The 53,021-nt window shown below is 44.0% G+C and overlaps 1 protein-coding gene and 1 pseudogene across 1 annotated transcript; both read left to right on the forward strand.

The window, feature by feature from the left end:
- Positions 1–8,423: 8,423 nt before the first annotated feature.
- JMJD7 (jumonji domain containing 7) lies at positions 8,424–19,874 on the forward strand. The gene is made up of 8 exons (XM_039534385.1): positions 8,424–8,532; positions 9,834–9,987; positions 10,767–11,020; positions 12,066–12,122; positions 13,202–13,297; positions 14,777–14,853; positions 18,225–18,384; positions 19,662–19,874. Exons 1-8 carry the CDS (start codon positions 8,448–8,450, stop codon positions 19,748–19,750), a joined length of 972 nt encoding a protein of 323 aa, XP_039390319.1. The 5' UTR covers positions 8,424–8,447; the 3' UTR covers positions 19,751–19,874.
- Positions 19,875–22,311: 2,437 nt separating this feature from the next.
- LOC120403379 lies at positions 22,312–31,601 on the forward strand (annotated as a pseudogene).
- The last annotated feature ends 21,420 nt before the right edge of the window (positions 31,602–53,021 follow it).

A 53,021-nucleotide genomic window follows, 5' to 3' on the forward strand; every position in this document is an offset into this window, starting at 1 on the left:
GATCCTCCTCCCACCCTCTGAACCTCTTGGACCCAGCCCAGAGTACCCTCCTACACTCCAAACCCTTCATCCCCAGCCCAGAGCCTGCACCCCCAGCTGGAGCCCTCCTACACTCTGAACCCCTCAGCCCCAGCCTGGAGCCTCCTCCTGCACCCCAAATCCCTCATCCCCAGCCCCATCCCAGAGCCTGCACCCCCAGCCGGAGTCATAGAATCATAGAATTCAAGATCAGAAGGGACCATTATGATCATCTAGTCTGACCTCCTGCAAGATGCAGGCCACATAAGCCGATCCACCCACTCCTTAAGCAAGCGACCCCTGCCCCATGCTTCGGAGGAAGGCGAAAAACCTCCAGGGCCACTGCCAATCTACCCTGGAGGAAAATTCCTTCCCGACCCCAAATATGGCGGTCAGCTGAACCCCGAGCATGCGGGCAAGACTCTCCAGCTATACCCTCTGGAAAAAGGCTAACAATATCCTATCATTGACCCATTGTACTAATTACCAGTGTGGCACTTAATTGACCTAATGACTAAGCCTGTTATCCTATCATACCATCTCCTCCATAAACTTATCCAGCTTAATCTTAAAGTCATGGAGGTCCTTCGCCTGCCACTGCTTCCCTCGGTAGGCTGTTCCAGAATTGCACTCCTCTGATGGTTAGAAACCTTCGTCTAATTTCAAGCCTAAATTTCCTGACTGACAATTTGTATCCGTTTGTCCTCGTGTCCACATTAGCACTGAGCTGAAATAATTCCTCTCCTTCCCTGGTATTTATCCCTCTGATATATTTAAAGAGTGCAATCATATCTCCTCTTATCCTTCTTTTGGTTAAGGAAAACAAACCGAGCTCCTCAAGTCTCCTTTCATACGACAGGCTTTCCATTCCTTGGATCATTCTAGTGGCCCTTCTTTGTACCCGTTCCAGTTTGAATTCATCCTTCTTAAACATGGGAGACCAAAACTGCACACAATACTCCAAATGAGGTCTCACCAACGCCTTGTATAACGGGACTAACACCTCCTTATCTCTACTAGAAATACCTCGCATAATGCATCCCAAGACCGCATTAGCTTTTTTAACGGCCACATCACATTGCCTACTCATAGTCATCTTACGATCAACCAGGACTCCTAGGTCCTCACACCCCAACCCTATGCCCTAGCCCAGAGCCGCCACCACACACCCTGAACCCCGGAACCTGCACCTCTAGCCCAGAGCCCATATTCCCTCCCACACCTAGAGTGACTAGCTAGCAAGTGTGAAAAATCGGGACAGGAGGTGGGGGGTAATAAGCACCTACATAAGAAAAAGCCCCAAATATCAGGACTGTCCCTATAAAAGTGGGACATCTGGTCACCCTACCCGCACCCCTGCCTCAGCCTGGAACCCCCTCCCATACTCTGAACCCCTTGGCTCCACCCCCCAGCCTGGAGCCCGCTCTTGCACCCCAACTCCCTGAGCCAGCCCACTGAAAATGAGTGAGTGAGGTTGCGGAGAGTGAGCAACAGAGGGAGGTGGGATGGAGTGAATGGAGGCAGGGTCTCGGAGGAGGGGTGGGGAAGGACATGGGTGTTCAGTTTTGTGCGAGTAGAAAGTTGGTAACCCTAATCCAGTCCCATACACAAGATGGGAGCAAATGCCTATCTTTCTTGGTGTGTAAACTGCTCTGGGGCTTAGGTGGAAGGTAGGAATCCAGATGCCTATAGTAAGGCAGCTGTGTGCATGCCCAGAGGCAAAATCTTGGGTGCCTACGTAACTTTTACCCTGAAAATGCAGATGCTGAGTAAGTTTAGGTGCCTAAAGGGTTTGGTGGGAGTTTTGGCAATTGCAAAGGAGCCTAAAATTGGGATTTAGACACCTAAACCTTTGTTAATCTAGCCCTAAGTCTCTATAATGTGGCCATAATATGTAGTGTACATGCCTGGTTTCTTCAGATCTTCATAAGAACGTTGGCATCCTCCTTTTTCTCAAACCATTTTGCAGTGTTGTCAGTAAAAACATCCCTCACAGAAAACATGTGCATGTTCTTGCCAACAACCTCTGCATGCAGGGTGGATAAAAATATAAATGATTTTTAAAAAAAAAAAATCAAGAAAATCAGACTTTTTTTTTATTTAAATCGGCTTTTTTTTTTTTTTGGATAAAAAGCTTTTTGAGGAAAAAACCTATCTAAAGATACATTATAGCTCAAAGATATCTCATCATGGAATAGGGATTATAAATTCTATTTCATAGTATGAGACAATATATTCAGGTGATGTTTAAGAAAAGTTTTGTAAATGAGTTCCAATAGTTCATGGATTAGGGACCTAATCTTAAGGGGTTCTACAGGCTTCTGTATAGATTTAGATTAATCTTTCTATTTACCCAATGGGACTCAATGCTCAGTCTAGAAGATACCATCAGAGATGCTTAGTTTTGCAGTTCTCAAACTGTGGATTTGTGTCTCCAGAGAGAACATGCTTGTTAACAGCAAAAATGTTTTTAAATAAATAAATTAATATATAGAGGTGAGAAATAACAGACCTCAAGCCTATTGTCCCTCTGCAAATTTGTGTACACAGAGTCAATCTCTTACCTCTCTCTAAAAGTGCAAAGTTTCCAAAAAAAATAAAAATGCAATGAATAGAAGATTGTTGGGGGCGGAATAGATCTGGACAAGGAGAAGAAGTCTGGAGATAAATGTGAAAGGGAGGGACAGGCAGTAGAAACAAAATTAAAATTGTTTGAGTAGCATATTCCAGAAGTCTTGAGGTCTAAATGTAGCCTTCATTGATTTGAGATCTACCAAACCATTCTCTCACTAGAAGGGAAAACCTAGAATGGCAGCAGGCTGTAAAAGAGACCCAGCTTGGGAATATTTTAATGAAGTTCCTCTACCTGTGGGTAAGATACGTATGCGTGCAAAATGCAAACAGTGCAACAAAGAAATGCAAGGACTGGTTGCCCAAATGAAACATCATCATGAGAAGTGTTCCTTCTCAGGAGGAAGCTGTGCTGAAGAGTATGAAAGGCACATGTCTGAACATGCAGGATCTTCAGGTTGGTAAACTTTGTTATTTCATACTTCTTTCTTAAGGACTGCCTGTCTTCCTTCTGGACTAGTCTTCAATTCTCATGTTTGAGCAAAAAATACAGTTGTTACTCTATAGTACTATCATTTTAGATGCAGTTGTGATAAAAATAAATAGCTGAAATAGGCAGATCTTCCTTTTACAATTTCACCTTTAAAGTAGTACTGAGTGTCAGCGAATGCAATGAGTTATACTAAATGAGCAGTACGGTGGTAATAATTAAATAACTGCATTGACTTATTTTGTTTAGGAGAATCCATCCTCAACATACAGGATTCTGAAGACTATCCACCTTCAAGATCACCACCATTTTCTATAGTTTCAGAATTATCTGCCAATGATAGTGTTTCAGTCACATCATGTATGTCACAAAGCCACAGTAATATCACCTGTAGCAAAAAGGAAAAAAAAAATCATCATCCAGAAACAACCATACATAGTTTGTGATAAGAACCAGCATATTACAAAAAGAGGTAATTGATGAAAAAATTGCCCGGTTTGTTTGGCAACAAACTCTCTTTTCCATATGATTGAGAACCCACACTTCATTAACATGGTTCAGTCATTAAGACCAGGATTCAGTCCACCCAACAGAGCAGATGTTGCAGACAAATTGCCGGATAAAGTGTATGAAATAGAAATTGAGCAGTGTGCAAAAGGTCTAGAGGGTAAAATTGTTAACCTGAGTCTTGATGGGTGGAGCAATATCCACAATGATCCTGTTGTATGTGCTTGTGTGACAGAAGAAGGGAATGTCTTCCTTACAGAAACAACTGATACATCAGGAAATGCCCACACAGCAGAATACGTACAAGAACTAGCAGTAAAAGCTATAACAAACTGTGAAAAAAATGCAAATGTCTAGTACGCAGCTTGGTCACAGACAATGCTGCAGATGTATCCAAGATGAGATTAAATTATTTAGAAGAGAGTCCCAAGCTAATGATATATGGTTGCAGTGCTCATTTGATGCACCTCCTAGCCAAAGACTTCAGTGTTCCAGAAATAAAGGCCAATGTTGTTGAAATTGCAAAATACTTCCGTAACAACCACTTTGCAGCAGCTGCTCTGAAAAAAATGGGAGGAACCAAGCTAACTCTCCCACAAGACGTGCGATGAAACTCAGTAGTGGATTGTTTTGAGCACTATATCAAGAACTGGCCTAATCTGATGACAGTTTGTGAACAAAATTGTGAAAAAATAGATGGCACTGTCACAGCCAAAGTTCTCAACATTGGGCTTAAGAGAAATGTTGAACACATGCTGAGTACCCTGAAGCCTGTTTCTGTAGCCTTGGACAAAATGCAGGGAAATAGCTGTTTTATTGCTGATGCTGTAGAAATTTGGAAGGGACTGAGTGAGATCTTAAAAAGAGAAATATGCAATGATTGAGTTAATTACAAGCATTCACAAAAAGAAAAGGCACAAGTACTATCTCTAGCTCATTTTCTTGCAAATATTCTCAATACTTGGTACCAGAGTCAAACTTTAACTGCTGAAGAAGAGGAGTTGGCTATCATGGACCCAGCAGTCATCCCTCTATAATACCAACTATAATAAACTTCAGAGCTAAGGGTGAACCATTCAAGAAATATATGTTTGCTGATGATGCTTTAAAGAAAGTCACACCAGTGAACTGGTGGAAGTCACTTAAGCACTTGGATTCAGAGACTGTTGAAGTGATAATCTCACTTTTAACAGCAGTAGCTTCTTCTGCTGGTGTAGAAAGAATATTTTCTTTCTTTGGATAAATTCATTCCAAATTGAGAAATCGTTTGGGACCTGAAAAAGCCGGAAAGCTTGTTTTTCTTTTCCAGATTATGAACAAAAAGGAAAATGAAGGTGAAGACGACTGAGTTAGCTGCAGAAGCCAATATTTTAAGTTTCTTACATTGACCTGGATGACATAGTTAATTAATTTTTTTTTCTTAAAAAAAAATTTAATTTAACAATTTTAGTTAAACAATTTTAACAAACAAACCTGATTTTAAAAAACTTTACTTAAACATTCAATTCAAAAATTCATATGCTTGTTTTGTTAAAATATTATGTTTGCTGTTGAAGAAAAAAATCCAGAATACATAACGTTGTTTTAGTTAAATAAAACAATTTAAATGTCTGTGTGGTGATGTTCTCCTCCTAATACAGCATGGCAAGAAAATCCTCCAAATATTAGTGATTAACCTGTTGAACTGGAGATAGTTCACCTCCGAATGACTTCATCAATATCTGCTTCAATTACCTTTGGTAAATGAAATAACCAAACAATCATTCATTTTCTGATATAGCTGTAAACTAATCTGAAAAGTTTTCAAAATAACTCACTTAAAAATGTATAGTGTGTACCTTCTTAAAACGAAACCTACATCTATCTCTGAATTGTGAAGAATATGTATTAAGGTTATAACAACCAACAAGAATGCACTTTTATGTAGAAATCCATGATTAAATTGAGTCTTCCTGATTAGTGATTTAAATCATGAGTTAAATCAATTTGATTTAAATCAAATCCACCCTGACTGCATGCACTTGCAGGATCCTCCATGATACGATCAGGCCTTCATTTTCTTACTCATGAAAGCTGTCCTGACCAGCACAGAGCAGAGAGAAGGAGCAAGATCACATTAAATGTTAACCTTAACTCATGTGTTGAAACTTTGTCAGGCCAAAATTGATACTTGTGAAGTATTGCAAAGGCTTTTCTACACAGGGTATCACTCAGGGAAGTTGAGTGCTCCACTGCTTTGCTCCTTCTCTTTAGACTTAAAACACCAAATGTGGGTAACACCTTGACTCTACAATACTTAAAAAGACAAGTCAAGGCCTCAATGGTTAACAGTGTTTGGGGGAAGGACTCCTGCGCTCTTCTATGGTCACTCTGACTGACATTGCCAAAACAAAGGCAACTTTACTTCTGAATGAGAGTATCCATGTAGGGTATGTCTACACAGCAAAGAAAAACCCCATGGCTGGCCCACACAAGCAGTGTGGGCCGGGCCACTGCTTCCTGCAGCTGTCATTGGCCGGGAATGGCGAACTGCAGCCACTGAGAGCTGTGAGCGGCTGAACCTGTGGACACTCAGGTAAACACAGTGTCCTGTGGCCCGCCAGGGGCTTACCCTGAACAAGCCATGGCCCAAAGTTGAGAACCCCTGATGTAGACAAGCCCTTAATAAGGGAACGGAACAAAAGAAGTTAAGGGGTGGGGGAGCCTCTTAATTCCTTGAGTTTAAAATGTTAACTAGTTTTCCATGACTCCCACGCAAATGGGGGGCGGGAGGGGGAGGAACGAGGCATTCAGCTGCAACTATCATTAATGGTAAAGGTGATGTTAGCCACACAATTAGTATCAGAGTTTTCAAGCTATTAATAATAATAGTTCATTTAACATCTAAGTCAGCATTATAGTCTCTGTCCTCAGTGCTAAGAAAATGTGTTTTTACTGTAGCGTAAATAACATGCATTAGCTATCCCACTGTAAAAACATAGTGGGGACAAGGCACTTTAGTTTAACCAAAAGACAAACTAGATGAGGTCAGCACTATGCCTGCCCCCCCGGCCAATGAATGCAAAGAAGTAATAGGATCATGGTGTGCACTTCACAGGATAGGGAGTTACTTACAGAAATAAGGATTTGAAATAATTTTTTCAATTACAAAGCAAGGAGGGGGAGATTCATATGTTACTGGAAAAGTCCAAAATGGTATTGAATGTTACAGGAATGTACAACCATTTTAGGCATATATGGATTCTTTCGGCAAGGTAAGAGCAAAAGTATGACGTTAGTGTGCCCTAACGGCTCAGAAACAAAAAGGGAAATTTAAAAAAAATAAGTTTATTAATTTAATGACTTTTGGATGCATAACTCATGCTTTTTTAATTCTTCTGGTTCTTAAGCTATTTTGGGGTTGTGCACCTATATTTAATAAAAATTACAATAGAAATTTGCCTCTGAGAAGGATTTCATACAAGATTGCCCCTAGAACCAGATTTTTAAAGGTCTTTAGGTGACTAGCAGGATTTTCAAAAGCATCCAGGTGCTTTCAATTTTTAAAAATCAGGCCTGTAGTAAATATTTAGGAACTACGTTCTACATACAAGTGGTGACATGAAAAAGCACTAGGGTACTTGATAAAGAGGCAAAATAACAATTGACAATGGCAATTCCTATTGGTGGACCAAACGAAACAGAAGATGTTTTGACATCAACCAAGGAAATCAGTCAGCCTTGAGGTCATATGATCCCAAAGAATAAATTTGTGTACAAGAAACCTCCCCCCAAACTTCAGTCTTAGAATTAAAAACTAATATAGCAATATAACCAGGCAGCATTATAGTAGAAACACTATGAGTTGTATTTGCTGAGGCTATTAGCAAGCAACTATTAATATTTTCAATGAGTATTTGATATCAAAAATATGTTAAATAGCACAATGACATCCCTCTTCACAATGTTAACAAAGGTAAATGAAATGCTCAGAGGTGGCAATAAAAACAACATTTGAAAAAGTAAATAAGTGAAACCATAGTCTGCGGTGGATTACAAGGACAATGCTTGCCAACTACAGAACCAGTTTCTCCTCCCTTGGTTTTCACACCTCTACTGCTAGAACAGGGCCTCATCCTCCCTGATTGAACTAACCTCGTTATCTCTAGCTTGCTTCTTGCTTGCATATATATACCTGCCCCTGGAAATTTCCACTACGTGCATCCGAAGAAGTGGGTATTCACCCACGAAAGCTCATGCTGCAAAACATCGGTTAGTCTATAAGGTGCCACAGGATTCTTTGCTGCTTTTGTAAGGACAAGGCCGTTCGGTTCAGGCAAGCAGAACAGTAGCTCAGCTCTGTGAACCCCCCGGGGCTTTATGCGGATATATGAACTGCTAGGGGATTTCGTTTAAATACGAGTACAGCCATGTGTGACAATGATAATGTTTAGGGGTAGGGCCGCTCTCCTTCAGCGGCTCAATCCGAGGCACGAGGCTGCACCGTGCCTGTAACAACACAGCCCTGGGAAACGGGGGCTGAGATGCGCCCTCCTTTTGCAACCAGGACAGAGGGCTCAGCTCAGCTGGGGTAACTTTATCCCCTCTGCCCCCGCCTGGCAGCCCATCCCCAAACCCAGCACCTGCTCCTTGGCCCCGGTCCTTCACCGGCCTCCAGCTGTTTGACCCGCGCGTGCACTCTGTTGAGCCTGCGCAGAGCCTGCCCGCTTAAGCACGTGGAATCCCAAGTAAGGGCAGAGTGAGGGCAGCGGCTTCAGCAGATGTTATTGAGCATGCTCAGTAACCGACGAGTGGCGCGTTGCGTCGAGGTGCGTGACAGCTGACGTCAGTACGGCCGGCTGGGGGCCGCGGCCGCTCGTGGATGGCCGGTGCGGGTGGGGAAGGGGAGGCGCCGGCGCTGCGGGCGGTGCGAAGGTGCCTGGCGGCGTTCCCGGCGGAGGCCCGGGGTGAGCGCGAGCGAGCCGGGCCCTGACCGGCTGCCACCGGCCGGAGGGGGCTGGGAGCTCCCTGTGGCTCGGCCCGGCCCCGCCGTCCCGGGGCTCCTGCAAAGGGGGAGGGGCGTGGCCGTGCCGTGCTTCGCCTCGCGGGGGCTGTGGAGCTCGCGAGGCGGGGGAGCCCAGCGCAGCGTGGGGAGAAGGGGGTTGAGTCCCCGCACTTGGCGCCCGTGGGGTTTGTCTGTCACCCGCCCTTCACCGCAGTGCCCAGTGAAGGCTCTGGAGAAAGCCAGTTAGTGAAAGACTCGGACTTGGTGACCGTTGCGGTCCCTTCTAACCCCCATGGCTCTGTGATTCTGTGACCCCCCCCCCCCCCCCCGACCCGTTAGTGAAGGTGTCAGAGCCAATAATAAACCTCCCCGAGGCCCCTCTGAAGTCTTGCAGCAAGATCAGGGAAGGCCGGACTTTACATTCCTCATGCTACCAAAAGTACAAACTTAGCAGAAAAGGAAATGGGGGGAGGGGGAAACAATTTTGGGGCCTTTGTCGTACATCGTAGGGAAGCAAAGCAGTGCACAAATCCAACTGCTACAAAATCTGTTGCAGGACACTGCTAAAGATCCAATGGCACCATGTGGGGAACTTTGAAAAACATTGTGTTTAGAGCTGGTTCTCCTATGTTCTGCTTTTGGTTTAGTGTAATCTCTAAATTAAAAAACCTAACGATTTGTTTGACAGTAGACCATGTATTATATATTTATTTGTGAAGACAATAATGATATTTAGGCACCCAATTTGGAAAATAGCCTTAAAGGCAGGTCTCTACATTACATTTAGGCACCTAAATGAAAGTTGCCTGATTAGAGGTGCTGAGTGTTTCAGAAGGTGAGGCTATCTCTAGGCATCTTTGTTGTATGAGCCCCACTATTGGTGCTGTTTCCTTCTTTCAGCTTCACATGGTCTTTTGTCTATATGAAGTATTGTCACATGGGAGATGAATCACAGCAACTGATTTGCCACGACTTGTTTCAGCCTGTTGTGTGGCTTTGAGTATGCTGAGTCTGACAGTGAAGGCCACCTCATCAATATGTAGGGTTTTGACACCTGGAGACTACAGGTTCCAGCGTACAGCGTGACCAGTACTAAGCTGGAGCACTGCATGTAGGGATGTGTAGTCTCCATGGTCCTGTCTATACTGGGGAAACTTTCTAACTTGTTTTAAAACTGATTAGAACAGTGTAGAGATGGTTTAAAGTGGCCTGAACTGCTTTCAAGACTTCTGTAAGATTGATTTTTTTTCTTTGTCTGGGCAGAGTTGGGACTGACGGAATCTGTGCCATACCTAGATAGCCTTCTGTCTCCGCTGGAATTTTATCGGGAATGGGTGTGTCCAAACAAGCCATGTATAATTCGGAATGCCTTCGGTCACTGGCCAGCTCTGAAGAAGTGGACATTAACTTATCTCAGGTAGGAATCCACTTTGAAGCTAGGCAGTAGCTCAGCTGAACATTACAAACCATCAGAAGAGAGCTTCTTGTTGTTTATTTTTAAAAATTATTGATAAGACTAGCTTAAATGAACCTGGGATCCTGTGTGAAGACTTCTATTGGGCATTCCAGCTGCAGCGCCCAAAATTCAGAAGTTACTTTCTTCCCCCAACTACTGACCTGTACTTAGTTCCATTAAAGGCTATGGGAGATTTGGTTTTGTGTGCCAGAACTTGTGTGGGAGGAGTGAGAGAGAGAGGGGAAAATAGAGTTTGGAGGCTTGTTAAACAAGAGAGACAAGCAGAGTTCCCCAGTCAGGACTGTAATAGATAGTGATGTCTTGATTCCCTAACAGACTCAGATTTTCACTACAGCAGTCATTCAGCACAAAGCAGTCCATGCTGCATACCTTGTGACTGTGGTGCATGAGCAGAAACATGCTGGCATTTCATTCTATTCTGAGTGGGGTGGTTTTTCTGTGGCTGTAGATTTGACAGCATTGCCTGAACCACCCTAGTGGCATTAGTTATGATTATTTAAAAAAAAAAACCAAAGACCTAAGCACCTCTTCTTTAAAAAAAAAAAAAAAAAAAGACAACTGGGCGTGGACATGAAATAATTCAGTGATTGAAACTTTTATGTCAAAGACAGAGGATTTCTCGGTGCATCCACACAGCAAAATGTTATTTTAAAAAAGCTATCTAAAGTATATGTTTGTAGATTCCTCGATTGGCTCTGAACCTCAGATATATTTTGCAGGAAGGTAGCAGGCTCCAAGATGGTGAGTGTGGCAGTGACGCCAAATGGTTATGCCGATGCTGTTTATCAGGACCGATTTGTCATGCCAGAGGAGCGGCACATGCTTTTCAGCAACTTCCTGGACATTGTGGAGAAGAAAGTGATCTCCCCAAGTGTGTTCTATGTGCAGAAACAGTGTTCAAACCTGACTGAGGAGTTCCCTGAACTTTTAGGTGATGTGGAGCCTGAAGTACCGTGGATGAGTGAGGCACTTGGTAAACACCCCCTGCAATCAGTGAATACTTGTATAGCACTTTAAACTTCTGTGATGCTTATATGCTAAATAGTTTTGTTATATTTCTAATTGGCACAAGTTAGTATGGCTTTGTCAACTCAGGAAGGAGGGGGCTAGTAAAATAGCTTAACCTTGCCCTTTGGATTGGAGGACTCCAAAACAGCTTGCTTGCTTACTGGGTTCATAGAGTGTGAAACTGTGCCATTGTATACATCATTTTCATCCACAAGTGGCAAAAATGTTGGTGGTTTCCTGGGGCCCTGTCTACACTACTACTCATGGTGTTGCTACCACCTGTAGAGCTAAACTGGTAGCAAAAGGGGAATTTTTTTAAAGCCTTTTATAGACAGCACTTTAGAGTGCTGCTTTAATATTACACCTCTACCCTGATATATTGCTGTCCTTGGGAGCCAAAAAATCTTACCGCGTTATAGGTGAAACCGCGTTATATCGAACTTGCTTTGATCCGCCGGAGCACGCAGCCCTCCCCTCCCCCCCCACTTCCCCCCGAGCCCTGCTTTACCGCATTATATCCAAATTCGTGTTATATCAGGTCGCATTATATCAGAGTAGAGGTGTACTTTTCTGCCCCGTGTGCAGTTGAAGGTGCTTTCTTATGGTAGTAAAGAATTATTCATTACAGTTTGACTTTCCTGCCAGAGTATAATTCATTCCTTTTAATGTGGTGTTCCTGATCCCTTTGGGGTTTTGGTACATGAAGTGCTAGTTTGTGATTTGAGCTATGCATTGGGGACCCAGGTCTCCAGAAATTGTGAACTGAAGGTCAAAGCACAGCCTTGGGGATGAATAATGGTCCATCAGTTAGTGTGATGGGTCACTGCGACAGCCTTCAGTCTAGAAGGAGCTCATAATTATTAGCTGTTAGCAATCAAGGCTGACATACTTACTGAGGCGGGTGGAAAATATAAACAAACTGAGTTGGCAGAAAAATCTTCATCTACGGCTCTTTAAACATAACATTCAAATTTTCTGTTGAAAATTACTTCCTCTCCCTCCCCTTGCAGGAAAGAAGCCCGATGCTGTGAATTTCTGGCTTGGCGAGTCTGCTGCTGTGACATCCTGTGCGTAGCATATGATGCTGTCAGGTCTTGTATGTGCCCTCAGCTCAGATTTTGACATACTTGTTTTGAGGGGCAAAGGGGTGAGTCTCTTTGTGGACTCCCTAATGGATAGGTTCTACTTTAACTGACGTCTTCATATGTAATGATCTTTCTTCCTACCCACCTTGTCCCAGCACTTGGCTGCTGTATCTGTATGTGCATCTGGCTTATTGTTTCAGGTGGAATACTGAAGATTTCTGCCCCATAAATCTTGGACCTTGGTTTAAAGTAAAGCAATCAAATTTCAGTCTCGTGCTTCATAGCTCAAGCTAATTGCTATAAGGGTCAGGTAGGATTCTCCCTTCCCTAGTAAAACTTTCGCACAATTAATAACATTAGGGATGTTTTCCTCTTCTTCTGAAGTTTATTAGCAACTTCCATACAGTACATTGAATATTGGACTTGGTAGATCACTGGTCTGAGGTGGTATGGCGTCTCCCGTTTTTCTCAGTTTTTGTCCTAGCCATCTTTTTTCTGTGAGATTTTGAGTTTAGAGCAGAGCAGAAATGGATGGTTTAGTGGGGTAGTCATCACGTTTGAAATACATTTACTCTCTGGAATCAGTTTCAGTTCCTGGATGGTTGACTCAACCCTTTATTCTTCTGAGGTAGATTGAGTACCTTGCAATTTGCTCTGTGTGGGGGTATTTTGGATGAGACTTTAAAAACTGAGGTAATGTCTGCTCTCCTTGGACATTGAAGATCTCAGGACATGTTCGTAAGAGGAGGCACTAGCCAAAATTCCTGCCTCCCCTCAAACTGTTGTTCAGTGTGTTTCTGTGCAGGTTGCTTGCCAGGTTCCACCCCAGAAGTGACTGTTTTTCTGTGGTGCTCTCTGCATGTTGCTGGTGAAGTGATTTGGAATCCGTTTGGATGAAAAGTGCTGCATACTTATGAAATATTATTTCATTATTATTTCTTCCTCCTCTGGCCCAAGAGGAAGAAGCAGCTTACCACTGCCAATAGGAGCTGTCACTTTCATTTTGCTAGTTTGTGATCCAGAGTTTGTGATGTGGTGCTTTTCTTCTTTCTCAATCTTAGTGCATAAAGATCACTACGAGAACTTGTACTGTGTGATTTCTGGCGAGAAACATTTTCTGCTGCATCCACCAAGTGACCGCCCCTTCATCCCCTACGGTACATGCTTGAGAGAGAGAGTTTGTGTGTGTGTGTGCATCTAGATATATAATGTGTGTATAGAGAGAAGTGACTAAAATAATTAAAGGTAGAGACAGGAATAATGTTCTGATATTTTTTTCAGTGTTACATTTTGCAATGTGAATAGAAATATCTACTACTCCACATAGTAAGTATTTGGTAATAATTTTCTATTCCTGGGGCTGGATCCTCTGCTGATATAAATTATTGACTTCAGTGTAGTTGCTCTGATTTATACCAGCTGAGAATCTGGCACCTGGCTCTATGCTCTTAAGTGTGGGACTGGGTGGAATTCCTCCAGCTTCAGAATTATTAAAATATCTCATCTGCAGTGAAGGTTGCAGGATCCTCATGCCCAGTAGTTCTTGATTCCTCCTGCTGATTCTTTCTTTCTGGAAAAAAGCAGGGAAATTAAATACAAATATGTACATCAATGAAATATTAAAGTTACAAATGTAAATGCTGAAATCTAACAAAGAACAAAATAAGGTTCTTATAGTAACATTAGCTTGACCACAATACCCATATCTTTTATTTTCCATTTCTATGTTACTTTTACAAGTGCACATTAATATTAATGTTTGTTAAATGCATACAGAAAATGCTATACAAGATGGGCTATGTGAACCTGTTCACAAGAACCTTATTTTTTTAACTCCCTGACTTTTTGAGCTTTTAGATTTGTAACCCTAATGTAAGACTAAGATCAGTTTGTGTGTGTTGTTTTTATATATTATCATTTTTCTTGTATTGCTCCGGTATTGTTTGAAACTTGCACTTTTATAAAACCGGTGAGCTAAGACTTTGCTGAAGTTTCTTAATCTGTGTTGGAAGGCAGATCATGATATCTAAAGATCAGCAAAAGAACCATTTGAGTGCAGAGTTAGAAAACCACAGGTGCAGAAGCAATGAAAGAAGAGCAGCCCAGGTTTTCTAAAATGGCTGGTAAGCCAAATAAGATAAAATTAGAAGTGAAAGGTTAGCCACCAGTCATTAAGAACTTAAATGAGAGCTCTCTAGGTAGAATGACCAAAGCAGAAAGGATAAAGAACAGAGTGCTGGGTAAGATAGGGGAGAATCTGTGACTTGGAAAAGGGAAATGGGATGGTAATTGGAACAAAGTAGGATCAAGAGTAGGTGGGCGTGTGTGTGTGTTGAGGAAAAGGAAAAAATAATTCATTTGAAGGAAGAGGACAGAGCCCAAGAAAAGGTAGGCATTGGTGAACGTTGTGATGGAGTGCAGAACTGGTATTAGGGAGGACAGAAATTGGAGGACTTGTGGTCACGGAATGAACAAGGGGAAAAAGGAAGCAGAGGAAAGAAAACTAGAAATGGTGAGGATGTGATGGTGTCTTAATATTTGCGTCCATCTGTGAAAGTGTCATGTACTATGTCATTAAGACTCTGTATTTATTAAGATTAATGCCATTTAACCCTTTCTATGCCCTACACTTTCAGAGCTCTACCTACCTGCAACGTATTGCATATCAGAAGATGGTTCGTTTCAGGTTGTGGATGAGAAGGCTGCAGACAAGGTACTTGGATATCTTTGTATTAAAAGAACACCATCAACTTGACTGATTTTTTTTTTAATTGACAAAAGTAGTTTCAGGTATTACACCATACCCTGTGGACCCTTGCAAGTTTGTGGTTGTTATTTATGAGTATGTCCTGTTTCTAAGATGACTCTTTGACGCACACTGGGAACCATTGAAAGGAATAGCCTTTCAAAATAATGTCTTCTGTGTGCTGAACACAAACAGAACCATTAAAAATCTTTTAAATAATACCAGATAAAGGAATTTAGCTCATCAAGGGTGAATTTCTCTGCTGTGCATACCTTGTGTTGGCCCTCTGCAGAGGGCCAAATTTCATCCTAGAAAAATATCTTCTGGTGCCATAAAACATAGTAGTTATCTTTATAAACAAAGCATGTTTTCTTCATAGTAGTAATTGTTATTTGGTCAGAATGATCGAAAGGAGGCACCATACAAATACTAGGAGAAGTATGGCCCAGTGCTTAGGGTGTTAGCCTGGGGTTGGGAGGCTTGGGTCAGTTTCCTGTTCTACCATAGACATTCTGTGTGACCTTGGACAAGTCCCTCAGCCTCTCTGCACCTCAGTTCTTCAGCTGTAAAATGAGGATAGTAATAATACACAGACATGTTGAGGGAAAATGTTAGATTGGGAGGGGTTTAGATATCATGGTAATGCAGGCTAATAAGTACATAAAACTTACAGTTCAGTTTTAGACATGACGAAAAGGAAGATAAGAAAGGATAAAGATTGCAGTTATAAAATTATGCAGTTATTCTAAACGTACAGATTTTTAAGGCCAAAAGGCACTATTGTGATCATGTAGTCTGACCTCCTACACATCATAGGCCACAACTTCACCAACCCCATCCTGTAATAGAACCATAACCTCTGGCTGATTTAGTAAAGTCCTCAAATCATGATTTAAAGACTTCAAATAACAGAATCCACTATTTACTCTAGTTTAAATCACGGGTCACTTGATGATGTCCCATGCTGCAGAGGAAGGTGAAAACTCCCCAAGGTCTTTGCCAATCTGAGCTGGGGGAAAATTCCTTCCCGACCCCAAATATAACAGTCATTTGAACTGAGTATGTCGGCAAGACCCACCAACCAGTCCCCTGGGAAGAATTCTCTGTAGTATCTCAGAGCTCTCCCCATCTAGTGCCCCGTTTCCAGCCATTGGGGATTTTTCCTACTAGTAGTTGCAGATTGCCTACAGTGGCATGTGGCCCATCTCATCATAGCATCATCCCATCCATACATTTATTAAGCTCAGTCTTGAAGCCAGTTAAGTTTTTTTTGTCTCTTACTGTTCCCTTTGTAAGGCTGTTCCAGAACTTCACTCCTCTGATGATTAGAAACCTTCATCTAATTTCAAGCCTAAACTTGTTGATGACCAGTTTATATAATTTTTTCTTGTGTCAACACTGGCACTTAAATACTGGGGAGGCAGAGGAGTTATCCTTGTGATGTAGAGAGCAATCAGTCTCGCCTCCGCCTTTATTTGGATAGGCTAAACAAGCCAAGCTCCTTGAGTCTCTTATCATAAGATAGGCTTTCCATGTCTCTGATCATCCTAGTAGCCCTTCTCTGCACCTGTTTCAGTTTGAAATCATCTTTCCTAAAACATGGGAGACCAAAATCACACACGCAATTCTAGGTGATGTCTCACCAATGCCTTGTATAATAGCAGTAACGCTTCCTGTCTCTGCTGGAAATACCTCACTTGATGCATCCTGGGATTGCATTAGTCTTTTTTCACAATTATATCACACTGGTGGTTCATAATCATCCTGTGATCCACCAATACACCAAGGTCTTTCTCCTCTGTCACTTCCAACTGATACATCCCAAGCTTATAGCAAAAATTTGTGATGATAGGCTCTCAGCACGTGAACTTTCATTTTGCTCTATTAAATTTCATCCCATTTCTATTATTTCCATTTTGAAGGTCCTCCAGATTTTCTCGTATTATATTCTGGTCCTCCTCCATATTGGCTATATCTCCCAACTTTGTGTCATCTGCAAATTTTTTTCACGCACGCACACTTTTTGTGCCAATGTCATTAATAAAAATGTTAAATAAGATTGGTCTGAAAACTGATCCTTGGGGAACTCCACTAGTAATCTCCCTCCAGCTGGACCAGTTCACCTTTCAGTATGGCCCATTGTTGTCTCCTCTTTAACCAATTCGTTATCCACCTTTCAGTTCTCGTATTAATCCCCATGTTCTAATACTTTAACTAATAATTTCCCATGTAGAACTGTATCAAATGCCTTACTGAAATCCACAAAGATTAGATCTGTATTTCCTTTGGCTAGAAAATCAGTTATTTTATCAAAGAAAGAGATCAGGTTGGTCTGGCACGATCTACCTTTTGTAAAACCATGATGTATTTTATCCTAATTACTGTTTACCTCTGTGTCCTTAACTACTATCTTTCAAAATTTGTTCCAAGACCTTGCATTCAACTGAGGTCAAACTAAAAGGCCTGTAGGGGAAAAGACTGATTGGGGAAACTTTCTTAAAAATAAGTGATATATTACCAATTCTCCGGTCATAGGGTACTAGACCCGAGCTTACATATTCATTAAAAATACTTGTCATTGAGCCTGCAATTTCATATGTCAGTTCCTTTAATATTCTTGAATGGAGGTTATCTGAGCCCCCTGATTTAGTCCCATTAAGATGATTGAGTTTAACTTCCACCACAGATGTGGTAATTTCTGCTTCCATATCCTTGTTTCCATTAGCTACCCTGGCACTGCCCCTAAGCTACTCGTTTCCCTTATACAATCTAAGGCACAGTATTCAATTAGGTGTTGGGCCATGCCTAGATTATCTTTAATTTCCACCCCATCCTCAGTGTTTTGTTGTCCCACTTCTTTCCTCGATTTTAACATGTGTATCACTCAAGCAATTGTAGGTTACCCAAGCTCAACTTATCTTCTGCTTTTGTTGGCCTTCATACTTCCTACCAATAAGATAACCATGTCTTACTTCATTCAGCAATCCTTCAAGTATGCTCTTTTCCCCCGTCCATTTTCTATCTCGGGTCCATTCCCTGCCGTGTAACCTCTGTCACAAACAATCAGATCCCTTTTCCTATGCCCAAAACAGTGTCCACAGAGTCTGCAGTTAGTACTTGGTAAATGTAAGGCTCCGTCACAATGTCTTATAGAAAAGTGCATTCTTGTAGTATGGTAAAGTGGATTTTACAGGATTTATAACTGTATATTTTCTGGCACACTGTATTTACAAGCTCAATAAGTGAATGTTTTTGTTTATTAACTCCATTTTCAGGGGGACCCTAAAACTTTAGATATTGTTAAATGCCACATGTACAACATAGTCTTCTCCTTGCAGGTGCCATGGATTCCGCTGGATCCTTTAAATCCAGATCTTGAACAATACCCAGAGTATGCCCAGGCAAGGCCTTTGCGGTGCACAGTGAAAGCTGGTGAGATGTTGTACCTCCCTTCCCTCTGGTTTCATCATGTTCAACAGTCACATGGTTGTATAGCAGGTAAGAAGAGCTGTTAGGGACAAACATATTTTCAGTCCATGATAGAATAGTCCATTTTCTCCATCAAAACATGGTTGGGTACAAGGGCACTTTCACGTAGTCTTTTCTTCTTCACCCCTGGTAGAGTTAGCTATCTTGGCATGTGTTACCTCCTTGCAAAGACTGTTCTGACCATATCTTGTATAGAATTGCTAAAGGATGTAGTGAAATGGGTGAAGAAGGTAGGAAAAATCCACTAGTCTTTGAGCCTGCGGAGAGAGCCATAGTCACCCCTGTAGTACACAGTCACCCCTGTAGTAGTTTGTTTCGTTAGAGAGAGCTAAGCAGGTTATTTGATTGCTGGCTGCAAGTTGGCTGACTCCACACCACAGGCAAAGAAACTGCACAAGGAAGTTTGGTTTTTAAGTGTCTGTTATTATCAGACCAGTAAAAATGAGTCTTTAATGGATAAAAGAAAACCAAACAAATATACAAGTTACTTGTTTTCTCTGCCTTTTGTAACAAAAATCTCCTCCTCTAATCATAAGATTTCTTGTATCTCTCCCTCCCGCTCCCCCTTGGAGAGTCCCAGACTTTCAAACCTTTCTCCCCTTATATGCCTATACCATTATTGTCTATATTGCAGGATGCAAGGAAGGGCTTTACTGTATCTGTTCTCCCATAGTCACAGCAACTCCTTCCATGCAGAGAAAAAATAAGTAACAGATGAGTGTTGAATAACATCAACCTAGTTATGAAAGCAAAGACATAACACTGCTTGCAGATATTGGAGGCATTTATTTTAGTACTTGCCATAGCATGGTAAAAAGACCCGTTAATTTTCATTTTAATTAAGAGGCAAAATTAAAACACTTTCCATATGATGACCAAGGCGGAATGGCAGGTTAATGCACCATCCTTTAAACACTGGAGGGAGAGAGAGGTTCAAATCTAGAGTAGATCATAAATTAAAATGAATTTGTATTCTTGGCCTAGATCACAGTGCACATTTTCTGTTTCTAAATGTTTTGCAAGTCTGCTCAGGAAAGTCCCAGGACTGGCATTTTGGGGGTTAATGTGAGTTAGTTCTGCCAGTGTACCTCAGTTCTATGTAACAAATGCTGACTCACTGCCTGCCTGCATTATGCTTGGCTCTAGTCAGAGCTGGGATTCTTTTAAAGTTCATCCAGTTTTGAGAAATGAGTGCCCGCATTACCTTCTAAAGCAGCATATGAATATGACTATAAGGCATTTCTAACACCAGACTATAACAATTTTCCTATCTCTTGTCTCCTCAGTGAATTATTGGTATGACATGGAATATGACCTGAAGTACAGCTACTATCAACTTCTAGATTCTCTCACAAAAGCTGTGACACTGGTGTAGCTGAGTCTGGGGACTCAGTCATAAACCTTTCTGATGTGACTGAATTATATGCATCTGCCTGGAGTACAAATATGCTTGAGTCAGAAGAACTAAATATTAAATTATCCTCAACAAATGTCTGTCAGAGGATATTTGTCTTGCTTGCCTTTGGAAATGGTATCATGCAGATGTTCAGTGAAATTCCAGGCCAAATGGATATCTTTTTTTGGCTTGACAGGAGAGGACAACATTTTGAAGCCTTCATGCTTAGCCTCAGATGCCTCAAGGAAGGCAGAATTTTAGTGGAGCCACTGCAGGTTTTGGAAACCTCAAATATTTAAACCATGTGTGTTCCTTTCCATTTGCTAGACTCTTTAGAGCAGTGGTTTTCAAACCATGGGTCTCAACCCAGTACTGGGTCACAGAATATAAGGCAGTGGGTCGTGGCGGCTCTGATCAGAACCACTGACCAGGCTGTTAAGTCCCATTGGAGGTGCTGCCCAGTTAAGGCAGGCTAGTCCCTACCTGTTCCGACACCGCGATGTGCCCTGGAAGCAGCCAGCAGCAGGTCCGAGGCTCCTAGGCGGGGGAATGGGGCATGGGACTCCATGTGCTGCCCGAGCACCAGCTCTGCACTCCCATTGGCTGGTAACTGGCCAATGGGAGCTTGGTGGGGGGTGGGGCGGTGCCTACAGGCAAGAGCCGCGCAGAGTCGATTGTGCGTCTCCGCCTAGGAGCCGGACCTGCTGGCCGCTTCCAGGGCACAGCGCAGTCTGCAGTGCCAGGACAGATGGGAAGCCTGTCTCTGCTTCCCAGCTGCACCACTCACTGGGAGTCGCTGAAGGTAAGCCCGTGCCCGAATCCCCAGCCCTGAGCCCCCTCCTGCAGCCCATACCCCTCATGCCTGGCTCCACCCCAGAGCCTTCACCCTCAGCCCAGAGCTCCCTCCCACACCCTGAACCCCTCATCCCCGGCCCTACCCCTCATCCCCCAGCTCCATTGCATTGCGGGCATCAACAATTTTCTTCAACTGGGTTGCCACAAAAAAAGTTTTGAAAACCACTGCTTTAGAGAACATGCAAAGCTGTAGCCCACAGATCTGTTTGATAACTGGCAAAATAATGAGGCAAAGTCAGCTCTGCGGTAACAATCTAATCATCAACCCATGACTCCCATTCCTTATGAGACAACAATACTTTCCGAGTTTTAATTCACTGTGTTCAGTGGCTGTGTGTAATGCTTTGAGAATTCAGAATACAAATTGTGCAATAAAATATCTGTGTTTGTAAGCTTATTTAGGGTACGTCCAGACTACCCGCCGGATCGGTGGGTAGCGATCGATCTATTGGGGATCGATATATATCTGGACACAAATCAGATATTAGGAATGGCAATATACAAAAACCTGTAGGAGAACACTTCAACCTCCCTGGCCACACAATAGCAGATCTTAAGGTGGCCATCCTGCAGCAAAAAAACTTCAGAACTAGACTTCAAAGAGAAACTGCTGAGCTTCAGTTCATCTGCAAATTTGACACCATCAGCTCAGGATTAAACAAAGACTGAATGGCTAGCCAACTACAAAACCAGTTTCTCCTCCCTTGGTTTTCACACCTCTACTGCTAGAACAGGGCCTCATCCTCCCTGATTGAACTAACCTCGTTATCTCTAGCTTGCTTCTTGCTTGCGTATATATAACTGCCCCTGGAAATTTCCACTACTTGCATCCGAAGAAGTGGGTATTCACCCACGAAAGCTCATGCTGCAAAACGTCTGTTAGCCTATAAGGTGCCACAGGATTCTTTGCTGCTGTTGTATACATAGATATCACAATAGGTATGTTCAACAGCATTGTTAATATACAAAATGCCAAATTTTATTTACTACAAATCTTCAAAGGTACATACAAGCATTACTCTATCAGGGCTTAGTGGGAGAAACTTGTATTCGTATATTAGTCAGGAAAATGCATAGAAACTTTAGACTACTGGCTATTGCAAAAAAATCCTTTCCAAAGAAACACATGAATTTTGAGTCTAAACCTATTTTTCAAATCTAGCTCCTGTTCAACAGTTACTGAAAACTAGAGATGTACTCGAGACAGAATTCAGATTCATAATTGGATTTGAATCTGTTTGTCAGGGGTATTCAGGCTTATTTGGATTCAGTGTGCCTTAATAGAGCCCAAGCCATGAATTTCCGAATTAATTCTATGTTCAGATCTAAATTTCCCCAGAGTCTGGAGAGAAGACAGGGTTTGGAACGGTTTTTATAGTTTGGCCCCATATATATGAAACACTGTCAGGTCCCAAGGACTTTTTATTCATTCCAGGACTATTGCAGTTTTATTTTGTGTGTGTAATATCTATCTATATAGCTATAAAATATTAAATCACTAGTCCTGGAATGAATGAATTGGTAGTGTTTCAGTACAGCCTCTTCAAACAAAAACTTCCCCGTTTGGAGTTGTGCTGTCCTTTCCTGATATTTTGAACTACATCTTCCAGAAACCTTTGCAACAGGGCTTCCGAGACTGTAGTTCCTTTTGGACTCTGGCATTGGCAGGGATTGCAAGTCTCAAGAAGAGCCAAAGCTTCTGACAATTCCTGTGTCTCACAGCTAGTATTTTGCATTAAGCTGAATTCCTGCTCCAACACTCATGGTAGTGAGTGTAAAGGTCTTGCCTTCTCCCAAGTGTGTGTGTGTGTGTTGATCCCATTCAGATTACAGTGGAGGGTCTCTCACTGCTGCAGAAGGTCACTCTGAGGGCATCCCTGACTGGTGAGAATGGGGAACTTTTCCAATCCTTTGCCTACTACAGGGCTGAGAGCAATGGAGAACTGGACCTGACGTGCTCCTCAGCCCTGGCTGGCAGCTACTCTGGGGTAGAACCCATGGGACTGCTGTGGTCACTGGAATCTGAGACACCCTTCAAATGGCTGACAAAGAAGAATGTCCTCACCCCTTCTATGTACACGTGGAAGTGTTTGAGGGCCACAATATCACCAGCCAGCTCCTGGGCAAATGCATTAATGAGCAGAAATTTTTGGGAGAGGGGGTGAAAAGGGTTCTGGTCAGAGAAGGTCGGCTCAAGGCAACTCTCTTCCTGCCTCCTGGTGAGTTTTAATTTCCTATTAGTTTTTCAACTGTTTATTAGATAATGTAATGTGCACTATAGTCCTTGGATAGACTTATGGGACCCAGAGCAAGGTTTCAGTTAGCTGGTCACCGGGGCTGCATGTTTCTCCTCTGCCCCCCAAAAAGAAGTGGATCCGGTTTTTGCATGAGGAGCATAAGTGTTTATTGCAGAGGCAGAGCTGGCTGATGCTCGCTGAGGGGAGTGAGAGTAACATGACATGCCAGCTATTTTCTTCTGGGTGCTGCTCTGTTCAGAGCAGAGAGAGCAGATGGAGGCAGGGTTGGGGGTGGAGTGAGGGCTCTGGGGCAGGGACAGTTGTTTTTTAAAGTCCTCCATGCAGTCCTAGCACAATGGGTTCCTGAGTTTTGACAGGGGCTTAGGTGCTATTGTAATACAAATAATAGAATAAGAAAAGATTGTCCTGTGGTGAAGGCATTGGACTGGGACTCAGGTGATGTGCATTCAATTCCAGGCTCTGCCACAGTCTATCCTAGTGACCGTAGGCAAGTCACCTAATCTTCTGTGAATAAATTCTTCCTCTGTAAAATGGGGAATAAAAAGGATAAATTCATCAATGCATGAGACACACATGTATACTGTGGTGATAGGGTGGGCTGACAGAAACAGGTGGGAGAGCCTAACTGACTATGGCTTACCTTCCCTACGGGAATCCTACCTGCCATAAGTGGAAAACCTTTTAACTCATTTGAAATACCTGACTAGGAAAGCTTTTTGAAGAGACAGTCGAAATGTTGAGAGGGAAGTGCAAAGAGAAAGGGGTGGGATAGGGAAGGCAGGAAAAAGGAAGCAAAGTTGTGGTTCCCAAGAAGAGAAGAATTTAGAATCCTGGGAGAACTGGGACTTGAGGGAATGGCTGGAGTCTAGATTTGGCAGAAGTCGAGAGAGGCGTAAGGGAGGTGAAATAGACTTGAAGGAGGCTTGGGGGTGTTTAAGAGCTGCCAGCTGGTTGAAGTTTGAGAGATCAGAATGAGGATCTGGAATCAATACGAGGGGAACCAGAAATGTAAGGTGCTAGGTGTTTGGTGTTTCGTGGGACTGGAGTTGGAAATAGGAGGTCAGTAGTAGTGGGATTAAGGAAGACTGAAATGGGAATTGGCAGACTGGGGTGAGATGTGCTAGAAGAGGGAATAAGGAGGATAAACCTCTCTGCTGTGTGAGGGTCTTGGAATACAGATGGAAATGGGGAGGAATAGTTAAGAACACAGGAGGTCCCAGTCCTGCAGACCAATAAGGCAGCCTAGGAGCACGGGAGTACTGATGGAGAGGTGGAATTGTGGGGACAAACAAAAATGGCAAGATTTGAGGATTAAAGATCTTGTTTCAAGGCTGTGTACAGAGATACTGATGAGACTAAGCCCTGGTCTACACTACAGGGTTAGCTCGAATTTAGCCACGTTAGGTCAATTTTATAAGGAATGCATCTACACAAGCAACCCCATTCTGTCAACCTAAAGGGCTCTTAAAATCAACTTCTGTACTCCTCCCTGGCAAAGGGAGTAGTGCTAAAATCGACCTTGCTGGGTCGAATTTGGGGTAGTGCAGATGCAAATTGAAGTTATTGGCCTCTAGGAGCTATCCCAGAGTGCTCCAATGTGACCGCTCTGGACAGCACTTTCAACTCTGATGCACTTGCCAGGTACACAGGAAAAGCCCTGGGAACTTTTGTATTTCATTTCCTGTTTGGTCAGCGTGGCAAACTCAGCAGCACAGGTAACCATGCAGTCCATCCAGAATTGCAAACAAGCTCTAGCATGGAGCGAACGAGAGACACTGGATCTGATTGCTGTATGGGGAGAAGAATCTGTGCAGGCAGAACTCCGATCAAAAAGAAGAAATGCTAATATATATATATATTATATACCAAAATTGGACAGAGGCTACACCAGGGACGCACAGCAGTGCCGTGTGAAAAGGAGCTCAGGCAAGCCTACCAAAAGACAAAGGAGGCAAACAGTCACTCTGGGTCAGAGCCCCATACATGCTGCTTCTATGATCAGCTTCATGGCATTCTGGGGGGGGACCCTACCACTACCCCACCACTGTCCGTGGACACCCGCAATGGGGGAGTCTCACGAAACACGGAGGAGGATTTTGTGGATAAGGAAGAGGAGGAGGAGAATGCGCAGCATGCAAGCAGTGAATCTGTTCTCCCCGGCAGCCAGGACCTTTCATCACCCTGGAGCCAATACCCTCCCAAGGCGGGATCCCCGACCCTGAAGGCAGAGAAGGCCCCTCTGGTGAGTGCACATTTGTAACTACAGTACAGGTTTTAAAAGCAATAGTGTTTAATGTGTGATTTGCCCTGGAGAATTGGGATGCATTTGCGGCCAGTACAGCTACTAGAAAAGTCTGTTAACGTGTCTGGGGATGGAGCGGGAATCCTCCAGGCACGTCTCCATGAAGCTCTCTTGGAGGTACTCTGAAAGCCTTTGCAGGTTTCTGGGGAGGGCTGCCTTATTTCATCCTCCACGGTAGGACACTTTACCACGCCAAGCCAGTAGCAAGTAGTCTGGAATCATTGCAGCACAAAGCGTGGCAGCGAATGGTCCTAGGTTTTGGTTGCATTTAAGCAACATTTGATCTATATCTTTCTGCGTTAGCCTCAGGAGAGTGATATCATTCATGGTCACCTGGTTGAAATAGGGGAATTTTTGTAAGGGAGCAGTAAAAGGACCCCGTTCATGCTGGGCTGTTTGCGCTTGGCTAAAAGGGATCATCTCTGAGAATAGCCATGTAGCGGGGGGAGGGGTGAAGGGATCATCCCTAAAAGCCATGTGAAGGGGTGTGCTGCACATCCACCCGAAAACCGCAGCCCTTCTTTTTTAAATAGCAAACCCAACCAGCATTGCTTGCTATGGGAAGGGAGGGCGCTGCAGTTTGAAAACATTCCCACATGTTATGAAGGCATTAGAAGCGAAACCCGCATACCCTTTGGCTTACCATGGCTGCCTGGAAACCGAATTCTGTTGCCCAGCCGTGTGTGATAATATATTATATGGAGATATCTCTCTCTCATAGAGCTGGAAGGGACCCTGAAAGGTCATCGAGTCCAGCCCCCTGCCTTCTCTAGCAGGACCAAGTACTGATTTTGCCCCAGATCCCTAAGTGGCCCTCTCAAGGATTGAACTCACAACCCTGGGTTTAGCAGGCCAATGCTCAAACCACTGAGCTATCCCTCCTGTAAAAGACAAGCTAGCAGAGGGTGGTTGTATCACCATACTGGCAGGCACTCAATATAAAAGGCAAAATGCGACCTTGTACCTAAAGCACATGTGCTATCTGCTGTGAATTGCTTGATTCACTGTGAAAAAGTCTCCCTTCTGTTCTCAGAAATGTATCATCTTAAATTTTACTTTTTATCCTCCCGCAGGTGCAAATGTTTCTATACACCCCCTATCATATCCGTCCCTGTGATTATTGCAGATCAGAAGGCAAAAAAAAAACGCACTTGCGATGACGTGTTTTCCGAGCTCATGCAGCCTATAGTTGGAGCAAGGGATAGGCTGGGTCTCCAAGGATAACTATTGGCATTTCAACCTCCCCAACAGTAACTTCCCAGACCAGAAAATAAGTCCCTTCTTGTAGCTGCTCTGACAGCCCAGAGTTCCTAAAGATGTGAGCGTCATGCACCTTTCCCAGCCATCCCACGTTGATGTCGGTGAAACGTTCCTTGTGATTCACCAGTGCTTGCAGCACCATTGAGAAGTACCCCTTGCGGTTTACGTACTGGTTGCCAAGGTGGTCCGGTGCCAAGATAGGGATATGGGTTCCGTCTATCGCCCCACCACTGTTAGGGAACCCCATTGCAGCAAAGCCATCCAGTATGACCTGCACATTTCCCAGAGTCACTACCCTTGATAGCAGAATGTTAGTGATTGCATTGGCTACTTGAATCACGGGCAGTCCCCATAGTAGATTTGCTCACTCCAAATTGATTCCCCACTGACCAGTAGCAGTCAGGTGTGGCGAGCTTCCACAGGGCTATCGCCACTTGCTTCTCAACTGTGAGGGCAGCTCTCATCTTGGTATTCCTACGCTTCAGGGCGGGGGAAAGCAACTCACAGAGTTCCAGGAAAGTGGCCTTATGCACGTGAAAGTTTCGCAGCCACTGTGAATCATGCCATACCCGCAACACTATGCAGTCCCACCAGTCTGTGCTTTTTTGCCAGGCCCAGAATTGGCGTTCCACTGTATCAACCAGCCCCACTGCTGCCATGATGTCCCAATTGCCACATCCCATGCTTTCAGGAGTGTCTGTGTCCATGTCCTCCTCACAATTGTCCTCGTGCTGCCATCTCTTAGCCAGATTCTGCACATACTGCAGTATAATGTGTGAGATGTTTACAGTGCTTGCAAAAGCAGTGGTGAGCTGAGCGGGCTCCATGCTTTCCGTGCTATGGCGTCTGCCCGGGTAACCCAGGCAATAAGGTGCAAAATGATTGTCTGCAGTTGCTTTCACAGAGGGAAGGAGGGGAGGCTGACGACATGTAACCAAAACCACCCGTGGCATGTTTTTGCCCCATCAGGCATTGGGAGCTTTACCCAGAATTCCAATGGGCAGCAGAGACTACAGGAACTGTGGGATAACTTCCCACAGTGCACCGCTTCGCGAGTCAATGCTAACCACGGTAGTGAAGATGCACTCCTCCGACTTAATGCGCTTAGTGTGGACATACACAATCGACTGTATAAAATCAATTTCTAAAAACTTCTATAAAATTGACCTAATTTCCTAGTGTTGACTTACCCTGGGATGCTGAAGAAAGCTGTTGCTAATTTTTAGTGGTTATTTGCCTGGAGCTGTGCTTAAAGAGAGCTCAAAGTTGACCACAATTTTTAATTTTGTAGAAACAAGTTTTTATAATATCAAAGCCCATTAGAAATGTTTCCACTGTGTGGTTTGGGTTTTTTTGTTCATTTTTTTTTTAAGTTTCCTAGTGAAAGCAGTTGGGCATGACAGTGATTGATCAGATCATAGAACCATAGGAAAGGATCCCAGAAACTGTGGGATAGCCACCCAGAAGAGAGCAGAATTGGTTTAGGTCAGTGATAGTGTCTGTCCAGGGCCAAACGTGCCCAATTCTGCCTGGCTAGTGTGAATGCATTGAATAGTTTGTGCTTCAGTTGGTTCAGTACAACCAACTGAAGTACAAACAATGTAAGTCTTTAATATGGACAAGGCTTTAGGCTAGGCATCCTAACCAAGGTGCTGATGTATGTTAGACAAGCATGTTACAAATGCCTAGATCAAATTCTAAACGAAGGGAGTTCTCATCAGTGACACTCAAGGAATATGGAATCCAGGAAGGAGAATCTGTTAATTATTACATAAACGTATTTTTCTGAGAACAACAATCACAGGTAAGTCATTTTTATCCTTCTTCTTACTGAAGGACATATGGTACATATTGTAGGGGAACCAGACAAAAGAGGAGGTGTGGGCTTTTTATTTCTTATCGTTCACTCCAGAAGTCCTTGGTATCTTGCTGCAGAATATTAATATCTCTCACTGACTTCACCGCTAGAAGTCACTTGTATCTTGTGGTGGGAGCATAGGGCCCCAGGATTGTTTTAGGTCTCGTCTACATGGTAAAATTGATCGGCATAACTCCAACAGTGTATAACCAATAACTTCCAAAGTGGAGTAAATTAGTCTGCAACAAAGTAATTTTTATTGCAAAATAGTGTCCACACTGGGGAGTTATGCTGTCACTAGTTATTCCACTGTGGCTATGCCAGTCTATTTCCCCATGTAGACAAGCCCTGAGAGAGAGAGAGAGAGTGTGTGTGAATATAGTTTAAAAAAAAACTGAGTGATTTTCTGTCAAGACCTAGTGTATGACTTTGTGCTGTGGAAATATTACTAGACAGCTGTAAGACTCCTCCACAATGAATGAGCTCTCCTTCCTTTCAGGATCTGGTCCATTCCCAGGACTTATCGACTTGTATGGAACTGGAGGAGGTCTTCCTGAGTACAGAGCAAGTCTTTTGGCTAGCAGGGGCTTTGTTACACTAGCTCTCGCTTATTTAGCCTTTGAAGATATCCAAGCTTTCACAGACATCCTCAAACTGGACTATTTTGGGGGAGGCTGTGGAGTTTTTGCAGAAGCAACAGCAGGTATGAGACAAATTACAGTGCCTTTCCAACTGGAGGCTATGTCACACTTTTTCCTAAATTGAGATGTATGTGTCAATAAATACACTTAAGTTTCTGAGAGAGGTGGAAGGAGACCGTGCAGTCCGAAAGACTGAGCACAGTATGGAGAGCCAGGAATGCATGAGTTCTAATCCCAGATTTGATACTGATTTGGTGTGTATGTCACATCTCTGGCTCTCATTTCCCCCAGCTGGAACAAGAATGACTACTTCACAGGGAGCTAGGAAGCGTAATGAATGATTTGCACAGCACTTTTTGATCTGTGGCAGAAAGTCGCTATCATGGTGGTATGCAAAGCAACAATTGTTATATAAAGTTACACATTAGAAAACACAGCTGGGAGTTACAGGAATGCTAAATTGCTTAAGACAGGACATGTTCTAATTCTTTGTCTATTATTAAAGCTTAAAAGATACTGGAATGGAGAAAAAAATCTGTTCACTTGCTGTGCTAAAATACCCTTCAGGTTGGAATCTTACACAATTTTGGCCCCGAATAAAGTTTTAGAAGCCAATAATAGAGCACTCGAATAGAGATTTATAAGATTGGTTCTTAAAGCTTTAGTGTCAGAGAGTGCCAAGCTACAAAACACACAGAGGCCAAATTTAAACAGCAATGATTGATGGGGCTGGCATAAACAGCAATGTATCATCATGCTATAAACAGAAAAATGCAAAGAGAAATAAAATACCAGTTAAGCTTTAAAATAAATGTTACCATGTTTTCAGCTTTGGTCATTTCCTAGCAGTCAGATACAGTGAAATGACCAAAGGATTTATCTGTACCATCCCATTTGGTTGGTAATAAATATTATACAGCTTTGTAAGCGTTCGGGGCACTTTAGAAGACAGCATGAGAGGAGTCCTATGCAGAAGAATTTGTACTTTAGAGGTATTGACTTCAATGGGAGTTCAGGATGCTCAGCACCTTGCATAATCGAGCCCTTACACAGCAAAGCAAAACACAAGACAGCAGTGGTTATAAGAGATGGTGTTACAATGTGGGCTGCCTGTTGAAAGGCCGGGTGTCTGGAGCCAGCCAGTCCTGTTCTGAGGCAGAACTCCTTTAAGAAGAGGTGTATGGGCCTAGTAGAAGGGATTATCAGACTCGGTTGGGAAGGGGTCACGGGAGGGCCTGATGAGAACCTGATTCCTTTAAAGGCTTGAAGAGTTCAGTTAAGGAGGGGAGCTATGGGAAGCAGGTTGGCTCCTGGGGCATGGGGATTCCCAGGCAGAGGGTCTGTAGGAGGACTGAAGAGGGGCTGCCAGGAGTAGGGAGACTCTGGCAAGGAAGGCCCTGGGATGGGGAAAGGTAGTTGTTGGGTTTACATTGAACTGTTTTATTTTGGGATTTACTAAATATAGTTGGTGCAACCAACAAATGTTGCCCTAAGAAAAGGGTCTGAATAGACTCCGGGCATGGTGTTAGTCCTTCCTAGGCTGGGGGACAGGCCAGCAACCTCCGGGGGGTCTGAGAAATCAATGGAAAGATCAGCCCAGGAAGGATTCCTGGAAGAAGTGGGTTTTTCAGAGGGGTTTTTAAGATGGAGATGAGGGTTCTTGGAGACCATGCATAATGAAGCAGCAGCAAGAGAGCAAGCTTGAAGCCAACGGTGTGGGGGAGGAGAAGGGCTTAGTCCAGAGAGAGGATGGGGAGGGGTGTACAGTGTTAGGGATGGAATAAGAAGACATGGGAGCAGAAACAGAGGGACTGAGGAGTTTGATGTCGGGATAGTGGAAGCCAGTGAAAAGATTGAGGGAGTGATGTGAGAGCAGAGGGAAAGGAAGGGGTGGTAAACTTTGGTAGATTGGTTGGTCTGGCACAGGGAAAGATTAGAAGGCTGGACAGAGATGGTTACAGTCATCTAGGGGAAAGATGGCATATGATGATGCTTGTTCTATAATTGTGTTGCAGGTGAAAGGTACCGGGATCGGAGTTTTGGGCTTATCTAAAGGGGCAGATCTAGCCCTTTCTCTAGCCACATTTCTGCCAGGACTCCAAGCAGCTGTCAGCATTTCTGGATGTGGTGTTAATTCCTTAATCCCCCTTTGTGTTAATGGTTTCACTATTCCTCCGCATCCGTGTGACTTTGGGAGGATCAAGACTGTTGGTGAATCTGAAGTGGTAGATTATTCAGAAGTCCCAGCCGATCCTACGGACCCAGCCACTTGGGCCTGCCGCATCCCAGTAGAGCAATCCCCCGCCAAGCTCCTCTTTTTGTCGGCGCAGGATGACAGAAACTGGAAAAGTGAGCTCTACTGCTGAGAAGTTGTTCACCACCTTTGACAGTGTGGGCGAGATGTGGAGTTTTACTGCTATCCTGGGGCAGGGCACCTCCTGGAGCCACCGTATTTGCCTTTGTGTCAGGCCTCAATTCATAAGCTGTTTGGGGCATGCGTGCTGTGGGGAGGGCAGTGGAGAGAGCACGTCCGGGCACAGGAGGACGCATGGCACAGGATACAGGTCTTCTTTCGGCAACACTTGCTGGACTCTGATGCCATCAAGAGTAATCTATAGGGGTGAAAAGAGAACAGGAGTACTTGTGGCACCTTAAAGACTAACACATTTATTTTAGCATGAGCTTTCGTGAGCTGCAGCTCACCTTCTTCGGCTGCATAGAATGGAACACACAGACAGGAGATATTTATACATACAGAGAACATGAAAAGGTGGAAGTATGCATACCAACAGGAAGAGTCTAATCAATTGAGATGAGCTATCATCAGTAGGAGGAAAAAAAACTTTTTGAAGTGATAATTAAGATGGCCCAAAGAAGGTGTGAGGAGAACTTAACATAGGGAAATAGATTCAATTAGTGTAATGACCCAACCATTCCCAGTCTCTGTTTAGGCCACAGTTAATTGTATCTAATTTGCATATTAATTCGAGTTCAGCAGTTTCTCTTTGGAGTCTGTTTTTGAAGTTTTTTTGTTGCAAAATTGCCACCTTCAAGTCTGTCACTGAGTGGTTAGAGAGGTTGAAGTGTTCTCCCACTGGTTTTTGAATGTTATGATTCCTGATGTCAGATTTGTGTCCATTTATTCTTTTGCGTAGAGACTGTCCGGTTTGGCCAATGTACATGGCAGAAGGGCATTGCTGGCACATGATGGCATATATCACGACATCTACCAACGTGATATATGCCATCATCTTTTATTCTCTTCTCAAACTGCGCACCTGCTTTCCTCTTTAGCTTTCCTACTGGTCTGCTGATTTTATACTAATCTGGAGTTGAATTTTAGGGTCCTCTAGACTCAGGTATATTGTTGATAGGCACAGTGTGATTTGTCCTTATACTGCTGCAGTACCAGAGGCCAGTCCTTGTATTGAACAGAAGTGGTCTATCATGCCAAATTGGTTTTGTGGTGTGGTATGTTGGCCACTTATCTCCTAGCTCAGTTCTTTTGTGACATAGGCTCTGGATTCCTAAGCACCCATAACTCATGTCCCAGGATGAGACCCTTAATGGAGTCTAGACATAAATACAGGATTGAGGTGAAACACTAGTGCCTTCGCCCACCTCTCCTCAGCACTGGGACAATTTACTGACTCTTGGTGTATCGCTTTCTCCCGTTCCATGATAATAAAAATCCCACTGTTCTGGTGTCAGACAGCACCCCATCATCTATGAGTAGGCAACCACCTTTGCAATGGAGTCTTGGGGGGCAGTTATATTTTTTTCTCTGCCCCAGAGATAATCAGACCACGAGAAATGAAGTTTGCAGAGGTTGCACTGTGTTTATCAACGTCTGCTTTAGGTATGATTCATTTGAGGTGGAAGTGTCTAATGTATTAATCAGTAAATGCATGGCAAATGTGTGTAAAACTGAGTATAGAATGACTTTAATGTATAGAAGCAAACATTTCAATGTACTTATTAATGTTCAGACAACATGTTACCCAAAAGTTCGGTTTAAATACAGTACTGGATTGGTTTAGGCTAAAGGTAAAACAAGTTTATTAACAAAAGAAGATAGGATTTTAAGTGAATTCAAGTATGAGATGAAAGTTAGAAATGGTTACAAGCAAATGAAAGTGAAAACATGCATCTACAAGTGGCCTTTCTCACCCACAGTCTTCCAGCAAGATGGTGACTTATTCTTTCCTTGATCAGGATCTCTCCCAGAGGTCCAAAGGTGCTGGTCCCTTTGTCGTCTTAGGTGAGAGAACTTGGGGTTCTCTGCCCCCTTTCTTTTATAGTCCAGTGAGCCTCTGAAGTGGATTCTTCTGAGGGTTACCCTTCAAAGTAGTTTATTCAAGGCTCAAGCAGTAAAGAAGGTGACATGGAGTCTGCTGGTGAAGGAGGCTCCACGCTCTCTCTCTCCTCACCTGTGTTTGCTGAAATGGAAATGTGTTTTATCTCCTGCTATATTTTCCTCTTGCTGTCTTGTGGAACCTGTTTACTACTTTCAGGTAAATTGAGGTAAACGCACATTCCTTTGTTTAGGATAGACATGTTTAACAACTTTTGCCTAGGCAGGGCTGTGTGGTTTTGAACATGTGCTAACATCATCACACGGGGATTTCATACCTTTACATATAATGTTGCTACATACATTTCACCATGAAGTTATTGGCCATCGAGTTGTTAGTTTTCAAATGATAATTCACAAGGCAATTTTGTACAAAGATCATTACAATAGTATATTGGGTGATTAGTATCACGGGGGATACCCCTCCTTTCCAAGTAGGTGGAGAGTTTTGTGTTCTTAGCTCACCTACACTTTCTTGTTTCTTCAGTATAGGGCCACTGTTGAGCTCTATGCTACTGTCTGCCCAACCCAGTTTTTCCTCATGTCAGTCTTTCCCCATGCAGGTATGTGTGTCCAGCATCTGTTCTGAGCATTTAGTGAGATGGTGGGTGCTAGCAGCTCACTGTAGAGGGCCAATTGGAGGAGAAGGTGTAGTTCCCATCATGGGAAGGCAGGCTCCATTGTTCCTTAACCTCTCAGGTCCTCAGAAGAGTAAGGGCCACAGTTTAAAAGAGGTGTCAGGTTGTTTTAGTTTTTTGGCTTCCCAAATTTAAACAGGTAGAACTTGATTTTCAGAGATGCTAAGAACCTGTATTTCCTGCTCACTTCAGCTGGAGTCACAGGGACTCAGCACCTCTGAAAGTCAGAGCCTGAAACGCACCCCAAATTGGACACTACTTTTGACACTTTGCACCAAAGGTCTCACAGCAAGTCAGAAGCTAAACCCAGTTACTCATGTGACAGGTTTGGTCACAGAGACCCCCTTGGGACTGTCACCTGACATTCTGGAATTACCTCTTGAGCCTGTTTTCTCTGATGTCTTGGGACTCCAGAACCCTGCCTTGTTGAGCCAGACATGCTAGTCTGCTGCAACATCAACCAAGGTCTGGTCCACGCCCCCAAAGCTGCAGACTTTAACCAAAAACTGTGCAGCAAGTCACCTATCTCCAGCACCCAGCTCCCAATGGGATCCAAACATCAAATTAATCCGTTTTACTCTGTATAAAGCTTATACAGGGTAAACTCATAAATTGTTCACCCTCTATAACTCTGATGGAGAGAGATGCACAGCTGTTTGCTCCCCCAGGTATTAATCACTTACTCTGGGTTAATTAATAAACAAAAGTGATTTTATTAAGTATAAAAAGTAGGATTTAAGTGGTTTCAAGTAATAACAGACAGAACAAAGTACGTGACCAAGCAAAATAAAACAAAACACGCAAGTCTAAGCCTAATACAGTTAAGAAACTAAATGCAGGTAAATCTCACCTTCAGAGATGTACCAATAAGCTTCTTTCACAGCCTAGACTCCTCCTTAGGCTGGGCCCAATCCTTTCCCCAGTACATTTCTTGTTAGTGCCAGCTCAGGTGGTAACTAGGGGTTTTCTCATGACTGCCAACCCCCTTTGTTCTGTTCCACCCCCTTTTATAGCTTTGGCACAAGGCAGGAATCTCTTCTCTCTGGGTCCCCACCCCTCCCTCTAAATGGAAAAGCACCGGGTTTAAGATGGATTCCAGTACAAGGTGACGTGATCATTCTCCATTCTTTCAGGGCTGGCCTGCACATACCCAGGAAGGTTTGCAAGTAAACAGAGCCATTCACAACCAATTGTCCAAGTTAATGGGAGCCATCAAGCTTCCAAGCCACAATTAATGGCCCACACTTTGCATAGTTACAATAGGACTTCAGAGTAATACTTCATATTTCTAGCTTCAGTACAAGAATGATCCATTCGTACAAATAGGATGAAACACACTCAGTAAATTATAAGCTTTGTAATGATACCTTACAAGAGCCTATTTGCATAAAGCATGTTCCAGTTATGTTATATTTATGCTCATAAGCATATTTCCATAAACATATGGAGTGTAATGTCACAACCCAGTCTTCCATCTTCCTGCTGTAACCACTAGAACATACTCCCTCCCTGATGCAAGGAGAGGAGGAGGGCAAAGGGACGAGAGAAGTACAAGGCATTAAAGTGTTTGATTTTTGACTTGCTGTAGGGAGATATCCTTTTTAACACTTTTTGGGTTAGTAAAAAAAAGAAAAACCTGTTTGGCATCCTTCACAATTTGGCTCAGGCTCTGGGTCATTCTGTGCTTTACAGGACATGTGGTTTGCTTTTGTTTTCACTGAGTACAGTGAGACATACATTACACCGTGTGCCTTGTCCACAGACATGAGAGGAGACAAACCTAGTTTAATATTCCCACGGCGAAGATGGAGATTAACTTTTTCAGCTTTTACTTTTTTTGGAATTGAAATTAAAGAAAAAAGTGGGAAAATGAACTCTCTTCTTTTGGCAGACAAGTTATAATCTTAGTTTGGACATAAATCTTTGGCAGCTATTAGGTACAAGCTGATGATTGTATGTGCTGTTAACTTCACTTTGAAGTAAAAATATTTTAGTTGAATAAGTGAACAGCATGATCAGTTGTACTTTCCTGTATGTTCCATTATGTTGCTTCATTTGGAGTGCATAATAACGTAACAATATTTAAACAAAAGGGGGTGGGGTGGGGCTTGCTCTACTGATGCAGTAGCTCAAATGACTTCTTTGTTTTTGCTGTGGAATCAGAGGGCCCTTACTGGCCTGTTAGATGCCTGTTATTGCTAAGCTGTCTGATAGCCATCAATGACATTTAAATGGCTGAATTAGCTGACCCAGCTCACTGTTATGAGCAAATAATAAGGTAAGAGGCTACTTTAGCTGGTCACACTGGATTTTTTTTAACAAGTTTTTTTTGCAATTAACTCCCATTTTGAAATTTGGATTCAGGAAGTAGAAATCTGAAATTTTGGGGGGTCCAAGTCTAAATAATTAAATGAAACACCATTTCAGCAAAGCACTTAAGTCTCATGGTGTATGTGCTTAAATGTTTTGCTGAACTGGCGCCAAAGCTCCTAAATATGTGTGGTTTTCTGCTGGAATAAATAAGGCATTTAGAGGTAGTCCAGGCATATAGGGCAAGATTCTGTTCCTCTTGAAGTCAGTGGCAAAACTTCCATTGAGTTCAGTGGAGTTGGATCAGGACTTGATCTCAGGCTCCAGCAGTGGGACAGTACAGGAAATGTTACTCAAGAACACCTAGAAAGTTGTTATATAACTAACGATAATCACCCTCAATTTCACAAAAGAGTCCATGCCGAGCAAAGCTCGCAGGGAATAAAACATGGATGGTGGAAGCTATGATTATAATTTGTTTACAATTTGAGAGAGAGCTAAAATGTGACCTGACAGATTAGTCTGTGGTAGACTGAACTAAAAGATCTTTGCTTGACACTTGCATCAATCATCCTTTTGTGTAGAAATTTGAGGTACCTCTCTATTAAGTGAATGAAAAAGCTTTGTGACACGTCTCTTAAAGAAACTGAAAAAAGCTCTGCCGATTTAAGCTACTCTGAAGAAATTTGCTATAAAGAAATAATACATCTCGCAATGCAGATTTTGAGCAGAATAATTTCTATAGCTGAACTGGGGTCAAGTGACAAGAGTTGATAAGTTTGTCAGCATCTAATTAAAACCTTTCTGCACTTATCCAGTCCCTGAATTGCAAAGAGCAGAATAAAGAGCTATGAGGAAATCCGATCTCTTCCAGGGAACTTAGACTGGTACTAAAGGTCCTCTGTGGATGAGTGCTTCCGTGGAATGTCTTTTCTCACAGAGGATCACTTATTTTCCTGAAGGATTATGAGCTTGTAGTGGGGCTAGAGTGGACTTTGCCCTCTATGGCCAGACCTGGCTAGTCTGAGATTTTGGAACATGATCTCAAAGCAGCTCTAATGGTCTAAACGAGAAGTGGCCGCACTTACTGACCCTCCAAGTTGCATATGACAATCTTCAGAAGTTCAAGCACCAGGGAGCACCTGCTGGGGCTCGGGGCTTCAGCCCCATGCGGCGGGGGCGGGGGCTCAGAGCTTCATGCCCATGGAGGTTGCCTGCTCAGGCTTGGGGCTTCAGCAGGAGTGAGGCTGAAGCCCCAAGCCCTGGCAGGTTCACTCTGTAGGGCTGAAACCCCAAGACCCCCTCCCAGCAGAGGAGACGTGGGGGGGGGGAGCACATGGGGTCACAGATTTTTGCCAGGGTTTGCTGGCTCTGGTTGGTCACATGGTGCTGCCGGGCCACCTCCCTGCCTAGCAGCTGCTAGAGCCTGCAAGCTTGGAGCTGTGGCCATGGGGAGAGGCAGCGGCAAACAGCTGGGAGCTGCAGGGAGAGCCACTGCTTTTGCTGCTGCCTCTCCCTGCTGAACCAGAACAGAGGCCCTTCCCCGCAGCTCCCAGCTGTTTACTGCTGCCTTCCCACAGGGAGGGGCCACTGAAGGTAAGGGGTGTGTGTAAACCTTTACATTGTACCCCCCACCCCTTCTCAGCAGGCACCAGTCATCACTGGCAGAAGCCCCTAACCCTGCTGCAGGGCAGAAGCCCCGAGCTACCCCTCCTCTGTCTGGTAAGCAGAGAATGGTGGGGTGGAGAAGCGGCGAGCTGCACTTTAACTGTAAAAGAGCCGTGGGTTGGCCACCCCGGTCTAAACAAAGGTGCATCAGTTGGGCATTGCTTGAAATGAGGAGACTATCCTGTGCTTTGCAAGCCCCCAGGTAAGAGCTTCTGCCAAGGGGTGTCAGATGTATGAGTTTTTCTCCTTTCTTCTCCCATGGGGGAATTAGGTTGAGTTGTTGAGATTATAGGAATATACTGAAGTTGTTGGTCAATAGGGTCCAAAAAGTACAGGGCCCAAATGGTTACTTGAACAGAATGTAAGGCTAGCCCTGAGTAAGTAGGATCCAGGTACAGCACAACTGTCTATTAACTGAAAGCACAGAATAAAAATGATCAAAATATTAGCAGAGCCATATTAACTATGGGGCAGAGAGGGCAGTGAGGCACCGAACTCTCCTACTGTAAACCTACAGGACTTGGGCACCTACCTCCCATTTGTGCTTTTGTACATCTGCCTATTCTAATATTTTCCAACTATATAATAAGATGTAAAATCATATTTACAAAATCCCAGTCTCTAAAATCAGAAACCTATGGCTAATTCACTCTAAAATACAATAATTGTGTGAATTTCCCTATGCCCACAGAACTTGCAATTTCAGGTAGGGTTGTTTAAATATTTTCCAAAGAGAAAGCCCTGATTTTACTAACAGTTTTGTGACTAAAGTCTAAGTACTTCAGGTCATGAGTTCTATTATTCTTGTAAGAGGTCTTAAAAATATGGAAATAGCCAAAGAGAGGTTTGTTTGGGGTTTTTTTTAAAGGCATGGATAAATGTAGGAGGGGAGTGTCTCCTTTAGCTGTTGGGAAGAGCACTGATGGCTCACAATTACATGCTCTTTCCCTTCTCAGTGAAGTTTGTGATTGTGCCTTCAGCAGGGAGAAGTGAAATCCTTGGGCCCATACTTTGCAAGGCCTGGAAACCCTTCAGGAATGTGACTTTCTGGTGGACACTTACGCCTTTGGAGAAGTAGCGTGTGTAACTTGAATGGAATTTTTCTAGCAATTCTGCTACACAAAGAGCTCACCCTCAGGACAACATTCTCATCATTTAATCATTTCTGGCCTTGTAAAAAAAAAATCAACATCTCTCAAGATCCAAGACCACTGCTGTTCTATGAAACACACGGAAATGAAGAGGTTCAACGTGGGGATATACTCTCTGTAACATGTTAATTTTCTCCATTCTGTCTCTCTCTTCATAGTTAACTTGGGATTGTACAGGTACGGTCATACTCCAAAAACAGACAGTTCGGGTCTTTTTCTTCAAAACTGATAGCTCACTTCATTTTCCAATGCATTAGAGGGTTTTTTTAAACAAGGCTTTAGAGCAGGGCAAACTCTGAACAATGAAATGGAAGATACTCAAATCTGAATGTGTTAAAATTTCACTGTGAAAGGTATAATTGTGCCATTTCTGTAGAAAAATTAGTACATTTTGACCTTGAAAATAGATAATTTTCTGTAGAATGGAATCTGAGCCAAAAAGTGTGAAGTATCACCAAAGAAATGGGTTTTACTTTGAAATAAAGCCAAAGAAAATTAATGTTTGATGTACAAACACCACGTCTCTCAATTGAAAAAGATACCCTTTTCAGATAAGAAAACGGCCCAGGGGAAGAAATTGCAAAAACTTTAAATACAAGTATTTTATTTGCCGAGCCCTGTCCAGGCATGTGATGGTGACACTGCAGAGTGAAGGTGACAGTATTCTGCACTTTTGGGTAGGAATATCCCATGTCACCCTAAGGGGGGGGGGGTGCCCCGCATTTGCTCATCCTCCAGTCCACTTGCATACCACTGTTTGTAGAGTTTATGCTGCTCTGTGCCTTTCTTGGCCAGTTATCTGCAGAGCCCCGCAGTACACTTCATGTTCCTGCTGCTGCTCTCACTCTCCTACAGAAGGAAGTAACCTTTGCCCTATCTAGTCTGGTCTCTTTCTCTCTCACCCTTTTATTCTTCTCCAACCCGCTCCTCAGATGCAGGCTAAATCCAATTAGTGGCAATGCCCATACCTGAGTGTGAGAGAGAACATACGTGAGTTATGGGCTGCAGACCGTGACTGCTTGGGTAACTAAGCTTCCCCTGCTCAGTATTCAGGGAGGTAGGGAAAGCAGTGGAAGACATTTGAGGAAGATGGGAACATGGGGGGTGAGGGGGAAGAGGTGGGATTTGGGCAGTTATAGGGGAGTTTTGGTGAGTAAAAGGGAATATGGGCAGCAAGCAAGGGACATTTAGGGTATAGTGGAAGCATATAGGGAAAAGAGGCTATTTAAGGGGATGTTTAGGAGGAAAAGCTATTCCTCATTGTCCCTCATCTTAGGGGTCAGTGTCCCACATGGTTTTGTTTGTGGGGGGAGGGGCTGTGTCCCACATTGTGATTTTGGGAGGTTTGAATGGATGCTTCCACCAGCAAGTTGTAGCAGCAAAGAACTTAAAAATCTAGTGCTCTCCTCCAAATACATTGTATAAACACACACACATTTTTATTACATCGCACCTTTATAGCACACGCCTGGCCTTACAGAGCCTTATAACTTAGAGAGACAGTTATACTCTCAATGCCTGGAGACATTTTCTCTTTACACCACTAGTAAAGGAGTAATTAGTGAGGGCGGGTCATGCTGGCCTTCAACAAAAGCATGCAGTAAAACTACATCTCAGCTGCAGGGCATCATCCTATAAGCCGGGGGTCAGCAACCTTTCAGAAGTGGTGTGCCGAATCTTCATTTATTCACTCTAAGGTTTTGTGTGCCAGTACAGGTCTCTCGCAACTTATGCACATTTAACATGTGTGATTTCAACTATACGCGTACTGCTGGAGTGCGGGGCGTGGCCTCAAGATTTAAAGGTCCTGGGGCACCAGCTGTGGCTGGGAGTCCCAGGGCCTTTAAATCACCCAGGGGGCTCCCAGCTGCAGAGGTGGCTGGTAGCCCCTGGGGCGAACTAAAGGGCCCAAGGCTCCAGTCACCGTGGAGCTCCAGGCCCTTTAAATGCCAGCCCCAGCCCGGCTGCCAAAGCTGCAGGTGGGATTTAAAGGGCTCCTCCAGGCTCCCCACCACGGCGGGGCCCTTTAAATCTGAAGCCCGGCAGAGCCCTTTAAATCCCACCTGCAGCTCCGGCGGCGGGGCCGGGGCCAGCATTTAAAGGGCGGCAGGGAGCCCAGTGCAGCCCTTTAAATGTCCCCCCCCCCCCGCCCGGCTGCAGGAGCTGAAGGCAGGGTTTAAAGGGCTTGGGGATATAATTTTGGCTATACGCGGTTTTCGCTTTACGCGATAACCGCAGAATCAAACCCCCGCCTAAGATGAGTCTTGCCTGTAATATATTTTAACGTTTTTAGGTCTCTTTCTAGAAGTCTATAACATATAACTAAACTATTGTTGTATGTAAAGTAAATACGGTTTTTAAAATGTTTAAGAAGCTTCATATAAAATTTAAATTAAAATGCAGAGCCCTCCGGACCGGTGGCCAGGACCCGGGCAGTGTGAGTGCCACTGAAAATCAGCTTGTGTGCCGCCTTCGGCACCCGTGCCATAGGTTGCCTACCCCTGCTATAAGCTATACAATGAAAATTGTTCAGCATTCTAATGTTTAATGCTTTTAAAATGCAAACCCCATATTCAGGAGTTCCAGAGAAGCTCTTGTGGTTATACGCAGGGCTAACACAGAAGCTTTGTTTTTTATCTCATAGCCTTCCATTGGAAGTGAGTCTTACCCTTAGTGCCTAGCGCAGTGGCCAGATGGAAGGAGGGGCCCAGAACACAGTTACTGATGATATCCCAAATTCCTCTCTCTCCACCCCTCCCCTCAAGATTCGAGATCATGATTTTTGGCTTTCATTTTTGCAAGAGTGAAGCACAGCCCTGTGGAGATGGAAGAAGGGGCAGTAGATCTTCTTAGCTTAATGTCCCACCATATATAGTGACAAATCTGACCTATAGTGAGGATGTCTTTGACAAACTGCTAAAGTGGAGTGACTACAGCAGGGGTTGGCAACCTTTCAGCAGTGGTGTGCCAAGTCTTCATGTGTACACTCTAATTTAAGGCTTCGCGTGCCAGTAATACATTAACGTTTTTTAGAAGGTCTCTCTATAAGTCTATAATATATAACAAAACTACTGTTATATGTAAAGTAAACAAGGTTTTCAGAATGTTTCAGAAACTTTATGTAACCCTTCTGCCCCTCTAAGTTGGCAGCAACAAGGGCCTTTTAATAAAGGAGGGAAACAATGCGGCATCACGTTGGAGAGACACCACAACCAGGACTATACACAAACCATAAGCAAAAAACCCACCTCCAAGTACATTTGGCACTGTCCTTTCCCCCTTAGGGTCTTAAGTCCAATCACCCCAAAGTCCAACAACCCAAGAGTCTCTGTCTCTGGTCAGTGCCACCCCAGAGTTCAAAAGTTTATCTACCGAGTTTTACCCCCCCAGCCTGGGTGGAAATGTGGGGGCACACACAGGGTGTTAAGGGACACTTTACATGGGCCAGGGTCGACTGCCCCGCTTCTCCGTGGAGTTCTGCTGCAGCCTTCACCACGATTGGCTCCACTCCATCAGCTGTGCCGCTCCTCCAGCCAACCTGTGAACCGCATCAGCCGTCCCCACGAACCGCTCCACACTGCTCACTGTTCCACAGGCTGCGCCAACATGCTGCAGACTGCTCCGCTCTGCCAGCTGCTTAGCGATCAATCTTCAGGCTCCCCCACTCAGTGATCTCAGCTCAGTAAGCTTAGCTCTTTTAGTGATTTCAGCTCTTAGTAGTTTCAACTTGTAGTAGAGGAGCCTCAGTGCCACCTTGGCCCAACATGAATTCAGGTCAGCAGCCTCTAGATGGACTCCTAAAGGATGCAAAATTAGCTCTGCTCTTTAACAGTGGCGAGAGGAGGATGTGCAATTGGTGCTCCAGGCCCTCAAAAGGGGCCCATACCATCAAGTACACACACCAGTCCCCAGCCTCTCTCCCTTCACTGGGTTTTGGAACCCATGTCCCTTGTCTAGCAAGTACTCTTTAATGTAGGTTGAGTCATTTCTGTCATAAAGCAGTCTCATAGTTCCTCATTCACATAATTAAGGTAACAGCACTTTTTTTTCCTTCCTGCCCCAATAACAAAGAAATTGGGGATTCCACAGTGTGAAAATAACCATCCCATGCTGCTGTGTGTTATGCTAAGTGGAGTGGGTTTACCAATGCAAATGCACATTCCTAAAATTCCTTTGCCCACTCCTCATAATGTACCACCAGATGTCAGGGTCGATCTCATCCTGACTCTGCTTACATTTATTTAAAATTAAATTAAAATGCAGATCTTATTAGTTTAGTGTGATCCTTGCCCTTGCTGAGTTTTCCAATGTCTGGTGGCACCTATTTAGATACTTTAAGCTGTACACAGGCTTCTGAGTTATAAGTTAATAACTGGCTGGCAGGAGATCGGCGACTGGAACCCCAGATCGGCATCTGAGATGAGTGGAGCTGGTAGGGCTGAGCAGGGCCGGAAGCCTGGACCCTGTCTGGCAGGGGGCCTGCGCTGGAAGCAAGGTGAGTGGGGCTGCAGCGGGGACCCCAGCTGGTAAGGGGCCAGCAGCTGGAACCCCAGAGCGGCAGCAGGGTGAGCAGGTCAGCCCTCCCAGCTCTGGGGTTTCAGGGGTGGGCTGAGCATCTCCGCCAGCCCCACTCTGGGGTTTCAGCTGCCAGCTCCTGCCAGCTGGGGTCTCATCCCACTGCCAGCCTGGGGTTCCTTCCCCCAGGCCAGCAGTGGATGCTGAGTGGGACCCCAGCTGGCAAGGGGCCAGCAGTGGGAATCCCAGAACGGCAGCGGTCTGAGCAGCTCAGCCTGCCGCTGCTCTGGGGTTTCAGCCACCGGCTCCTGCCAGCTGGGGTCTCAGCCTGCTGCCGGCCTGGGGGAAGAAACCCCAGGCCAGCAGCGGGCGCTGAGTGGGACCGGCAGTGGGAGCCCGGCTGGCAGGAGCCAGCAGTGGAAACCCCAGAGCGGCAGCGCTGTGGGGTTTCACCTGCCAACTCCTGTCAGCTGGGCTCACAGCTTGCTGCACAGGCACTGACTGGGACCCACGGTGGGAGCCCCAGAGCGGCAGTGCTGTGGGGTTTCGCCTGCCGACTCCTGTCAGCTGGGCTCACAGCTTGCTGCACAGGCACTGACTGGGACCCACGGTGGGAGCCCCAGAGCGGCAGTGCTGTGGTGTTTCGCCTACCGGCTCCTGTCAGCTGGGCTCACAGCTTGCTGCACAGGCACTGACTGGGACCCACGGTGGGAGCCCCAGAGCGGCAGTGCTGTGGGGTTTCGCCTGCCGGCTCCTGTCAGCTGGGCTCACAGCTTGCTGCCAGCCTGGGGTTCCTTCCCCCAGGCCAGCAGCAGGCGTTGAGTGAGACTGGCAGCGGGAACCCCAGAGCTGTGGCGGGCTAAGCGGCTCAGCCCGCCTCGCGTGCTGTCAAAAATCGGCTCGCGTGCCACCTTTGGCACGCGTGCCGTAGGTTGCCGACCCCTGGACTACAGTATCAAGAATAACAGAGACCTGATTCTGCAGGCTTTCCGCACAGCCAATGACTGGAGAAAACACAGAAGACAAGAGCATTAACAACCTGAATCCATCTTGAGAGACAGTTTGGGTTAATATCTATCCACACACAAGCACCCAAATGCTCTGCCAATGGCAATATGACAGCGGGAATGGCTTCTTGGCCAACATAGGGCTGTGTGATAGAATACTCACTTTATATTTTCAGTTACAAATGTTGCTAGCCTATTTCAGATACTTTAAATATTCTGTTAATGAGATTGCTGCTTTACAGAACCATGTATAGGAGGTTCCTGAGCCTTTTGAAAGGCAGTGTTGTCTGGAGGACTGACTGCAGGGCTGGGGACAATGAGGTCCTGAGTTCTAAAGTTTCCTCTAATGCTGGGTGACCTTAGGCAAGTAACTTCACCTTTTTGTCTCAGCCTCTTCAGCAGTAAAAGAGGGATAAGAATTCCTATTTTGCAGGGCTGTTGTGAGAATTAAATGAAGGTCTTTATAGTGCTTTGAACATGTGAACAATTATAAAAATGCTGATTATTGCCAAAAGACCCTGACGTCGTGCCCCAGCTGATGGCTCAGCTGTCCAGACATTTTCCTGAAATTGCCTTATAAAAATATTTAAGGTCCCCGTTGCCTTACTATCTGAGAGTCTATCTACACTATGAAATTGTCAATTTTATAGAAGTTGATTTTTAGAAATTGATTTTATACAGTCGATTGCGTATGTCCACACTAAGCGCATTAAGTTGGTGGACTGCGTCCTCACTACCGTGGCTAGCATCAACTTATAGAGCAGTGCACTGTGGGTAGCTATCCCACAGTTCTCGCAGTCTCCGCTGCCCATTGGAATTCTGGGTTAAGCTCCCAATGCCTGATGGGGCAAAAACATTGTCACAGGTGGTTTTGTGTACATGTCGTCAGTCGCCCCTCCCTCCGTGAAAGCAGAGGCAGACAATCATTTCCTGGGTTACCCCTGCAGACCTCATACCATGGCAAGCATGGAGCCCACTCAGCTCACTGTCACCACTGCAGTTGTGGGCAAGTCTACTGTGGGGGCTGCTATGATCCAAGTAGCCAGTGCAATCATTGATGTTCTGTTATCAAGGGTAGTGACTCCGGGAAATGTGTGGGCCTTTTTAGATTTTAGGTGCATCATATTCCTGTCCTTTGTTGCTGGTGTAGAAGTCTTGCAGCCGTACATTCCAGTCCAGTCAGCGCTGTAACACCCTATAGCACTTCTGTGGTTGACACATGTAATGGCTCCAGGGCTCTTGCTCTTTTACCTTGGCCGAGGTACCTTGCCCTACCCGGATCTCCAAGCATTCGACACAGAAGCACCTGCAGCAGCTGGCATTGCTACACAGCAGCAGCTCCTTGCCTTCGCAGCAGATGGTGCAGTAAGACTGGTAACCGTCGTCATCCACCGCTTCCGCTGCAACTCTGCTCTCCTGCTCCCCAGCGACGAGCTCGGGGGATCCATTCATGAAGCCTGGACAGTAGTAAGGAGCAGTTCAACTATAGGCTGAGCAAGTGCAAAATGGTGGTAGAATGTGCCTTTGGATGTTTAAAATCTCGCTGGCGCTGTTGGTCAGACCTCAGCGCAACCAACATTCCCATTGTTATTGCTGCTTGCTGTGTGCTCCGTAATATCTGTGAGAGTAAGGGAGAGATGTTTATGGTGGGGTGGGAGGTTGAGGCAAATCGCCTGGCATCCGATTTTGAGCAGCCAGACACCAGGACGATTAGAAGAGCACAGCAAGGCACAGTGCACAGCAGAGAGGCTTTGAAAACCAGTTTCATGACTGGCTAGGCTTTGGTGTGACAGTTGTGTATGTTTTTCCTTGATGCAAACTCACCCCCTTTGTTGATTTTAATTCCCTGTAAGCCAACCACCCTCCCCCCTTTGAAATAAAGTAACTATTGTTTTGAAACTATGCATTCTTTCTTTATTAATTAAAAAAAATTGAGATAACGGACAAGGTAGCCGTGGTGGGGTGGGGGAGGAGGGAAGGACAAGGCCACATTGCTTATTGTAGCCACTCTAAAAATCAAACTGTTTGAATGACAGCCTTCTGTTGCTTGGGCCATCCTCTGGAGTGGAGTGACTGGGTGCCCGGAGCCTCCCCCGCATTCTTGGGTGTCTGGGTGAGGAGGCTATGGAACATGGGGAGGAGGGTAGGCGGTTATACAGTGGATGCAGCAGGGGTCTGTGCGCTTGTTGGCTTTCCTGCAGCTCCAACAGATGCTTCATCATGTCCATTTGCTCCCCCTACAGACGCTTCATCATGTCTGTTTGCTCCCCCATTAGCCTCAGCATCGCATCCTGCCTCCGCTCTTCTCGCTCACTTAATTCTTTCCTGGCCTCTGTCACTGAATGCCTCCATCTATTAAGCGGCGCCCTATCAGTGCCGGAGGACTGCATGAGCTTGGAAATCATGTCATCGGGAGTGTGGGTTTTTTTTTTTCACCTTCTAATCTGCAATAACCTCAGGGATGGAGATGAGAGGGGGAGCATAGAAACATTCTTTGCTCTATGATTCTGGGGGGGGACTGCATGGTCACCTGTGCTGCTGAGTTCGCCACGCTGACCAAACAGGAAATGAAATTCAAAAGTTGCCAGGGCTTTTCCTGTGTACCCGGCTAGTGCATCGGAGTTCAAAGTGCAGTCCAGAACGGTCACATTGGAGCACTCTGGGATAGCTCCCAGAGGCCAATACCGCCGATTTGCGTCCGCGCTACCCAAAATTCGACCCAGCAAAGTCGATTTTAGCGCTACTCCCCTCGCTGGGGAGGAGTACAGAAGTCGATTTTAAGAGCCCTTTAGGTCAGCGGGACGGGGTTGGTTGTGTGGACGCAGTCATTTTTAAATGGACCTAACCCCGTAGTGTAGACCAGGCCTGAGGCTCCATTTACATAATTCCAATAATACAATAATATTTCTCAAACATAACCTCTCTCCTCCCTACACTCTAGCCAAGCCCTCCATTCCCTACTCTACTGGGTACTGGAAAACCACATTCTACACTGGAAAACCTCTCTCTAGAGTCTAAATGTGAAACGCTTTCTTTCCCTCAGACATAGTGAATTATAGAATGTTTATAGAAAAATGTTTTGCTGTTTTGTTCTAAAAATGTGTTAGTACATTTTTTGCCAGTGAAAATGAAGGACCAGTAGCACTTCTGAGCCAGCCATGCTGGGAGGAATTCTCAACTGCACAAGCCTTATAAGGGCTCCCCCCCCATGAATATCCCAGTACAGGTGGGCCTCCTTGAGACACAGAGTGTGCAAACTTGGCTTGCATCTCTTCCTCCCATCTCTTGCCGCAGCCTCTGTTGCAGGGAGTGTTCCATAGGGGCTGGGAGTATTTCAGGATAGGGCCAGGCCAGGGCTATGGGAGATAGCTGAGGTATTCCTGTGCCTGGAGCACTGGTTCTCAACCCCTGGCCCAATCAGCACAGAGCTGCAGCCCATGTGACATTCTCAGGGCCATACAGGTAGTATATCTATTGTGTGGATGTGGCTCACATAGAGAGGTGCATATGTGGCCCCCCAATGGTAAATAGGTTGAGAACCACTGCCTTGGGCTATTCCCAGGCTGCTATGAGGCCCATAGCAGTCCTGTCACCCAGCATGCAAGTGAGGGAAGTCCTAGATGCATCTTGTACTAAAAATGCATCTTGTACTGGCAAAACTGCAGTAGCAATGTTCCCCATCACATGAGAGAGAAGAGTTTGATTCCTAGTGTTTTGCTACTCAGGTTGTTAAGGGCTGAAAAATCATTTGGAAGACGCATGCTTGGTCCGTGGTGATGACTCACATCATACATACTGAATAATGAATAGTGTTGATCAGCCTTTCAGACCAGGAGGATTGTGTCTATGACCAAATGGTGAGGGGTGGAAGAACACAGGTGTGTATGTTAGAAGGGCACCTCAGATGCTTTACAGGGCAATGGAGCATGCAGAGATACACAAGGTGTATACAAACATTACAGTCGGGGGGAGCGAGCTCTGTAGCTGATAAAACACATTGAACCAGACGATGGCAGTATAACCAAAGAAATGAGAGTGCTCCTGTAACAAACTTTATGCATTCTATATTTCATTAACCTCTAAACTCTGCATTTTCATTGTCAAACTGACAGACTTACTGCTCAATAGCTGAACCATCCAATGTTCGAAACCATTATATAAAAGAAGTAACTGACATAATGTCACTTTCTAAACTAGCTTCTGTAAATTCATCATCATCAGTCCCACAACCGCACTGGTTGTTGGGACAGCATCACTGATAAGCAATCAACCAATTGTCTCCACCCCTGATGATTGTGTGTCAGTGTTTGAGTCTCTGCAAAGTCAATTCCTGTCCACTCTTTTATTTTGTCAATCCATCTCTTCTTCTTACTCAGGCCAAATTTATATGTGGTGTAACTCTGAAGTGAATGGATGAACTTGGCCCATCTGCTTGTAAGATAACTAACACAAAATAAAGCAACATCATATTTGTATAATAAATGCAAAAGCAATATTTATGGAACTATAACATTTTAAACTTTCACACCCTGTAAAAGTCAAGAAATCATAAGTTAAGGAAGGAAATTGAAACATCTTTTTCTGTTTTTAATGTGTTCCTTTCCCACCTTCTTAACTCTGCCCCTAGTGTGTATCTATGATTTATTATTTTTAAACATCATGTATATTAGATCTGAGTAAATAATTTTGCTAGGAATAACTTATTCAACAAACTCTTCTCTTTCTACTTGTGAATATGTCAGTGATATATCTGTATATCAGCAATTTCTCTATCTATATATTTATAATAATTTCCCTGCTATTATTACTCTGCTGATTGCAAACAGTTCACTGCTAGTATTTGTTACTTTATGCTGAGAATCTGAAGTGTTGATTAGTTGTGATTGGTCACATCACTCATGGTATTTAAAATTTTCCCCATGCCTGGTTGATCATAACTTTTACAGAGAACATGTCTAGTATGAATATTTGCACATGAAATTTCCAGCTCCCTTTTTGTGATTTTTCACACAGTGAGATTGAATCTTCTATTCATGAACATCTGTGAGAGTGAATTTGGCTACTCCCAATGTCAGTGGGAAACAAACACAAGTGGGGAGACCATGACAGGAATGGATTCACTTTATGAATGCATCTTTATGGAAATTCTTTTGTGGTATTCATGCAGACCTAATTTATATGAAGCTGTATGTTTACATAGTGCTCCGCAAATACAGATTGTCATGTTCCATGTCCAGATGAGTTTAAAATCAAAGGAGTTGATCATGTAATCTCTTGCACATGAGAAATTGCATAGGAACTTGTTTGCATATGCAAATACAGTCTCATGACTGAATGATAGAACCAAATTTTTCATTGGCTATATTTTTATATACCTGAGCTTAGGTACCACAGAATTTTTTTTAACAATTATTGATCTGAGTTTACTGCCAAACAATCAGCATATAATGTATCAATCTGAATAGCCAAGAACCTACTTTGCTAAGACCCAAGAAATTTCAAAAGCTTTCTATACCCGTTGTTACTATAGGAGTGTACCATTCCTAGTGCTAAACAGTTGGCCACAGGGTGTCGTTGTGATTTAAGACATCAGAACTGGCTGCTAAGCCTTTAGCACTCTTCACTTATACAAAAAAATGACCCCCTGACATTCCCTAAGGAGATAATACAGCTAAATGACAAGTTCACTGAAGTTTTGCTATAATAATTGTTGAGGAAACTCTTTTATTCTAAGCCTCCATTTTCAGGCACTTTATATTTTTTTGCCAAGTATTATACTTGGGGTTGGAATCTGTCATGTTTGTTTTCAGCCCAAAGTTGCTGGCTTTCCAGGTATGTATGCATGCTTAAATGTGGCAAGACTTAGATAAAAAATGTAGTGTAGAATGGCTCTGGACTCCTCCCACAGTCTACCCGGCTGCCCCTCTAATCCTTCCAGCTTTTGCATATCTGAATGTGCAACTGCATGCAAATTAAATAATAACTTCAAGACAAATGTTGTGCACCTGGGGGCTGTACTGACCAGCATGTCCTTTGCCACATGGAGCATGTAGCATTGGAAATGGCAGGTCCTGTTTGGACCAACAATACCATTCAATTCCTACTATACTTTCCCAATTTTTCAAAAAGCTCCGGCTTGGGAGAGCTGTGGCTGAAGCTGTTGGATTGGGTGGTTTCATAATGCACTGCTGTAACAACAATTCTGGGGCCAGTTGTGTATGAACATGGCCCAAGCACTCGCTGAAAAAATGATTTGCCATGTCAATGCACTACAACATTGCAAGGTCACATGTTATAACCAGTACTTATGTTCTCTGTTTCTCTATGAAATGGTGTATTTTCCTAGAGTAGCAGGCCCTATGCTAGCATCGCAGTAGACTGTACTTGGATTAGTTTAAGACCCCACTTAACTTATAAGTGACGGCATCTGACACTTACCTACTAGCCATGTGTAATACTATATTTTCATTACTGTTCTCATTTCAAGTCACTTGTAACCTTTTTAGATTTGTGAAGTGCTGTGGTAGATGGTGTCCAGCTAGGTCAATATGAATCATAGAATCAGAGAATATCAGGGTTGGAAGGGACCTCAGGAGGTCATCTAGTCCAACCCCCTGCTGAAAGCAGGACCAATCCCCAACTAAATTATCCCAGCCTGACCTTAAAAACCTCTAAGGAAGGAGATTCCACCACCTCCCTAGGTAACCCATTCCAGTGCTTCACCACCCTCCTAGTGAAAAAGTTTTTCCTAATATCCAATGAAGTTTACTTTCTTTGTGGGGATTTTAGAATCTGCATATTTCTCAAAGTTATGTGGAGGAATCCTAACCCTGCTACTGGGAGATTTGTCATTGACTTCAATAGAGCTAAGATTTCACCCATAATTGTTTTTTATCCTGAAGCAGGCTGCATGTGATGGTCTTAACTCCTCTTGTATGGTTGATAATGAAATGCTAATGAGTAAGGTGCTGCTTACTATTAGGCCTATAAAAAGCAAATTTGTGTGCAACCTTGGAGCAGAAAGGGAAATGGGGTATTGCTATGAATAGATTAAATGAATATTTATTCATGTATGATTTAGGTAGATAGGGACATGAATCAGCCAAAAATGATATTTCAAGAAAAAATTGTTTTGTCTTATTAATCAACAGCAGCTCCTGAAAGGAAATAACTACATAGGTCTGGCCTGGAAGGCGATGCACTGATAAGTGCCCAGTGCAATTGGGAAACTGCGAAAGCCCATAGGCTAGAGTAGAGGACACAAACACTCTGAGGCATGTGATTGGCTTGAATTGACAGACACAAACAGCCTGTGAGAAAAGAAATGCATTTTTGGGCCATGCTTTAGTTTAGGTAATGTCCATATTCTTAACTGAAACTTAGTGCCAGCCTAGTCATGCTTTCCATGGTATTTGTCTAAAAACATTTAATTTGATACCTCTTTATTCTGGGATTTCCCCCCCCCCCTCTTTTTGTAAAATTATCTTAAGTATAAGAATATTTTATTGACCCTCTGAACTGGTGTCTGACTATGAGATGGGGCAGATATGAAGAGGTGTTGGACAGTGAAAGTAAATTCTGATCTCGGGGGAAGTAGACACCAGAGTGGGTAATAGCTTTAATGAAAAAGCTAGAGGTTGTGATATTCTTCCCCAAACAAAGCTGCAGAAAAGCTGCTAGGTCTATTATGCTATTATGGATAAGGGTAGAACTAATTGACCTGAAAGTTAATAGGCAGGATTGCAACCAAGTTTGAAATTAAAGCAGATTCCTTTTTTTTTTTTTTTAGTTATGTGGATGCAAAAAAAAGGTAAATAAAAGCTGCATGTACCTGTATCATGGTGGCATGCATCCAACTGCTCAAATGATTTTGTTCAAATGTTTAAAAAAAAGTACATCTGGCACAAGAGTAAGTGTGAGCAATGTCAATGTTAGTTTTTTGTGTATGAAAAAACCTAACCATGCATGTCCAGTCAAAATGACTTTTTTTTAGATTAAGAAAAAAAACAAAAATAAGGAAGACTAGCAGTAAAGTTTCTAGTATCAGAGGGGCAGCCGTGTTACTCTGGATCTGTAAAAAGCAACAAAGAGTCCTGTGGCACCGTATAGACTAACAAACGTATTGGAGCATAAGCTTTGGTGGGTGAATACCCACTTCATCAGACACATGTGGTAGAAATTTCCAGAGGCAGGTATAAATATGCAGTCCAGAATCAGTCTGGAGATAACAAGGTCAGTTCAATCAGGGAGGATGAGGCCTTCTTCTAGCAGTTGAGGTGTGAAAACCAAAGGAGGACAATCCCTACGTAAAAGGATTAACGGACACAAATCAGATATTAGGAATGGCAATATCCAAAAACCTGTAGGAGAACACTTCAACCTCCCTGGACACACAATAGCAGATTTAAAGGTAGCCATCCTGCAGCAAAAATA

The sequence above is a fragment of the Mauremys reevesii genome, linkage group 4, assembly GCF_016161935.1.
Source record: "Mauremys reevesii isolate NIE-2019 linkage group 4, ASM1616193v1, whole genome shotgun sequence".
Classification (NCBI taxonomy): Eukaryota; Metazoa; Chordata; order Testudines; family Geoemydidae; genus Mauremys; species Mauremys reevesii.

Excerpts from the sequence above, each read along its gene's own strand:
- JMJD7 (XM_039534385.1), top strand. The coding sequence starts at position 8,448 with ATGGCCGGTGCGGGTGGGGAAGGGGAGGCGCCGGCGCTGCGGGCGGTG. Across the intron at positions 12,123-13,201 it reads GTCTGCTGCTGTGACATCCT|TGCATAAAGATCACTACGAG; the intron begins GTGCGTAGCATA and ends TCTCAATCTTAG. Across the intron at positions 18,385-19,661 it reads GTCACATGGTTGTATAGCAG|TGAATTATTGGTATGACATG; the intron begins GTAAGAAGAGCT and ends TTGTCTCCTCAG.